Source organism: Mirounga leonina, unplaced genomic scaffold, assembly GCF_011800145.1.
Source record: "Mirounga leonina isolate KUSES-001 unplaced genomic scaffold, KU_Mleo_1.0 Mir_115, whole genome shotgun sequence".
Classification (NCBI taxonomy): domain Eukaryota; kingdom Metazoa; phylum Chordata; class Mammalia; order Carnivora; family Phocidae; genus Mirounga; species Mirounga leonina.
In genome coordinates this window covers 81,537,941-81,610,029 of record NW_023270268.1, presented here as the reverse complement: position 1 = coordinate 81,610,029, position 72,089 = coordinate 81,537,941, and positions in this window count along the sequence as shown.

Sequence of the window (72,089 nt, the reverse complement as noted above, 5' to 3'; positions counted from 1 at the left end):
TGACTCCATCCAAATAGGAAAGGCAAGTAAAATGGAAAGAGAAAAAGAAGAAATCACTATCTAAACCAATTTTTGGTTGTACACCATTTTACTAAAGCCCAATTATTTTTCTTACAGAAGTTTTAAAAGTTGAATTGAGATACAATTCATATGTCATAAAATTCACCCTTTTAACGTATGCAGTTGAATGGTTTTTGTATATTCACAAAGCTGTGCAATCATCACCACCAGTTCCAGAACATTTTCAGCCCCCCAAAAAACTCCATACCCATTAGCAGTCACTTCTTGCCCAGTTTTGATGAAGAGAAAATCTTCAAAATCTTTCTTCTAAAAATCCAACTTTCTTAGATTCTTTCGTCAAACAAAAATGGTTCCTAGTTATTTTTATAGATGAAAGAGAGAAGTTATAAAATAATTTAACATAACGATTGATGTTGCTGTTGTTAAATATATCTTTATGTATGAAAAGGATTATTAATGGAAGACTTTCCCCAAAGTTATCAATGTCAATAAATCCGCCCCCCTCCCTGCCACTATCATCATTACTACCATGAATTTAGCACTTACTCTCTGGCAAGCACTCTATTGAGATACTCCATTTCATTTAATTTTGACAACAATCCTGTTAAGTAGTTGTTAGTACCCACACCATTGCACAAACAAGAAAAATTGAAGTTTGGAGAAGTGAAGTCACCTATTAAGTGTCACGGTTAAGAAGTAAACCCAGGTCTAGTTTGATTTGAAAGCACAGATCTTAACCACTGAGCTTTCCACCAAGTGAGAGGAAATGGTCAAAAGAAAATATAGATCTAAAATGAAACCAACATTTGAATCCGAATGGAAAACTTACATCAGCCCACGATGCTGAAGAAGGTTGCCTGGTGCTAGCTCCTGGAAGCTTTATCCCAATGATTTACATACCCGTACAATTGGATACTTACTGTGTACACTTGCATAAAGGTCCTTCCTTTGTTTGATAATTAAACTATCAAACCAGAAATGGAAACAATTGCAAAGTCAGGAAGCAGGAAACCTTTCAGGTTGGTACTATGGAAACCTCTTCTCCTAGGTCTTTGTCTGCTTGTCTTCCGGGATCATTATGCTAGACTGGTCAGGGGAAGAGTTCAAAACACTTCTTTTCTCCTGGCTTGAATTTCTTTCTGCTACTGTCAAGACCTTTATTTTTAGCATACCTGAAACCATCTGGCATGTGTGTCATTGATTTTCAGGAAAGACACAATAGGTGTTGCTTTTGTATAAAACAGCCATGTGTGGTTCTAATACATTTGATTAAGGATTATCTGCAGATGAATTTTGTGGTTAACTCAATTTTGAAAGAAGCAGAATCTTAGAACTATTCTGTAGCTCGTTAATTCAGTAGCTATTTGTTGGCCATTTCCTATGTTTAAACAGCGTCTGTGTATGGAGGAGGTAGTGGTGGTATTTCATGATGAATGAACCTCAGAATTGCCATGAAAGGGAATAAAGTGTGTGTGTGTGTGTGAGAGAGAGAGAGAGAGAGAGGGGGAGAGGGAGGGAGATGAGATAAATATAAATCATATGACCAACTGTGATACAAGGCAGGATGTGATAAGTTCCTCAACTTCTCCTGGTTCTTCCAACTAGATTAATCCCCACCCCTACTTTAGACACTATAGCACCGTGCACTTCTCTCCTTTTTCCACTTACCACAGTTGCAACTGTTTGTGTGATTATTTGGCTGAATTTTCAACAGTACTTTGGTTCCCTTGTAACTCTATCAGACATAAAGACTATATATAATATGAATCAGAGGTAAGTATGGGAATGTTCCATGCTAAGAAATATGCATAGGTGAGCTTCAAAGAGGAGTATCTAACCTAGTTAGGGAAAGGTTCTTGGTGGAGGTGACACTGGACCCAATATTTGAAGGATGGATTTGTATTCACTGGGAGAAAAAAGAAGACAGGATATCCAGGCAAGGGGAACAGCATGTGCAAAGACATACACATGTGAAACCACATGCCTCATGGATATGAATGGAGTTAGGTTCACATAGAGAGATGGAAGGTAAGACACATTGTCAGGCATCTTTGGACTAAACTTAAATTGTTTACTTTATCTTGAATGTTATGAAAAGTTTCTAGAGAGCAAAATCCTTCAGGGGTTTGAGTTTTGTGTGATTATTTTGGCAGTGTGGAGGCTGAATTGAAGATAGCTGGACTGTCTTTCATAAGTGTGTTATAATAATCAGGCAGGAAAGGATGAGGGCCTAAAAGAAGGCAGAAACAAAAGGGATGGATGTGAAAGCTGTTAAGGAAACAGTATGTCTAACAGTCTCTGGTTGATTGGAGATGGGTTAGCAAGAGGAGTCTAGGCTGGCTCACAGGTGTTTGAATTTGGAAGCTGTATAGAAGATGTAGTCTTTTATGAAAATGTGGAGCTTAACAGGTTGGGAGAAAGAGATATGTCTAGTCATGAATTTGTTTTTTTTGGAAGTACCTGTGACATTTAAGTGGAGCATTCCAGGAAAGCTTAGAAATATGTAAGAAGGCTACGGAGGGATCTTGTTAGGAGACTCACATATACACACAAGAGTCATCAAGAAATGTAGTCCGTAAGATTTGCCAAAGAAAAGTAAAGAGAGGGAAAGATTAGAAGCTGCAACCCTGGGAAACAGTAACACCAGGGGATTGGGCAGAAAGAAAACTGAAGTTAAATAGAGAAGCAAAAGAAAAACCAAGAGGAAAGTGGTGTTTCTGAAGAAAAGGAGGAAGAGTTTCATGACATAGTGATCAATCATTTTCACACATATAATTACAGTTTTAGGTATAATTAGGACAAAACGTGTCCATTGAATCTGGAATAGCCTAGTTTATGGTGACTTTATAAGAACATAAGTGGGGTTATGTGGGCAAAAGGCAGCATTCAGCTGGTTCAGGGAAGGATAAAAAAATGATAAAGTGGAGATAGTACATGTAGACTCCTCTTGAAGATGTTTGCCAGTTTAAGGAAGGGGAGAATGAAAGGATAGAAAAATAATGCACAGTCAAGTGGGATTTGGAAAATTCTGTATGAGACTCTTACCTGGAATGTGGAAATGGTATTCTTGGCCTTAAATTGTTTTCTGCATAGGCACAAAGATACGCATATGTATATTTGTGGGTATATTTGTGGATATATTTGTGTGTATAAAAAGCAGCTTAAGGGGGGCTAAAATATTCATTCTCCAAATTACCACATATTCATCAAATCTGCAGTATGACTCTAGGCAATGGCTCTAGTTAGCTTTTGTCTCCTCCCGCACACCTGACCACAGATCCATGACTACTTGTATCAGGTGAAAACTCACGATTATGGGAGTCAGCCTTGAGCTAAGTCTCTCTCTCATGCCCTTTTCTGGAGGTTGACAGTAGTAAAAACCTTGTGGGTTTGCTATAAAGGCAATCCTTATTTTTACTGTTGTCAGGTCCTTTAAATGAATGGCTGCCCTTGACTTCTGGAAAGCAGACAATTTGAAGAAAGAAAAATCAATTTCCAAAGAAGGGAAAATTGCCCTGAAATCATTTCTACGTATTTTATAAATGGTTTGATTGTTACACTACCATACCCAGGATCCACAGCACAGTGTTTTGTAAAGAATATTGGACTGGGAGGCAGTGTCCTGAGTTATCACAGCTCTGTTCCTGGGAGTCATGTGACTTTAGGCAAAACCACTGTCCTGTTTTTTTGTTTGTTTGTTTGTTTGTTTTTTAAAGATTTTATTTATTCATTTGAGACACAGAGATACAGAGAGAGAGAGAGCATGAGCAGTGGGAGAGGCAGAGGGAGAGGAAGAAGCAGACTCCTCGCTGAGCCAGGAGCCCGATGCGGGGCTCGATCCCAGGACCCGGGGATCATGACCTGAGCCGAAGGCAGACGTTCAACCATCTGAGCCACCCAGGCGCCCTGTCCTGTTTTTGTCTTCTTTTCTGTTACAGGATGGGGCTGGATAAAACCTATCATCTATCACCACTTACATTGAAATTTTATTCCCTTAAACCCTAAATGAAGTCATTCCACAAATTAATTTCTTTTTCCTCTCTGTCTTCCGGAAGAACTCTCTTCTTGACAGATGTCACTACATTGTCTTTGTAGTTTCCACAGGCCACTATCCGTATCAATATTATCTGTATGGCTATCTGTTCTTCTCCATGCCCACTAGTGAGGTCACTGCGGGCAGTAGTTATCTTTACAATATGAAGTATATGCTCAATAAATGTATGTAGAATAGAAATGGATTTTTAAAAAGATTTATTCATTTATTTGAGACACAGAGAGAGAGAACACAAGCAGGGGGAGGGGCAGAAGGAGAGGAAGAAGCAGGCTCCCTGCTGACCGGGAGCCCAATGCGGGGCTCGATCCCAGGACCCTGGCATCATGACCTGAGCTGAAGGCAGACGCTTAACCAACTGAGCCACCCAGGTGCCCCAGAAATGAATTTTTTTACTCATGTAGCAGGTAGACTTAATATCTACTATAAAATTTAATGAGATTTTTAATTGGAAGGGATAGTTAATGTGAAAACTAAAAGGTGTTGGGTGAGTACTGCTGGAGTTCATAGGGGTCTCTATTATTGTTTTGGTGTCCTTAAGACTCAAGATTGTTGAAATTTCACAAGGGCATGAAGAAATCAAATACAGCTTATATCAATTATAGTGTAATAACTATTTTTTTCCCAAGACCTCATTTTAAAACATGGGTCCATAAATTTAAAATAAGAATAAGAATAATATCTCAGATTTATGGTACTTTGGCTTTTCTTATTTTTTATCTCATGTACTGCTTTATCTTAGAGGATAAGGCTCATGGATATCTAAACTCTTTTTGGTACCAGCATTCTATTGGTAGGCACTGAGAAGGAATGATTCTGATTTAAGTCTTCTGACTCTCTGGGCATCTGACGCATTAGTGATTTGGAAATGACCTTTCTAGTTTTAGTGTATCTCCCTCAGTTTGTATTTTTGTATTTTAATCAGGGTTAGTAATAAATAATTTTTTAAAGATTTTATTTATTTATTTGACAGAGAGAGACACAGGGAGAGAGGGAACACAAGCAGCATGAGTCGAGAGGGAGAAGCAGGCTTCCCACTGAGCAGGGAGCCCGATGTGGAGCTTGATCCCAGGACCCTGGGACCATGACCTGAGCCGAAGGTAGACACTTAACGACTGAGCCACCCAGGTGCCCCAGTAATAAATAATATTTTAATCAAAGCAAAATTTATATATTTAACTTTATTTAATATATTATTTATTTTGAAGAGGTAATGTATACAAGTAATACCAAGTTTTAGAAGTACAAAATAAACTGCAGTCTCCCTCTCTCCCCTGTTACCAGCATCCTAATCTTCCTCCCTAACACTATAGCTGATGCCAGTTTCTTGTATCCTCTTTCAGGAAGGGTCCATGAGTTTATAAACATACATGTATGCACATTTTTTCTCTACCACACAAATTGTAGAATACTCTAATATTCTTTTATATGTTTGTTAAATTTAGTAATAAATTTCAAAGATCTGCCCATTTTAATACATATGGAGTTGCTACATTTTTTTTATTTAAAACATTTTATTTTATTATTTTTTATGTTATGTTAATCACCATACATTACATCATTAGTTTTTGATGTAGTGTTCCATGATTCATTGTTTGCACATAACACCCAGTGCTCCATGCAGAATGTGCCCTCCTCAATACCCACCACCAGGCTAACCCATCCTCCCACCCCCCTCCCCTCTAGAACTCTCAGTTTGTTTTTCAGAGTCCATTGTCTCTCATGGTTCGTCTCCCCCTCCGATTTCCCCCCCTTCATTCTTCCCCTCCTGCTATCTTCTTCTTCTTCTGTTGTATCACAGATCTGTACCTCTGAAACAAATAATACATTATATGCTGCATTTTTTTAAATTGCAGAACTTTCCTTTGTAGGGCTGTGCCGAATTGAATTAGTTCCCTATTGATGGATTAGTATCATTAATATCAAATAGCATTAGCAACAGTGTTGTATTGGTACCTTGTGTGGTTGTCACTGGTTGTACCCTGTGCAACTCTATCTGGAAGTTAATATCTAGAAAAGGTATTTGGGAGAAGTGGCTTTTTTAAATTTCAAAAGATAGAGACAAATGGCCATCCATCAAGGCAATCAATGTGTACTCTTAGCAAGAATTTAAAATTTTCATTTCCTTTACATTCTCTCTAGTACATTGGGTTAGCAAACATTTTCATCCTTGAAATTTGAATAATTGAATGGTACTTTATTGATATATTTTGTAGTTGTCTTATTATGAGTGAATTATGTGACTTTTCACATGTTTAAAATTGAATTAAATCTCATGTATAGTTCATAACCTTACTCTAAATTCTTTGTGGGGTACTGTGTTTTAATTTAATTTAATGTACAGTTTTCCCAGATGGAAAATCCATAAAAACCATCCCCTTTTTATTTTACTTCATCAATATTTAATAGACATTAATATTTAATATTAATTTCATTCAATAAATATGTAGTAAATAAATTATTTATTACACATTTTAGGTATTAAAGATATTAAAAAATGAAAGTTATAGATACCTACATTTATAGATAAAGGGGCTCATAATCTCTTAGAGAAGATATATATGTGGAGACAAAATAAAGTAAATTTTATGGTAGAGGAACTATAGTGTTCAGGAAAAATTTCCCTGAGAGAACACTGTGGCATTTGTGGTGGGTCTGAAAGAATGTGTGGGATTTTTAGGTTTAGAGAAGTGTTCAGGTGATGGGAGTGAGAATACCCATTTGGAACTGTACCCTTGTTTTGGTATTGAGTTTTGATTAATAAGCAAACGGTACTTTCTTGAAATTTCCCAGTATTAATTATCTTGGATTGACTGATTCTCACAATAAACAACTCATACTTGGCTATAAGGTAGAAATATTTTCCTTCTCTGTGACTCAGATAGCTCATCTTTAAAGTTTTCTTATAAATGACAAATTCTGCATTTATTCAAAACAACTTGTTAAAGAGTTGTTAGAAGAAAATGGAAAATGTCTGATTGTAGCAGCAAATCTTGAAGTATTATTTATTTGAAGATGGGTTCTGTGGGTGGGAAGTTTGGAAGGCAGCTATGCTAACCACTATACCACCAACGCTGGTGGGAAGTTTGGGGGAAAATACCTGGAAGTCTTAATCATTAATCTGATCTCAGCTGGTTTTATCAGAAAAGTACTGCAAAAGTAATATTGTTCATGGCCTGTTGAGTCTGGTAAGACAAGATGTATCTATGGAAAGTGCCCTGTAACTAACAGTGATGTGATGGGACATAGGCCAGGGGTGGAGGTAAATAGAGTCTGAATTCTGGGTGTTGTCCTTTTCCAAGCAGAGTCTGTTCTTTAGTGGAGGTGGTACCTATTCAGTGTGGCTAGAAAGTAAAGTAGCAGCATTTATTAAGCATTGGACATTGTATTTCAATGAGAGTTATCTCCTTCAGTTCAGCTCAAGTTTCTTAATCTATATGAAGGTTTTTCTAACTGCTTACTTCTTACCTTCAGAAGACAGAATGAACTATCCCTTCTTTGTAACTTTACTGAAATCTGCAGTGCTACCACTACTGCAAAGCTATGTTATACTTATGTTTTATATATCTCCCTTCCTTTACTAGCTTTTTAGGGCTGGGAGTTAATTTTAGTTTCTAAATATTTGTGGGGAGGATGGATGGATGAGTGAATGAATGGATTAAAAGTTGTCTGGAAACTTTACCCTGTTTTCCCAATGACAATGACCTTGTTCTGAATTCCTACCTCATCATGTTTTTCAACATTTTTAAAAACTTTAATTTAATATAATTAGTTTAATTTCAGTGCCCTCCCTGGTAGTAAATATTGGTCTTTGAAAAGTGGGGTTTTTTTTGCAATAGAAAAATGGGAAAATAACCAGAACAGGCAATTCCTCACAAAAATATAAGCTCTCAAAAAAAAAAGTTCCAACATCCTCATAATTAGAGACATGCAAATTAAGACAACATTGCAAACAAACTGACAAAAAGAAAAAAAGGAGGACAATGCATTCTGTTGATGAGGCTGTGGGGAAACTGGCACTCTCATATATCGCTGGTAGGAATTCAAATTCATGAAAGCCTTTTGAAGGGAAACTTGGCAATACCAAACAAAACTACCTATACACTTACTTTTTGACTGAGCATTCCCATTCCTAAGAATCATATTGTTGCAAACAAATGATCATGGGAAAAAGGAGAGAGGAAAACCAAGAAACAAACTCTTAACCATAGAGGACAAACTGATGATTACCAGAGGAAGGTGGGTGGGAGGATGGGTTAAAAAGGTGATGGGGAATAAGGAGGGCACTTGTGATGAGCACTGGGTGATGTATGGAAGTGCTGAATCACTAAATTGTATACCTGAAACTAATATTACACTGTATGTTAACTAACTGGAATTTAAATAAAAACTAAAAAAAAAATCACATTGTTAACAAGACTCTACCCTCCAACAATATGGACATATGCACATATTTATTGCAGTACTGTTTGTAATAGCAAAATGTTAGAAATAATCTAAAGGTCACTATATATGAAAGTATCTGCTCAGTTGTGCAAAAGCATAGAGAAGATAAACCAGAAATTAAAGGGACCAGTTACCTATAGGGGATGGGTGGGAAAGGAGTGGAAAGAATGGGGAATGAGAACAGGACAGGACAGGAGAGGGATGAGAGAGTGACACATATTGGAGCATACTTTTTTGGTAAAGTTTTGGCTCTTAGAACCATACCAATGTTTACATATTCAAATAAGAAAGAAATAATTAAAGTTAATTAATTTTGATTAAGTAATTAAAATCAGCCAGCATGGAATACAAGCAATAACAAATGAACCTAAATGGATTATAAATGAATGACTAATCCATACTGAAAAGGATGAGGAAGAAAAGAACTAACCTACGTCACTTTGGGAAATAATTTTTTTTAATGTATGAAAGTTGTTTATCTTTTTTAAAGTAAACCAACTAAAATACTTTTCTTCCTGAAAACAAAAACATTCTCCTTGAAGAAAACCAGAAAAATACAATCACAAAGCAGAAAGTAAAAATTACATTTATTGCAAATGTGCAGAGATCTCTCCTATTTGCTGTCCGACATGTTTCCCTCAAGTCTTTTTTTTTTTCTTTTTTTAGTTGAAGTGTAGTTGACACACAATATTATATTACTTCCAGGTGTACAACATAGTGATTCAACAATTCTATACATTACACAGTGCTCACCAAGGTAAGTGTAGTCACCATCTGTTGGCATATGATGTTATTACAACATTATTTTTTTAATGGGGCTGTTTTTTAAAAATTTTTAAATTTAACTCAATTTAGTTACCATATAGTGTATTATTAGTTTCAGGGGTAGAATTTAATGATTCATCAGTTGCATATAACACCCAGTACTCATTACATCAAGTGCCCTTCTTAATGCCCATCACCCAATTACCCCATCCCCCCACTTCCTCCCCTCCAGCAACCCTCAGTTTGTTCCCTATAGTTAAGAATCTCTTATGGTTTGCCTCCCTCTCTGTTTTTATCTTATTTTATTTTTCCTTCCCTTCCCCTATATTCATCTGTTTTGTTTCTTAAATTCCACATATGAGTGAAATCATATGGTATTTGTCTTTCCCTGACTGACTTATTTCATTTATCATAATACCCTCTAGTTCCATCCATGTTATTGCAAATGGCAAGATTTCATTCTTTTTGATGGTGGAGTGATATTCCATTGTATATATATATACCACATCTTCTTGATCCATTAATCTGTCGATGGACATCTGGGCTCTTTCCATATTTTCACTATTGCAGACATTGCTGCTATAAACATTGGGGCACATGTGCCCCTCTGAATCACTATTTTTGTATTTTTTGGATAAATACCTAGTAGTGCAATAGCTGAGACATAGGGTAGTTCTATTTTTAACTTTTTGAGGAACTTCCATACTGTTTTCCAGAGTGGCTGCACCAGTTTGCATTCCCACCAACTATGTAAGAGGGTTTCCCTTTCTCTGCATCCTTGCCAACATCTGTTGTTTCCTGAGTTAGTTTTAGCCATTCTGACCAGTGTAAGGTGGTATCTCATTGTGGTTTTGATTTGTATGAAAATAATATTTTGACTGGATACTGTAAGGTTAAAGACAAAAACAACTGTACATAAATACTGTACTCTGGTTATGATCCATTTCTCACCAAGTATTGGTTAGGAATTCTATAACCACTTTAAGTGTATTCTAGGATTGAATAAATAAGTGAATATATTATAAATAATAAAAGCCAGGTTTTTCATGGTTAGAAAAAGAAATTACTAATAAGGAAAGGGCAAAGACTAAAACAAAACTTGTGTTTGATTGGAATCATAGGTATTAGTGATTGTTATTTCTATCTCTCTCTCTGTCCTATTTCTATACCTATCTGTAGATATCTACCTATTATATAACAACATATAGATGCACCTACATATAAATATGTCCACATATAGATACATATAGATATCTCCATTCATTTATAGAGAGAGGTAGATATTTCAACAAATAGGATGTATGAGTATGTGTGGGTTTGTACATACATATATTTCCTAGCTCTTTCCACCAAGAGAGCCTGGGAGCAATGACATGCCAGTAACAATAGCACATTTACCACCCAGATTTTGGTCCCTAAATACTATTCTCCAATAAGAAGAACTAGGACTCATTAGAAAATTAGTTGATTCCAGAGCTGGGGCAGGAAAAGTAAAAGATAAACCTGGAACATCTTGTGGTGCCATAAAATTAAGGAATTGTTCAACAAAAGGACACAAGAGCCAACCAGAAGGACCTCCCAATGGCTAAAGCTGGGACAATTTGAGGCACAAAATAATGATGGTATTGGATTATGACCCATAGAATAAATATCCGTGAGGCCACACTGATATAAATAAGTAATGGAATAAATAAATAAGTGGAGGAGAAGGTACAACTCCTGTAGAAGAATTCCCATTATAGTAGGAATGAGGAAAATACAAAGTCACTAATAGGAAAACAGCACAATGATAATTGCTACAAGCAAGATCTACCAAATGATGCTAAAATCAATGGATGAAAGTGTGAGGAGAAAGAGGATACTAACATAGCCTCAAAGTTTCTTCTCAAGAGATTTATCAACTAGTGACACCTGGGTGGATCAGTTGGTTAAGCATCCCACTCTTGATTTCGGCTCAGGTCATCATCTCAGGGTTGTGAGATTGAGCCCCGAGTCAGACGGACTCCTTGTTGGGTGTGGAGCCTGCTTAAGATTCTCTCTCTCTCTTTCTGCCCCTCCCCCCCCAAGAAGAGATTTATCAAGCATAAATGAAAAAAAAGTAACTTTATAGTATAGAAACTTAGCAGCCACTACCTTAACCAAGTCATCAATACTGTATCATTAGTTGACATCACGTAACAATGCACTAAGAAGGAAAGAACATGGTTAATGTGGCTTTCTTGCCAAAATGAATAGCCTTATAGGAATCATTAGGACGTATCAGTCAAACCCAAACTGAATGAAATTCCACAAAATATTTGTATAATATTAATTAGAAGTGTCAAAGTCCTGAAAGGCAAGAAGAGGCTGAGAGACTGTCATAAATGGAAGGAGACTAAGAAGACACATTAAATGCAAAGTGGATCCAAGTTGGATCCTGGAACAGAAAAAGGGTATTAAGGAAAAACAAAACAAAGCACCTGGTGAAATTTCAAAATTTTGCAGTTTATTTAATAGTATGGTACCAGTGTGAGTTTACTAGCTGTGATAATTGTACACTGGTTATGTGAGTTATTAACATTAAAAGAAGTTGGGTGAAGAGTATACAGGAACTCAACTATTTTGCAACTTTTTTAGAAGTCTAAATTTATTTCAAAATCAAAGTTTGGAGAAGAAATAAAAAAAGAGCAAGAGGAAGAAGATAATACAAATAAAAACCAAATGTATGTGATCTTGTAAAAATAGTTAAAAGTTATTTGGATGATGTATGTCATTAATTAGGTAAGCTAGCTGCTAGTGACTGGTTTTGCCACATTATCTAATAAGGTTGGTTCTAACAAGAAAATACCATATACTAGGTGGCTTATATGACAAACATTTATTTCTCACAAGCTGGCAAGGTCACCACCATATCTGCTGTCTGGTGAAGCCCTACATCCTAGCTCACAGATGGCTGTCTTCTAACTATGCCCTCACCTGGTGAAAGGGGAGAGGGAGCTCCCCAAGGTCTATTTTATAAAGCCTTAATCCCATGCATGAGGGTAAAGCCTCCCCAAACCTTCCATTTCCCAATACCTTGGGGGTTAGATTTCAACATATGAATTTAGGGGGTGGGGATGAAAACATTTAGTCTATGGTGTTGCTTATCAAAATTGGGTTTGAAGATATTTCTAAGACATGAGATACAGGCCTGGTTTTTACCCTGACAGTTAGTGGACTGTACATAGAACATAGAACAAAGATACTATGTTAGCTATCTATACGGGTCTTTATCTTTTACTTTTTTGTGTTGGTTTTTCTGTGAAAATAAAATTGCTTTCCATTCAAAAGACATTTTGCCATTAATATACTCATTAAAATTTTGGGGCCCGGCAAAATTCTGAATATGTTATTACTGATTGAAGGTAGGCTTCCAAGAGGATAAATATACTGATTAATTACACAGCTGATGCCAAGAGTCAATAGATTCCTACTTAATATGAAGAAAAAGTATCTCAGATAAATCACCACTTAAAAATCTCAGAACTACCTCATACAATTATGAACTCCTACAAACTGTGAGTAAATAACTACAAAAAGGAAAAATTTAGATACTAAGAATTTAAACAAGTTCACCTATCATTATGTATCAGATTTTCCAATCCTTCTCAGAAAGTGGTGAATTGTTTCATTTTGTGGTGAGTCACTTGCCAGAGTTGGCCCAAAGTCAATAAGAAAATAGAAAGAATGCCTAACTTTAAGAATCTTAGTAGAAGAAGATAACATAATTTAAAATTTGGTCATTGTGTAATAATATATCTTGAATTTAAAATAAAAATATAATTGCAAGTAAAATTTGATTTGGGCTTGTGTAATAATACATAGCAGAAAATTTAACAGGTTTCCTTACCCTAAAATGTGCCACTTTCCTACCATCCATTGTGCTCCTGGCTACTCTTTGTTTTGTTTTGTCCTGTTTTGGGATGTTATGGTACTTGTAGAAATGAGTTCTCCTTAAGTACTTCCCAAGATACATTAGGAAGACTATATCTATGTGCCTAACTGGAACTTGATTTCACCTTAGGAGTTGCTTTAACAAGTATGTACATCAAAGTCCTTATAAGGGGAAGAAACTTAATTTTTTAAAAAACTAAGTCTCAGTGATAAAACCCTAGTGATCCATTCCCTTTTATACCTACTTTGATCAATGTCCATAATATATAATAGGAAAATATTTTGCATTAAAATGTTACATGCTTTCTTTGGTTTCATCTGAGCTCATCTGAGAGTTCTGTAATAGATGAAAAATCTATAAACCCAATCCCAAGTTTGTTTTTTTCCAAATACTGTGATGATCCATTTTCTTTGTGATGAATATGCTTCACGGTAAGAATCACTGTGACTGCCATTTAAACAAGATAGCCCCAGGCCATTTGAATATTAATTGTAACAGAGTTGGCTTTCCTGTCTTGCTTTCTAAGAGTTTGCAATTCTACTGAGGAGAGGGAAGATTCACAAGTAAACTCTTCCCATAATCAAATAGAAGAGCCACTATGTTAGACCATTAAGGAGCACCTAGAACCCAGGGCATTTGATGATAGAACCTGGTCTTACAAAGATGATAAAATATCCAAAGCACTTTCATATGTTTTACGTCACAGAATCCTTGCAATGGCTTTGCCAGGAAGGTAGAGAGCCTCATAATAAATATGAAAATTGCTGCTCCAGAGGTCATGTGTGTTTTAAAATCACACATGAACCTGCTCACTCTGCTCAAGTTCCTTGTGGGAACCAAAGCCTTATCCTATTCCTTTGCTACATTTCAAGGAATAGCATTTCTGTCAAAGTAAAGAAACCACTCTAGGCACTGGGTTCCAGAACAGGAGAGCTCTACCGGAAAACTCTCTGCCTCTACTTGCAGCATGAAGAGCTATTTTTAGATGTTTTCCTTTTGCTAATTGCCTCTCCCTCCACGGGGAATTTCTATGGGCAGAATCCCCAGATGAGCCAAGTTTCTCACTAATTCCCGAAGAAACTGGAAAGACAAAGGCCACAGCCCAGGTTGCCTGGGCCTCAGAACCTCCCCAGTGATCACAGTTCCGTGGCTTTAGCAAGATCATCAAGGACCTGGGAGTCCACAGAGCTTCGGTGATCCCACTGAACAACAGGGCTTAGAGGTGACTAGAAGGAAGGCCTGAATATATCTCCTTGAGTCTTAGAACCACTCCAAATAACTTTGCCTGGAGCTCAATTCTGAAAAGAGTTTAGAGAATGTGGAGCCAGCAGTGGCTGTGGGCTCAAAAGGCCCTCCAGATTATCTGGCTTTCTTCTACTATCTTTGAGAAGAAAAAGGAAGAGACTTCTGAATGAGTATTTCTCCAAGGAACCTCAACCTTAAGCTTCAACCTTTAGGGAACATCACAGGAACTGTGAAGGTTTAGCCTAGAGAAGGGAAAGAAGAAAGGGATGATGAAAACCATTTTCACTCCTTTGCAGGAGGTAACTAGCTAGTGGCCTTGGGGCAATGGGTGGAAGAAAATGAATTTAAGTTTTGGCTCAATGTCAGGGTAAACCTTCTAACAGGATTTGTGCAATGAACTATCTGGGGAGCTGGTTGTTCTCTATTACCTGAACCATTCAAGCAGAAATGCTCACATTGGTATGCACACTGGTGTTCGTTGAAAAGTGAAAGTTATCAAAAACCCTACAGGTCGGGGGCTAAGTAATAATAATTCCAGCACTATTATAGCACTTACTTTATATCAACTTTTCTTTTTTTTTAATCTTCAACAAGGTAGGTGCTATTATTAACTCTCTTATTGATGAGGAAATTGAGGCACAGAGAGGTTAAATAATTTGTTCAAGGTCACACAGCTAGTGGGAATTTGAACATGGGCTGCTGTCTCCAGCATTTATGCTTTTAACCACTTGCTGTATCGCTGTCCTCTAAGGTCTCTTCTTGCCCTGAGATTCCAGATAGAGTGGAGTCTGGTCCCATAGTCAGCATTCTTTGTATGCTTCAATCACAAGTCTTCCAAAAGGGCATTGGTGGCCTCTGATAATGAATACACAAACAAACAAAACAAAGCCAAAAAGGCTGCTGACAGAAGAAAAAAATCGAGACCTGTAGACCCACAGGGAAGCTCACTGGTCATCTTTGGGGCCAGTTGGCAGAAACAACCTGCCAGAATATCACACCAGAACAAAGTGCTTTTGTTTTCAGATTTCCCGCCTCACCTGCCTCTCCGTCCCCACCTGCGGCCTTCCCTTCCTTCTGGCCTCCCTTTACCCCCTCCGCCCCCGGCCCCAGCCCCCTCGCCCCTCGCAGCCCCTGCCTCCGCACTGCACCTGTGCTAAGCTTTTTCAGGAGACTGGAAGCCAAGGAGACAATCAGGAAGTTGCTAGTTCTCTATTCCACACCCTCTTCCCGGCTCTGAGCCGAGAGTGGTATGTGACTTACCCAAGGTCACAGAGCCCTGATCAGAAAATCCAGGTGTCCAGACTCCCACATCGGCGCTGCGCCTAGGCACACCTTCGCTCTCTTGGCCCGCACCCAAGAGCTTTCTTTATTCCACATCCCCGCCTCCCCAGCCCCCCCACCCCCGACTCCCTCCCTACCCGGTTCCCTGGAGTCGCTTCTGACGCTCCGCAGCCTCCTGGGTCCAGCCCTTCCTGCGGGCGCTTCTCTTCCGCCGGATTCCCACGCCGGAGTCGCCCTCAGCAGGCGCGCAGCCCGCGGGAGCGCTCCCTTCCGGGCTAGCTCGGCCGGGCCCCGCGGAGCCCTTCTCGGCGCCCCGAAGCCTTGCACGGCGGGGACACTGAGGCGGGAGGGCGCCGCGGGCTCACCGCCAGACCTAGAGCGCCAGGGCCGGCTCGGGACCCCGTCCTCGTCCCTCCGGGCGCGGGCCCCTGGAAAGGGGCACCGACCACGGCGACGTCCCCCGCGTGGCCCGTCCACTCACCCTCCCGCCCGCAGCCCTGCCACTTCCTTCGGGAAGTCCCAAAGAGACGTGCGAGCTTACCGGGGTGTGGCCGCGCCGCCGGCTCCCCCGGGGCTGCCCCCAGCGGAGCGGCACTGCCTTCTCTCTGCCTGCCCGGCCGCGGCGCACGCCGCGCTCCTACCCCGCGCGCGGCTCCCTGTCCACCTGGGACGCGCCCACCATGGACTCGGGACCCGGCTGCCGAAGACAGGCCGCCTTTTGGTTGGACAATTAGCGGAGGTGGGCGGGGAGTTGACGGACCCCACACACGCGCCTCTCCATGAAGATTCTTGAGCTTTCTTTGAAGAAAGGAGTGCATATGCTGCAGTGTCTCTGTGGAAGGAGCCTGAGGTCCAGCAACAGCCTAAGTGGTGAGAAAATGTTCTTTCCTCAGACCCGAGGGCTGCGGATGCCCCCATACGCCCACCCCTTCCTCCCCCTGGCTCCCTGCGCCTCCCTCCCCTCCTTTATTCTGCTCTGTCAGTGGTAGAAGGAAGGCGTTTCCCCACTGGGGCGAGAGAATGGCCCCGCCGCCGATTCCGTCTTTGGAGGGTGTTTGTGGTGGTGTTGTTCTGTTTTGTTTTGTTTTCCTAATCCTTGAAGTCATCTGCGCTTTGTAGAACGCTCTAGCTCTCGCCGAGCGCCTGAACTGGAATCGCGGGTCTCTTTCCGAGGGGTGCTTGTACAGTGACCTGCTTTCGCACTTCTTCGCGGCTCTCTCCTTGTGACTTGTGAGGGCGGCGTGCGACTTGGAGTTGCTCAGTGTCTCCTCTTGAGAAGTTGCTGGTGCGTTCGGCAGGAGAGGGGACTTTTAAACAGGTGGCTGGCGAGTCAGGTATCTTTTATTTTTCTTGCTTGGTCAGAGAGGTAGACTTCTGGCCCTCGTCGGAGAATAGCTTTGCCCTGGAGATCAAGCATTTTCTGTCCTCGGTGCTGAAACAGGAGAGTCCCAGTTAGCCCTGGGTTTAACCAACCAGGTCCCTCAAAAGGCCCAGTGAGGGAAAGGAAGAAAATCAGACCCTTTTAATGACCTGCGAAATTAAAAATTTAAATGAAAAAAATACTAAACTAAAATCAAGTAAGTGAAATTCTTTTCTGCTGAAGCCGTACGCGGTGCTGTTTCACCACTTTGCGTTGTGCATCTCTCTCTTTTTTTAAGGTGTATCCTTTAAAGTGATTATGTCTATTAACCTTGCAAGTGCTAATCCAATTTTTGTGTCTTTTGGTTTTCTCTCTACAAAAGGGGGGGTGTGAGGAGAGAGGAGAGGTGCCCCTATTATGTCTAAGTAAGTGTCTTTTTGTAAACTAATTTTTTTGTCCATAAATTGCATGTAACTTTAATAATCAATATTTTAATGATATTATAATAGGTTTCATGTTTAAAACTTCATATACTATTCTGGGGGATCTGATTCATTTGGTTACATACCTATTTTCACCCTGTTCTAGAGCTATGAAGAATATATTTGGAAAGATTAGAATATATATAGATTACATTCATTTTTTCTAAAACTTTGACTTTCTGATTACTCACCACTCTAAATGAAAAGTAGAACTATTTAAAAAAACTAATTAGGTAATTTAACTCTATGTGAAATACAAGAATACACTTTTGAAATAAATCAGCAATGAGATCTTTCATTTTTACTTTTGTTCAATTCATAAGATTATTTACACAGTCCTTTTTTGCCACCATATTTATAAGTGCTAAAAGATATCCAACTGCTGTATTCTAGATTAATATGTTTGATGTTGAGGTTTTGTATTTTGAAAATACATATCTCAGAAAGCCATTTGAGATGTATGTTGATGTTACTTCAATTTTCCTTGTCTACATTAAATAAAACATGAATATATTGCAAGTTGGATATATGTTTCCTAGATGTGGAAAAAGTTTAAGTATGTACGGTGTGTAATAAAGATAGGGCTCTACCTCATGTAAAATTAGGTAGCACATTAATTTACATGCAGAGTCAGTCTCTCATATAGTAACAGATCCAAATAGAAGTTATATGTGATGAGGAAGGATAGGTTGTTGCAAAATCATGGGACTTAGAGTCAGAAGACCTAGTTATAAAGGAGTCTCAATAAAATTACTAAGAATCTTTTAAATTCAGCATTTTTATCTGAAAAAAGTAGAAATAATAGCTCTAGCCTGGTTCTTATATCTTATTTAATCCTAGATTTAACATGTAATCCCTTGAAAACTGTTGTACTTTATTTTTATATATGCTTTTTTATTTAGTGTGTCAGTTGGTATTTTAGAGGATGATCACTCTAGGGGAAATCTTGTAAAATGGTATGGTCACAAGTAGTGAAGGTGAAGGTTCCCTCACACCCTTTCACAGCCAGAGGTATTATACAGAATTACTAAGAGATTATTTCTGGGCACTATATTGCTTTTGTTTGATTGTGGCCTTCCTTAGCTTATGATCTTGGATAACATACATGACCTTGCTGTTCCTCAATTTATTCATACATGTTAATTGCTATGGTAATAGTACTTACCTCATACGTTGTGGTAAAGATGAAATGAATTGGTAATAGCTAAAGATACTTTGAGCTCTAACTATATACCAGGCATCAGTCTAAGAACTTTGAGTCTTCCATATATAATGTGCTCAGTATATTTTAGATATTATTATTATTGTGTTCCATTTTAACATGATTTCATTTATGTGACTTGTACCATTAGCATGACATCACAGCAATTCTTTTTTTTTTTTTTAATTTTATTATGTTATGTTAGTCACCATACAATACATCATTAGTTTTTGATGTAGTGACCCACGATCCATTGTTTTCGTATAACACCCAGTGCTCCACGCAATATGTGCCCTCCTTAATACCCATCACCGGGCTAACCAATCCCCCTCCCCCTCCCCTCTCCCCCCTCCCCCCTCCCCTCCAAAACCCTGTTTATTTCTCAGGTCCACAGTCTCCCATGGCTCATCTCTCCCTCCAGTTTCCCCCGCCCATTTTTCCCTTCCTTCTCCTAATGTCCTCCATGCTATTCCTTATGTTCCACAAATAAGTGAAACCATATGATAATTGACTTTCTCTGCTTGATTTATTTCACTCAGCATAATCTCCTCCAGTCCCATCCATGTTGATGTAAAAGTTGGGTATTCATCTTTTCTGATGGCTGAGTATATTCCATTGTATATATGGACCACATCTTCTTTGTCCATTCATCTGTTGAAGGGCATCTCGGCTCTTTCCACAGTTTGGCTATTGCGGACATTGCTGCTATGAACATTGGGGTGCATATGGCCCTTCTTTTCACTACATCTGTGTCTTTGGGGTAAATACCCAGTAGTGCAATTGCTGGGTCATAGGGTAGCTCTATTTTTAAATTTTTGAGGAACCTCCACACTGTTTTCCAAAGTGGCTGTACCAACTTGCATTCCCACCAACAGTGTAAGAGGGTTCCCCTTTCTCCACAACCTCTCCAACATTTGTTGTTTCTTTCCCTGTCCATTTTGGCCATTCTAACTGGTGTAAGGTGGTATTTCAGTGTGGTTTTGATTTGGATTTCCCTGATGGCTAATGATGATGAACATTTTTCCATGTGTCTGTTAGCCATTTGTATGTCTTCTTCAGAGAAGTGTCTGTTCATCTCTTCTGCCCACTTTTTGACTTGATTATTTGTTTTTTGGGTGTTGAGTTTGAGAAGTTCTTTATAGATCTTGGATACCAGCCCTTTATCTGTAGTGTCATTTGCAAATATCTTCTCCCATTCTGTCGGTTGTCTTTTAGTTTTGTTGACTGTTTCCTTTGCTGTGCAGAAGCTTTTTATCTTGATGAAGTCCCAAAAGTTCATTTTTGCTTTTGTTTCACTAGCTTTTGGAGATGTATCTTGAAAGAAGTTGCTGTGGCCGATGTCAAAGAGGTTACTGCCTATGTTCTCTTCTAGGATTTTGATGGATTCCTGTCTCACATTGAGGTCTTTCACCCACTTTGAGTTTATCTTGACATCACAGCAATTCTGCGTGAAATGTTGTTATTCCCAGTGTGTGAATACAAAATGAGGTGAAGACATCGGATACATTGTCATGGAGCAAATTTTTAAGAATAGAGCTGGAATGCTCAATTTTAAATTTTTTCAACTTACCTAAAGAGAAATATAATAATATTTTGAACTGTGTTAGGATGTTATACCAGCGCTTCTTCCCCATTATTTTACATTTGAGGGAAATAAGGGCTACAGGGGAGAAGTGAATAATTGTTTTAAGAAGTTGAGCTTCTTCTAATGGATTGCTGAATTTTTGTAATTGGTAAGCATTTCAATATTTTCTTTAGGTTTTATTAAATAAATGGAGTTAAACAAATGCCAAATAATCACTAACGTTTGAGCTTCTTAGTATAAATAAAATGTTTTATTGTTCCTGTCTTTCCTCTACAATATCAAATATTAATACCTTATCTAATTTATCCACTATATTAGTCTATAAATCCTTTGTATTTCAGTGGGAATGGAGATAGCATGAGCTGTCAAATACAAAACAATCTTAGGGGCACCTGGGTGGCTCAGTTGGTTAAGAGGCTGGCCTACTCTTCATTTCCGCTCAGGTCATGATTTCAGGGTCCTGGGATGGAGCCCCATGTCAGCTCCCCATTCAGTGCAGAGTCTGCTTGAGATTCTTTCTCTCTGCTCCTCCTCCTGCCTGCCTCTGTTCTCTCTCTCTCTCTCAAATAAATAAATAAATCTTAAAAAAAAATCTAGGACAAGGTTAAGTGGGTTGTTTATGGCTATTTTGTGGTATCTTATGATCCTCTTTCTTTTTTTTCCCATATCTCAAAATGAATATTTTTTTTTTCTACACATGTGGAGCCTATCTACTGAAAGAAAGTTAAGAAGTTTAAAATTCTAAACAATTCTCCTCAGAGTATATGACTCTTCTACTAACCTGGAATATGCTAAGTTATTGGTTCAAAGGGAGATTGAAGCAAGTTCATTTTTCTCTAGATTTGGGACCTTTACAAAGAAACATAAATCGAAGAAGAGTAGAGATTAAAACAATAGCTTTAATGATTGCTCCCTTTCCTCTCAAGATCTAGCTGGGAGGAAAGCAGAAGCATTTCTATTAAAGAAGGGTGTTAAGGTTATAGGTTTCTCATCACTTTGGTAGGAAAGACCAGTAAAAGAGGGATTCTTGTCCTAATGCCCAGGCTCCGGAGAAAGTTGCCTTTGATATTAAACTGACAGAGGATGGCAGCACTTTTGGTAGTGGGTCCCTACAATAGTAGTAACATAAGTGTGCATGCCTCTGTGTGTGCATACATGTACAAGGAGAGAGGGGAAGCACTGTGCTTCTCTTACCACCCTAAGTGATTCCAGAAAACCAGCCATTGCGCTCTCCTCCTTCTGTGTACAATCATTAACTCTCCTGTGATATTCAGTCAATTGGGGGTTGCTCAGCCCGGTAGCATGGAGGATTACCAAATGTCTAGAGATTGACTTGTACAATCACATCAAGTTGCCTTGATGTGGCCTTGAAACACTCCAGGCCAAAATAATTTATCAATCTTAATGAACACACACAACTAAAACCAGTCACACTCTTACTTTCAAGTACAAAACTACCATCTAAATTAAAATTGCCAACTTATAGTCAGTTTGCATCAGCTAGTGTGTGCCTAAAGGATTTAGGCTTTAACTACTCTACAAGATAGTCAAGTGATCCAAGAAAGAATTTGGTTGCAAAGTGGTTGTTGCTTTAAGCCCATTTCCCAAGAAGGGATCCTCTACAAAGATAGCATTACACAGTTGTTTTCAACTCCTCTCTGCTTTACTTCTTTTTTTCTTTTTTTTTTTTTAATTTTATTTATTTATTTGACAGAGAGAGAGACAGCGAGAGAGGGAACACAAGCAGGGGGAGTGGGAGAGGGAGAAGCAGGCTTCCCACTGAGCAGAGAGCCTGATGTGGGCCTCAATCTCAAGACCCTAGGATCAGGACCTGAGCTGAAGGCAGACGCTTAATGACTGAGCCACCCAGGCGCCCCTCTGCTTTACTTCTGAGTGTAGAGTCCTTTAATCTCCTTTCTTTTTCTTCAAGGATGTAAGTAATATCCCAAATTGGGACAAATGAAAATAAAGTATTTATAAATTGAGGATATTTTAGATTCAAATTCAATCTTTAGACATCCATTTCATCAAAAAGCAAATGACAAAATTTACCTTTTGAAACCTTATACTCAGTTGTTCACGTCATTTTAATTTTGAAACATGGGTGATTTCATTGTGTAACTGCCTTCATTTATCTAATCTTGGGAAACTTCATTAAAGAATAATTGATGATTTATACATGGCAATTATCTTTGTTGTAGACTCTTTGAGCTGCTTTTATGTCATAATCTTAAAATTCTTCACTATTTCAATGTTGCTCCAATGAATAAGAATTAGGCAACACACAAAATATCTATCACTTTCTTATGGCTTTCATTTTCAAAGGGATTTTTATTGTTTTACATGAAATTTTCAGTGTTAATGTCAGAAAATTCAAGTTAGTTCTTGTTATTAATTCATTTGTTACTTATATACTTTTAAAAAGCAATTTGCTAAGTGCCTACCATGTGCAAATATAGTAGGTGTTACCACTTTTCACCGAGTATTTTGGGTTTTCCTCTTGGGCACATTGTAGGATGGCATTACCCCATTCCCTTGAAATTAGGTGTGGCCACGTGACTTGCATGAGCAAATGAAATATGGGCAGAAGTGACACACCTCACTTCCATGTGGAAGCTCTAACAGCCAGAGCACAACTCACCTCAGGCTCTTACCTTCTGATGATGTTCACAGTAGTGGTTGCTCCATCAGCCTCTGTCCCTGAGTATCTGTAGTAGCCCTACTATGTGACCTATGATGGACAGCACAAATGAAAAGTTAAAGTCTTTTAATAAGTAGCTTAGATTTTTAAGACTATTTGTTATCTGGCCTATCCTGATTGATATAGTAGGGCAGAACAGTTTAAAATAATACAATTTAATTGGTAGATTATTGGACTCTGTTTAAGGTTCTTTCTAGCCAAACCCTTCAGTTTCTGTATGATCTCATCTGTAGGATATAACCAATAGATGTATTGGATTTCTTTTGAAATCTTTGAGTAATTAGTTTAGCATCCCAAGGTATGTGGTTTTGTCATCCTTCTTCTTATAAGTTAGCATGTCTGGAGCCTAGCAGGTCCTTGTTTCTTAAATGATATTTATCTTTCCCCCCAAAATAAGAATGAAGTAATGAAGTTCCACTGATGTTTGAGAATATTCTTTCAAAGTTGTAATTTAATTTCAAGGGTCCTAAGAATGTCAGTGCTCCTTTCTATATACCCTGAAATGTAGAAACTACCTTTTGATGCCCTCAAGCATATCCTGAAAAGGGAGACCTAGCTACAATACTTGAAAAACAGAGACAACATGGCAGCTCGCATCTCTACTGCAGTTTTGCCAGACAAGGAGAAATGCAAATAAAATTGTTTTTCCTCTTGCAGCTTATCAACTGAGAGCTGTGTGCATGGGAAAAAACCAGGGCAGTACTCTATGGTGAAGAGATTGGGCTGAATGCTCTCATCTGGGGCCGGGACCAGCAATCCATTTGCCTGGCTCCAGGTTAAGTACAGCAAAAGAGAGGAGGGAAGCCAGACTTTTTCCAAAGCCCAGGATACTTGAGTCATGCCAACTAGCCCCCCCCTTTTTTAAAAAGACTTTATTTATTTATTTGACAGAGAGAGACACAGCGAGAGAGGGAACACAAGCAGAGGGAGTGGGAGAGGGAGAGGCAGGCTTCCCACAGAGCAGGGAGCCTAATGCAGGGCTCAATCCCAGGACCCTGGGATCATGACCTGAGCCGAAGGCAGACGCTTAACGACTGAACCATGCAGGCACCCCACCAACTAGCCCTTGACAGTTGTTCACCCCCTCTTCCTTCTGCATCTTAGGATAGAAAGTTAAACATGTCTATGACTTCAGGGGTTACCCTTTTTCAATTTAGCAAACAGTCCTTAAGTACTGATTGCATGCATGATTCTGTGTTACGCACTGGAGACCCAGTAAGATGAAGTATATAAATACACAAGCAAGAAGTATGCTACTAGGCAGGATATGATATGTGCCCAAAGTGGGGTGCCAGGGAGCCTCAGTCTGTTTCAGTTTAGCAACCTCTTATCTGAGTTAATGCTCTATGGTAAAATCACTGCATGGAAGGAAAAATTAATTCTGCTCAGGATTCATGTTAATCTCCCTGAACTTGAAAAGCATTTAGAAGTTCAAAATGTAGCACTGGCATGGGGCAGATGGGGGCTCTAATGGAAAGTAGTATTTCTGGATATTTTGCCTGAAGAATGTGTTCATATAAAAATAAGCTACAGATATAATAAAAGCATTTTTTTTCAAAAGTAATTACCCTACAACTCAATTCAAGCCTACCCAGCCTTGTTCATATTCAGATATCCTGCTGAGTTATCTATGTTATATATCTCCTCTGTCCCTACTTCAACATGAATCCATTTATTTGCAGCCTGGTACAATACACCAGCTTCTAAGAAAGCAAGTTCTCTTCTCTGGTATCAGAGATAGAAAGGGACATCCAGGGAGTACTTATGGATCTATTTTTTCAGTTTCTATGGAATATTTTAGAATGATGAAGCTTTCCTTTGTACTACTTAGTGTATGAAATTGTTATCTTCAGGTCATGTTATTCTCATTGTATAATGTTAGGAATGCCACGTCCGAATATTTCTTCTGAGCCATTAAACGTTGCGGGGCATTTGCATTTCCTAGGGTGCCAATCAGAAAGATGCTGTGAATCTGCCAAGACAATCTCTCTTGCTGTAATGATCTTTCTTGTTGATACATAAGCTTCTAGGACTGTCCTACCCCCTCCACTCATTACTGTTTATAGAAACGATAGCATTGCAGTTGGTGTCACTGATTGCTTACGTTGCTGCTTCAATGAAGCCAGCTGGGATTCGATTGCATGGTCTTTAAATAAAACTTAGTGGCACAAAATGAATCTCTTTTTTGAGGGGAGGGGTGTTGTTGCTAGCTGAATGGTTCTCAAAAGCACTAATTATTTGCTTGACTTGGAGCAACTTGAGAATCCGTGAATCGCCATGTTGGCTCAGTGTCTGACCTTGGCACTAAGGAACTTGTGAGTAGATAGCATAGTTCAAATCTGTATGAAGCCACTTTCAAAATGATAGTGTTGAACTCCTTGCCCACAATCTGTTGGAGCATTCAGTATGTAACTCATTGACTGGAGATAGTTCATGTAGCTACCCAAAGGCCGAAGCCAGAAGATTAATTGAGATCATGAATTCCAGGCAACAGTGTTCTGTGACAATCTGGTGACAGACCTGTATTCGCAGACAGCATGAGGATGACCTGGAAATGGTGAGAAGCAGAGAGAAAAGTTGGTGCTGCATTTTCTAAAACTGCCACAGTAAGAAAATGGAGGATATCAATAATGACTTTTGGCCTTTTGGCTCCCAAACTTCACTGTGTGTTAGGCAGGATTCCTCTTTATAGTTATATCATACAGATTAGGAAACTAAGACTTATCCAGGTGAAGATTTATATGTCTATATATATTTATTTATTTTCTCTCTTATGTGATTGTGTGTATGTGTCTATTTATGTGACTGTGTGTGTGTGTGTGTGTGTGTCTGATTAAATTCATTCCAAATAGTTAATGTCAATTACCTTTAGGGAGTTTGATGGTAGACACTTGTTTTATGCATTACATATTTCTATATTATTTGAATTCTGAAAATGTGTTCCTTTTATAATAAAAGTAATGGTATTTATTTCAGGTTATAGAGTTTCCTGTTCACAGCAATAAGCTTTGAAAATGTAAAATCTCAAAAAAGGAAGAAAATCAAAATCACAACCCCAGTATAATCCCTTTCATTCTTTTTGTGTGAATTTTTAAAACAAAAGTTATCACATGAGAATTTTATGCTTTGTTTCTTCTCCTGTGATCTTAAACAACTACTCTAAATTTGGAAATAGATTCTCATATTGAAATATTTGGAAGATACTTTTTTTTCCAGAAGGAATTATAAGAAGCTGTTAATAGTGGTTAGTTGGGAAGAGAAACTTTTAGGGAAGTAAAAAAGGAGGTTTCTTCTTTTTTAGCTTTGTGTGTTTCTGTATTGTTTCTAATGATTTGTACATATTGACATATATATGTATATATCTCAGGATATAGCTGGATGGGAAATTGTGGACCATTTGTTTTTTTCTTTTTCTTTTTTACTTATCTTTATTAAAAATACCAATAGATACGTCATTTTACAAAATATTCTTCTAAACATGATTTAAATTATTTTATTGATTGACATCACATGTCTGTGCTATTTACCTGCTGTTGTTGGACATTTACATTACATCCATTTTTCTATGCCTTTAAATTTTATCATTTAATTTTTTTGACAAATACCCTTGTGTAGAGATCTTTGTGTGTGGTGGGCTTAGGAGATGGTATTCATAATAACTCTTCTTTCTCCTCCTCCTTGTTACCTCCTTTCTTAATCTTAAATTCAAAACAATTGAAAAAATAGACAAAGTTATCAAACAGATAGCTATTAAACATATCTGCTTTCTTACTGGATTGCTGGAGTACTTACTGGCTTAGAGATTGGTCAAAATTGGATTTAATACCTTTCCCCCACAAAACTAAATCTTGAAATGCAAGTCACCAGAGGGAAGCTTTGGGTTTGTAGAGCAGGTCCACCTGCTGAGAAATCCAACCTTGCCTCTGTTGAGCCTCACAGTGGAATCAGAGAGATTTGGGCTTTATACCTACCTCTAAGGCACATCTGGGTCCTGACCTACTTGTGCCTATCCAGCAGCTCAGAGTGTGTCCAGCCATGGGCAGGCAGATCCACAGAGATAGAGAGAGAGAGGAGGGAGGAACCCACAACAAGCTAAGTTTCACCTGCCCCATTTTTTTCTCCCCAATTTCATCAATCAGATAAGTTTTCTTGGAAAAGAGTGAGAAGGGTGGATGGAAGAGCAGAGACTCTCTTCCCATATGTTGGAAAAAGCAGAAGTGGCTCTTTTGTGGACCAAAAAGTAAGCGTGTGAAGTGGGAACAAAGTTTTACTTCTATAGTGTGTAACTTTCAAAGGCACAATCATTTTTAAGGTATTGGTATGTTGTTCTCCAGTAACTTACACTTCTAACAATATAATATTCTCCTGGCTTTGTGTGACCGTGAGCTAACTTCTTGATCTCCCTGTGCCTCATAGTAAAATGGGACTTAATGGGTTGTTCTGAAGATTAAGTGCATTCGTGTCTGTAAGGTTCTTAGCCTGTGAAATCCTGAGCACATAGTGTGTAGGGTTTTCTGCTCTTCTTTTTTCTTGTCTTTCATCCCTTGTGGTGGGATAAAATACCAAATGCATGCAGTTAGTGTGTGATTTATCCCATCTCATTCTTTCTCTTAATGTAGAAAAAAAAATATGTGCAGCATTCTAAATTTTAGGATATATTTAAAATTTTGGTCTGTATGTTTAGTTAGCTTTTCTTTGTTGTTTAAGACAGGCCTTTTTTTCTGGTAAAAAGCAATAAGAATCTGTATCTAGCCAATTTCATTTGTGAAGATCTCTATTTTTTTCCTTAAAGCAAATAATCACCATAATATCCACAGCATTAAGAATAATTCTGAATTTTATTTCATTGATAGAAACAAATGTAAAACGGTATTAATGGAGTAATTTGGCTGTAACAGGTAATTTGGATGATACTCTTCTAAGTGACTTTTGATAACTGAATTTCTGGAATTAATCATAGGAGCACTAACTTTTTTCTTAATTGTTCATAATACTCAAGTTTTAATTCTCTCTTGTGTACATAGATTATTTAGATTATCAAGACAGGAGGTAACAAAAGTTATGTTAAATTTTAATATTGTAGGATCAATGTAACTGAAAGACTTCCTGAATTGCTCAGGACTAAAACATAAATTAACTTTGATTTTCAAGTCCTGACAGCAGGTGTCATTCAGTAGATTGCTGACTTTCCATTCCTTGGCTGTGTTTTCTCTTGCCAAGTAATTTCTAGGAAATACTAAAAGAGTATTTACACATTCCACAAGTCTGTCCTGGGATGCAAGAGCTTTGCCATTCTCCTCTTTGAGTCTTAAGGAAAACCAGACTGTGGGGTTTCAGAATAATATGCTGAATGCCTGCAGAAAGCAGAGGTGTATAATAGTGCAGAAAAATGGAAAATGTAAAGACAGATATGAGCTGTCACTGCCTTTGAGGGCATAGGTCATGTCCTTCTCTAAGAGAACCTCCCGGTCATCCCTCTTTAACTCCAGCCTATTTCTGCATATTGGATGTTCTTTGTTTCCCCCAGAATTAGGAACTGCTGCTTCAGGTTCCAGAGAGACAGTGAGGTTATCCCCATTCCCATTCCAAGGTTCATTGTTTTTCCCATCGCAGGATGACTGGAAATAGAGCATCCATGCCCTTTGGGAGAAACAGTCACTCCCAGCACAGAGTATGGTCTGATCACTCCTGGTTTAGAAAAAGCAATCATGGTAGTTGTCAGTACATTTCTAAATGTTTGTGTTATTCCATTTTATTTTTTAAAATTTAATTTAATTTTATTAATGTTAGTCACCATACAAAACATCATTAGTTTTTGATGTAGTGATCCATGATTCACTGTTTTTGTATAACACTCAGTAGCCCAGTGATGGGTATTAAGGATGGCATGTACTGCATGGAGCACTGGGTGTTATTCCATTTTAAATACTACCGGATGAGGAATGCTAAGCGTATGACCCGGGTAGCATTGCACCTTTCCTCCATCTTTCTTTCTTTCTTTTTTTATTTTTTTCACTTTTATAGCTGAACATTTAATAGGCATTTATTTATTTATTTATTTATTTATTTATTATTATGTTATGTTAATCACCATACATTACATCATTAGTTTTTTTTATTTATTTTATTTTTTTATTCTCATGTTAATCCCCATACATTACATCATTAGTTTTAGATGAAGTGTTCCATGATTCATTGTTTGTGCATAACACCCAGTGCTCCATGCAGAATGTGCCCTCCTCGATACCCATCACCAGGCTAACCCATCCTCCCACCCCCCTCCCCTCTAGAACCCTCGGTTTGTTTTTCAGAGTCCATAGTCTCTCATGGTTAGTCTCCCCCTCCAATATCCCCCCCTTCATTCTTCCCCTCCTTCTAGCTTCTTCTTCTTTTTTTTTTTTTTAACATATAATGTATTATTTGTTTCAGAGGTACAGATCTGTGATTCAACAGTCTTGCACAATTCACAGTGCTCACCATAGCACATACCCTTCCCAATGTCTATTACCCAGCCACCCCATCCCTCCCACCCCCCACCACTCCAGCAACCCTTAGTTTGTTTCCTGAGATTAAGAATTCCTCATATCAGTGAGGTCATACGATACATGTCTTTCTCTGATTGACTTATTTTGCTCAGCATAATACCCTCCAGTTCTTTCTATGTTGTTGCTAATGGCAAGATTTCATTCTTTTTGATGGCTGCATAATATTCCATTGTATATATATACCATATCTTCTTTATCCATTCATCTGTCGATGGACATCTTGGCTCTTTCCACAGTTTGGCTGTTGTGGACATTGCTGCTATAAACATCGGGGTGCACGTACCCCTTCCCTCCATCTTTCTCTCAAAGTATCTTGTAGAAGAGTTTAGTCCTGGCATTCTCTTCTTCGCATGATCTCTTCCACAAATTCTTGGGACAAATAAGACAAGCCTTCTGAGATTAAACAAGGATTTTCCAATACAGAAGCCTAAATGTACGGAAAAATTCTGTGTGAACTTGGTTCTGCTCAAAATATCTCAAATCTAAGTTACTGAACAAAATATTTAGATGGGAAAATCTGCTTTAATGGTTGGAGATATTTTATAGCATAGAAGCTAGGAAACTGACTCACATTGGTATAATGAGAAAGCCTGGAAAGGTAGTCCCTCTGAAAATAGAGGAGTTTCTATGATAAAGGGAAATTCTAATTTTTATCCGATTTGGCAAAAATTACTCTCTCCCAAAATGTTATCCATCTAGGTATAAGAATTTTAATATTCAGCCTCATTGCCTACCCTTTTGCTTAAAGAGTTGAAGATTTTAGGTTGGTCAGAGCAAAGACATTATGGAACATCACTTCATTTATATATTGATTCAGCCAGCCTTTACAGAGACCCACATTATGAGCCAAGCAGTGGACCTGCATGAACCCTATTTTTTTTTAAAGATTTTGTTTATTTATTTGAGAGGGCTATAGAGAGAGTGAGAGAGTGAGAGAGAGAGAGAGTGAGAGAGAGAGAGAGCGAGAGAGCACGAGCGGGGTGAGGGGCAAAGGGAGAAGCAGACTCCGCTGAGCAGGGAGCCCGATGCGGGATTTGATCCTAGGACTTCAGGATCATGACCTGGGCCGAAGGCAGATGCCCAGCTGACTGAGCCACCCAGGCACCCTGCATGAATCCTATTCTGAGATAACTCATACTTTGATAAGGGAGACAGTACATGAGCATAAATAATCCCAATTATTAACAGTGTCTATAGTGGGTCATTCTTAGTTACCATTGTCATTATTCTAGAAGGGACTGGTATGGTTGTGGCAGAGATAAATTCTCCCCAGTGTTTTTTGTTTTTCGGTTATCTTCTCTGATAATTACTATTTGCTGATTCGATTGTTTATATGTGCTCAGTTCAAGTTCTAGTTGAATAGAGTGGTTGTTAATTTGTTTTTATCACTTTAAACTGGAAATATGTAGCCGTAGTTAACATTAGGCAACTAGCCCTGGATGAATCATCATTACAATTTTGTTTTCTAAAACACAGTCCACTATGGATTCCGTTACCTCAACTGGAAATGATATTGATGGCTTTGGAGTTTGGGAGGACACAAGAAGAAATAGGGGAGAAAATATATATAATTTGTTTTTAAAGTGAAAATACAGAAATGACCAGAGATTAATATAACACACGTTAATATACCTATGATCAGAATGAACAAATTGTTCACATTATGCCTTATGTATTTCAGATTTTTTTAAAATAAAGAGGTCAAATTATTATTGATAAAACTAAAATTTCTTAGAATTGTCCCTAGCTCCATTCCAGAGTGTCTTCCTCTTTCAGGTGTGAAACTAAAATGACTTCAGTATGTGTCCCTCCAGTCCATGGATTTATATTCTTAATATATATTATGTATGATATTGTTTTGAGGGTTTCTAAAATTTATATAAATGGTCTTGAACTGTACTTACCTCTGTGCATCTTATTTTTTCACTCCGTTTTTTGTTTTTGAAATTCACCTCTGTTAATACAAATTTATCAAGCTCAGAAACATATAGCGTGGTGTGGGGGAGTCTCCTGGAGTAGCTGAGAGCAGACTGTGGAGCGACATTGCCTGAGTTTGATGTGACTCAGACTTACCAGTCCTGTGACTTTGGACACGTTTCTTCACTGCCCGCCCCACCCCCCAGGGCTTCAGTGTCCTCCTGTGTAAATTGGTACTAACAATAACCCATACTTTATAGAGATGTGATGAGGAGTAAAATGAATTAGTATAGATGAAGCTTTTAGAATAGTCGGACATTGAGTGCCCTGTAAGTATTTTCTTATCTATATGTTTCTTTGGGACTGTGTATTGACTCATAGTAAGAGGAGTAGCCTTGCTTGGCTAATATTCCCTGATTTTTTACATCCGGCACCATGCTAACTAGAAAAAAAACCTGTGTCCAGGGCTGGCTTCCTGTCAGAGGTAATTGGGCGTTGAGTGGGGCTGAAGGGGAAGTGCACCTAAGCTGGAGAATTTAGTGAGTCAGTAAGATAATAATCATCTTCTGATGGCAGCAGCTGCACAGTGGGCTGTCATCAAAGGATTGCGCGGCGTCTGCTGAAGAATTGCCTTATCACTTGGGAGGGTGGTTTCATTGTATCAGTGGGGCTGCAGGGACAACTGAGAATGGTGTGAAGTCCAGTTCCATTTCCCTGTGGTTGTAAGCTACACCCTCCCCTCTGCTCTCTCCAGAATTATAAGTAGCTGAGCTTTGTCATCTCACCTTTTTTTTTTTTAAGATTTTATTTATTTATTTGAGAGAGAATGAGAGACAGAGAGCATGAGAGGGAGGAGGGTCAGAGGGAGAAGCATACTCCCTGCTGAGCAGGGAGCCTGATGCGGGACTTGATCCCAGGACTCCAGGATCATGACCTGAGCCGAAGGCAGTCGCTTAATCAACTGAGCCACCCAGGCACCCTGTCATCTCACCTTTTGAACTAAGAGGGAGTGGCTCCTGGTTGAGCTGGATGTAGAATGAGCACTTGCCACTGAAGCACATCCCTCTGGAGGTTTCAGAGAAAAACAAGTGAAAGACTAGATGGAGCTGAGATTGTCCCGTGACCTCAGATCTATGTCAGCGCTACTTCCCGAGCCACCTGGGCCTCCTTAGCACCTTCCTCCTAGCTGAAAAGAACCAGCTTTCTCAAAAAGATGGAAGGGCATTTCTAAGACATACATTGAAACTGAAATGAGGCTTTGTTTTGATTGCTCTCCCCACCTCACGAAGCTTTTTGGCATGACCAGACTTCACGACCCTAATGAACCTTGCTGTCATTCTAACAACACAGATATTAGGAAACAAACATAATTCCTGTGTTGTAATCTTCTAATGAGAAGGGACCAATTATTATGTTATGCATGGAGCATAAGTTATTCAAAATGTAGAATCAGGATATTCAGGTCTCAGCAACAACTGTAGGAATTGGATACACACTTTTATGTGGCCAATGAGGAAACAGGCCCAGCAAACTTGAGGCAGTTGTTCAGGGCCCCATGTCTGTGTAAAGTGGCTGGATCTTTGGAAGCTATACTCTTAGTATACTCAGGATTTAGATGCTAATTTGGAGTCTGTTTCTTTCATTCACTCATTTCTTGACCTTAGGCAAGTTGTTTTTTTTTTTTTTTAACCTCTGTGACCCTCAAAATACTCATCTGTAAGGTGTGTATAATCATTCTTGCCTCCATCAAAGCAGCGTCTGAAGGTCAGATGAAACAGTATGCATGCAAAGTGGCAAAATCTAAAGGGCATAATACAGATATAACTTATTTATTATTACTATGGTTATTATGTTTGATGCATTTATGACACAAGGCTATATTGCAGATAAAATAAAGCTCCATTTTATATAGTCTTGGAAAAACAGAAGAAACTTGGTAGAAGCCAGTTTGATCAACATGAAATTTATAGCTTCTTTGGAATAAGAATCATATCTTCCAACAGCTATCACATCTTGTTACACACAAAGTTTTGTGGTGTACCCCATTATAATGCTGCTTGAAGAGGATGCTATTCCCAACAATGGTATCGAACCTTTTCCTTCTGCATTGTGAAGTGGGACAACATGATAAAGGTTAGGGCATTTTGTTGATTTAAGCTTCCTTTACATTCTTTTTGCTGATGATTAATGACTAGAGTCTTGCAAAGGGTGTGGAAATGTTCTCCAACATGCCGGCAAAGTCCTATTATTGAAGGCTTGCATCACTTAGTTCTCAGTCAATGGTGAGCAAATCTAAACTATATTAGAGTTTAATTCCTGGGATTTACAGGCACTTTTGTCTCTGAGGCAGAGAGGACAAATGAGCTACTTTTAGGTGTATTAATCACATTAATGAACCGCAGCTTCTAATAAAAATAACTTAGCACAGGCAGGAAGAAATAGTAAAAACTCATGTGAGGGCTAGCAACCAGACATATTTTAGACACAATTGGGTTCCTAGTATGTGTTTGGCAGGGGCATATAGAGATACAGCAACTCCTGCCCCAAGGAATTCACAGTATGGCAAGAGAAAAAAAATCTAAGAGAAAAAAGATATAAAGAAGACATCTTTAAAGGTAGGTGCTAGACTAAGGGTAGGAACAATTTATCTTGGATGCAGAGAGAGATAAGAGCAGCTCCCTCTGCTCGGTGATATGTGTGTGTGTGTTTATGTATGTGTGTGTGTGTGTGTGTGTGTAGTCAGGGAGGCTTATCTGGGAAGGCTTTAGGGGAATATGCTACCCAAGTTGCTTTTTGAAGAATAAATAGGCATCCACATCGCATAGGAAATGATGAGGAAGGGCATTTTGGGTAAAGGGGAAAATATGCACTAAGGCATGGGGCCAAGAAAGAGCATGTGTTTCAGGCTAAATTTGCTCATTCTTTCCTCCATTCTCTCAGTCATTTATCGATGGTCTACTCTTCACCAGGTACTGTTCTAATTTCTGGGGATTTAGTGGTAAGCAAAACAATGTCTGTTTTAAGAGCTTACTTTCTAGTGCAGAAGTAAACAAATAAACAACTAGCGTGCATATAATAAATGTCAGATGGTGGCAAGTGTTATAAAGAAAAATAAATGTATTAAGGTGATAGGGAGTGAAAAGAAGATCTCTTTAGAGACAGCAGTCTTCTCTGAGGGAATGGCTTTTCAAGGGAGCAAGTACTGAGGGAAAACTTGCTCTAGTTGGAAGGAACAGCAAGTGCAAAGGTCCTGAAGCAGGAATAGGCTTGATATATTAGGAGGAGCAAGAAGGGCAGTGTGGCCGGAGCAAAGTGAGGAAAAATGGTAGGAAAGGAGATTGTTTCTGGCCTTGTAGGCTGTGACAAATATTTTAGAATTTATTTTGAGGATTATGGGAAGTCGTGAAAGAGTTTTGAACAGGGGTGTGATAAGCCATTTACATTTTAAATAGATCACTCTGGCTGCAGTATGAAAATAGACTGTATCAAGGAGACTATTTAGGCGGCTATTACAGTATTTCTGGTGAGAGGATTGGAATAGAGTCATAATGTGTTAGGTGGTAAGACTTGGTCTGATTTGGGATATATTTTGAGGTAGAGCCGACAGGATTTGCTAATTGATTGAGAGAAAAAGAGAAGTCCAAAGTGGCTCAAGTAATTATGCTTGAGCAACTAGGCAAAGAGAGAGATCTTTGATTGAGCTGGGCAAAAAGAAGGGCAGAACTGCTTCGAAGGATAGATTCAAATGATCTGTTTTCCTTAAATAGGACCTAGAATTAAAGTAGAGGCAGAAAGATAGAAAGATAGAGGTAGAAAGATAAAAGTCTGAAATTTAGGGGAGTCCATGGCCAGAGATATGAAATGTGATTCATCAGCATGTAGGTGGTATTTAGAACCCCAGAACTGTATTCAGTCACATAAGGAGTTAGTGCTGATATGAAAAAGAAGAGATTTAAGGACTAAGCCTGAAGGTCTCCTATATTTAGCCTTTAGGAGTAAATGTTACCGAAGAGACTCCAAAGGAGAAGCTTGAGGAGTGGAGGCAATTCAGGGAGTGTGATAACAGGAATTAAGTGAAAAAGTGGCAAGAAGGAAGGACCAGGTGGGTCACGTGCTGACGAGAGATCTGTAGTTAACAGACTGAGAATGGATCTTCAGATTGGGAGATGTGGGGGGTCATCACTCACCTGGACAAGCAGTTTCAATGGAGACATGGGTGTGAAAGTCTGATTGGAATGGGCTCAAGAGACTAAAAGGAGAGTTAATAGAGACAATGATTATAAAAAAAAATCTTTGTAGGAGTTTTGCAGTAAAGTTATATAGGCAAATGAGGGAATGTGGGAGGGATCAGGGAACACCGTTTTTATGAGAAATATTATGGCCCATGCTGATGAGAAGGACTGACTAGAAAAAGGAATGCTGTTGCTGCAGGAGAGATGGGGATAATACAAGAGAAGTGGCTTCCCCTTTTTAACAAATTCCAGGCTTGGAACAGCTACATTCTAGGCACACCAGACTCTCGTTTAAAAACAACAATAACAACAACAGCAGCAACCACAAAAACAGATTGTTCTACGCTAGACTGCCTAAGTGCCAGAAAGGCCTATGTGCTTATGTTTTTAAAAAGCTCCCCCAGTAATTGTAGTATAGAGCCAGATATGGGAACTTTTGTTTTAGGCAACACCATGTATTTAAGTGGTGTCAAGAATCCATCGACTTGGAGCGGCAGAGATGAGGCTGCAGATGTTGACATTTTTTTAAAAAGGCTTATTTATTTATTTGAGAGAAAGAGAGAGAGAGAGAGAACCCATGAGCGGGGGGTGGGGCAGAGGGAGAGGGAGAGAGAATCCTCAAGCAGACTCCCCACTGAGCGTGGAACCTGATTCGAGGCTCAATCCCAGGACACTGAGATCATGACCTGAGCCAAAATCAAGAGTCAGCTACTTAACCAACTGAGACACCCAGGCACCCCTAAATTTTGACTTTTTATAAATCTTTGATCTCTTAGCTTTGGCTTCTCTTGTTTTGGGATTTCTCCTCCTAAGAATGCTATTAGCGTTAGTGACTGGAGCCTGCTAATGGTTTCTGGAGCCTATGTGGTTTTTCTACAGGGCTATGAATGGAAGTGTCTGGTTCTCACAGTTTGTGATTAGAAACACTTTGATTAAGATTTTAAGCAAATAGGGCGCCTGGGTGGCTCAGTTGGTTAGGCGACTGCCTTCGGCTCAGGTCATGATCCTGGGGTCCTGGGATCGAGTCCCGCATCGGACTCCCTGCTCAGCGGGGAGTCTGCTTCTCCCTCTGACCCTCCCCCCCTCATGCTCTCTCTATCTCATTCTCTCTCTCAAATAAATAAATAAAATCTTTAAAAAAAAAAGATTTTAAGCAAATAGTTACTTACTGAACAATGATGGCCATTTGCTTTCCTCTCTTGTAGGAATACATAGCAATAGCCATGAAACAGCCGAATGTAGCACAAGCATGTAAAAGAAATTGGGTTAAAGTGGATCATTAAAATTTACACCTAATATATTGAGTCTTAGCACCCAGTTAGGTGCTCTGACACTTGATTATTTAAAGTGAATAATACTGTGAAGGGAGATTGGATCTGAAATCTGAAGGCTCTGTAATTTATAAACTATGTGAATTTTGTAATCTTTTGTAATCTTTCCCTGCCTCTGTCCTAGAGTTATGAAGATCAAATGAGTGGAAAGTATTTCATGATTGTTGAAGTCTTACAGATCTGTGTGTGTGTGTATGTGTGTGTGTATACACATATATAGTTTTTATGTGAATTGTGAAAAACAGCTTTATAATAGTTTTACACTACATGACACAGATATCTTGGAAAAGTGACTATTCATACCTCACAACCATTTGTGATGCAAAGTGAAGCTGATTAAAATGTGTATATATGTGTCTATCTTTGATCAGTATTGTTTTTATTAGATTTCCTCAGAGATTAGGATAATTTTGGGATCATGATTATGCGAGAGGGAATAGAATAATACTGCAGGTTTTACCATTGTACCCCATGCTGGTCACAAAACACTTAGAAGTGGAAAGGGGGAGATCCTATCTGGCTGTGGAAAACATGCTTCCAAAGGGATAATATACATTAGAGTACATCTAGTAGATGATGACCAGGATTATTAATAGGATTTAGAAATCATGACTTCTTAGGAGCAGATGAAGGCCATAAAGATGTTTAACCCAGAGAAGAGACCAGAAGACTGAAGTATAATTTAGTATTCCAGGGACTTCAAGGAAGTAGAAGCAGGTGATGGACTGAGTTTGAAAGGCAGCTCTGGGCTGAACATGAAGTACAGGGACGACGACTGTGGTGAACACACACTGAGTGCTTTGGCAGCTTATGACTCTCCAATTGCTGTTACCATACAGGCAGATGCTGTGTGACTGCTGAGGCATTGCAGAGGGATTTAAACATCTGATACGAACCAGAAAGAGATGACCTATGGAGCCTTTTCTAGCTCTAATGCTGTGTCAAATCTGAGACTCTATATGAGGAAGAGCTAGTGAATTTTCTGAGCTCTAATGGAGGCTGGGAGAAGGTTACAGAGGAAGACAGAGATGAGAAGTGGTAGGTTATCCTAAGCAACAGAAAGATTTTGGTTGAGTTCAGAAGGCGCCTAGGAATACAAAACTTGTCCTGTCAATTCTCAAGTCTTTAGGTAAATCCCTGGGTGCATGTTGTCCAGTCATTCTGTTCTAATCCAAGAGGTCAGAGCAGTGTCACTGGTGTGCAGCTTGATCTCTTCTAAATGACAAGAGAAAATATGAGCCTCTTCATGTCCTCCTTCAGGGGTAAAATTCACTGTAAAATAATAAGGCCCTTTAACACATAGCTCTGAATAAGTGGGTACACTGAGTGGAAGAAGCAACAATTTAATTTATGACTCACTTAGGTAATAAGAAGTCCATTTGACATACTTAACAGCTCACTGTGCTCCTAATGCAGAGTTAATTGTTTTCTACTTTGACTCATAGGTTGATGTTGCTGGAAGGAACCTTAGAGACAGTTTAGTCCTTCTATAGAGAGCAAGCTGGGGTTCGAGGAGGGAAAGTGCTAATGGGCATATACTCTCAGAACTGAGACTGTGGCCCTCGACTCATGCTACCCATAGTCCGAGGTGTGTTTATACTGTTCACACTTCCGTGGTAATCCCCATCGCCACATGTTGAGATGGTTATTTTTCAACTTTACTGGAAATAATTTCATCTTACAGCGTCATTTCTTATTTCTACCATTCTGTATGTGAATTAGAGTAATCTTTTGGAATTAACTCAGAAGAAAGTCTCCTTAAGGAGATAATGATATGTAAGGAGCAAATATCAACTAACCCAGTAGCCTGAACTCTGGACATTCATGCACCTCCTGTGTAATTTTACTACATCTGTGTGTTCCTGTTATTAATTTTTCTTTGAATCAACACGCTTAAAAAAAGTCAATTAAAAAGTTAAAAAATTAAAAAAGTCTGTTGTAGCAATTATATCTGCAGAATTACAAGTTTAATATGGTGGGGTTTTTTCCCAATATAAAAATAGCTTTTTAAAAATAACCATAATTTTTAAGAAGATTTTATTTATTTATTTGAGAGAGAGTGAGAATGAGTGGGGGGAGGGTCAGAGGGACAAGCAGACTCCCCTCTAGCCAGGAGCCTGATCCAGGACCCTGAGATTATGATCTAAGTCAAAGTCAGACACTTAATTGACTGAGCCATGCAGGGCCCGAACCATAATTTTTTAAAGGTTTTATCTGGTTGTCTTTTTTTTTTTTTTCTGGTTGTCTCTTAAAATCATTTTGCATACCATGCTTTAGGAGATATTAAAGAAGTGAGACTATTTCAACAAACTTTCTGCTCATGTAATAGATGATGGCCCATCTTCTTCTCTACCCTCCCTGCACTACTATGGATATTTCAGTAATTTAAGAGAAAGAACACCAAATCCTATCCTTGTTCACACACACACACACTTCTCTCCATCAGAGTGGAGGAATTGTGGAGGGAAGAAATAAATAATTCATTGGAAATGCATGAATCAGGTTACATTCATACATGAACTAATGATGAGGATCTCCCTCCTCACTAGAAAGGGTGATTAAGGAAGTGTGTGAAATGAGTATTTCCTTCCTGCTGAAATTTTGATCACTTGCTTACAGATTCTCATTAGAGATAGAAGGTATAGGTAAAGGCTGCTTGCAAAATTTTTCTCCCTGTAGTGACACCAAAAGGTCCACAGAAGCATAGACCCAGCATTGTAAATTCAGTTTTGGGAATTTGTGTTTGTGGCAGGAATGCTTTTATGTGACGGCTGACGCTCCCATTTGGTTTCAGATGCTTGGGACGGTCTCTTTCACAGGTCTACTTTCTGTGACTGAGCTCAGTTTGCCAGTGGAGACCTCCACGGAAGAAGACAAAAAGACTTGATCCCATCTGAGCCAGAATTTTTAATTCTAATGAACTGATGGCTTTTTAAACAGTGTGCATGACTAGTGTCCTCTAGCCCTAAGGAGACTTTCATTTCACTCTAGCATGGTATAATAATTATAATTTTCCAGGTGTGCCTTGTTTATGATGTGAAAAAGAATAACAAATACTAGATAATGAAGAACAAAACCTCTAGTATGTATGATGCTTTGGAGTTTAGAAAACACTCATGTGCATCAGCTGTCTTGAGACACATAGCACTTCCATGAAGTAAATGTTGTTTTCCCCATATTTCAGAGGAGGAAACTACAGATCTGAAAGACACAGTTGTTTGTGTAAATTTCCACAGTTTAAATGGGTAGCAAGTGAAGACTTAGAAGTTGTTATATTTTTAATCCAATGAATCTTCTATGCTACAGCTGCCTTCAGATTTTCAAATTTTTGTATTATTAGATTATTAAAACTCAAAAACACAAACAACTGATCTTTGGTATATATTTTTCATAGGAAGCCGTTTTGAATTAAAATTCTCTTCAGGGGCACCTGGGTGGCACAGTTGGTTAAGCATCTGACTCTTGGTTTCAGTTCAGGTCTTGATCTCAGGGTCATAGCATCAAGCCCAGCATCAGCTCCATGCTCAGCATGGAATCTGCTAAAGACTTTCTCTCTCTCTCTCCCTCTGTCCCCCAGCCCCCCACTCTTGTGTGTGTACTCTCTCTCATAAATAAATAAATCTTAAAAAATATAATATTCTCTTCAAAGAGGTTTCTGACTTAATTTGTACATTGCTGTATGAGATGACAGAGATGTGAACCTTGCCTTCAGGGAGATCACAGTCTTATGGGGGCAGGGGAAGTTACATATGACAACATCTGAAAACAGAGCAGCCTGGGATTTGAGTTATAAGGTGGGTATAGACAAAATTCTATGGAAGAATAAAAAAAAGTTTAAATTGAAATGAAATCAGAGAAAGCATTATGGAAGAAATATGATTATGTTAATGATTCTTTTTGACATAGGTAAACTTTGTTTTTAAAACCTTTTAATTTAAATATTATACATAGAGAAGTACATAAATGACACATTTACAACTTGGTGTAGTTTCACAAAGTGAGCACAACCAAGTAACCATCACATAGATTAGAAACAGAACACTGCCAGCATCCTGGTAACTCTCCTTCCAGTCACTACTTTCCCCAAGGGCAGCAGTTACCTTTCTCTGACATTATAGTTTTCCTGCTTTAAAACTATGTTAAAACTTACATTTGTAAGATCTATCCATATTGTTGCATATAGCTGGAGTTGTAGTTTGCTCATTTTTGTTACTGTAAATATACCACACATTTATTATCCATTCAACTACTGATGGTCACTTTTTCCAGTGTGTAGTCATCGTGAATAATGCTGCTATGAACAATCTTGTACCTGTCTTTTTGTGAAGGTGTCTATGCATTTTTTGGGGGGCTAGCCCTAGAAATGGATTTTCTGAGTCATGGAATATGCTTATACTAACATAGCTTTTCGTGAGGAATAAGGATGACAAAGGACTTCACTGGTAGAGGAGGAATCATTTACAAAGACCCATGATAGATAGAAGAGAGAATTCAGAGACTAATGAGCAGTTCGGATGGCAGGAATATACTGTGTTTGAGAGCTACTGTGGAATGTAGATTTGGAAAAAGAGACAAGGAAAAAGGGAAGAGTTTTGAGAATGCCTGAGCTATTTCACAGAAAAATAATTGTATTAGGCATTCAGCTGCAAGTCACAGAAGACTTAAGGAAGTGTCTTTTTTTTTTAATTTTTAAAATTTTATTATGTTATGTTAGTCACCATACAATACATCATTAGTTTTTGATGTGATGATCCACAATCCATTGTTTTTGTATAACACTCAGTGTTCCATGCAGTACATGCCCTCCTTAATACCCAACACCGGGCTAATGAATCCCCTCTAAAACCCTGTTTGTTTCTCAGAGTCCATAGTCTCTCATGGTTCATCTCTCCCTCTGATTCCCCCTACCCCCTCATTTTTCCCTTCCTTCTCCTAATGTCCTCCATGCTATTCCTTATGTTCCACAAATAAGTGAAACCATATGATAATTGACTTTCTCTGCTTGACTTATTTCACTTAGCATAATCTCCTCCAGTCCCATCCATGTTGATGTAAAAGTTGGGTGTTCATCTTTTCTGATGGCTGAGTAATATTCCATTGTATATATGGACCACATCTTCTTTATCCATTCATCTGTTGACAAAGAGGAAGTGTCTTAATCAGGTGGTTTGATTTTTCTCAAATACTAAGAAGTCTGGAAGTAAGCCTTTTGCTGGCTTTCACTCAAAACTCAACTAAGCCATCCAGGATCTAGGATCTAGGATCCAGAGTCTTTTTTACTGTGGCATTCTTAGCATGTTGCCATTCATATTCTTACTTGCTACTTTACAGTCTCAAGATAGTTGCTGTAGCTCTAGAGATCAAGTCTAAAGTCAAAGCAAAGAGTGTCGGTGATGTCAGCCATATCAGTCTTTCATCAAGAGAGTCCAAGTTTCCCGAACATCTTCCCAGAGATTTCCTCCCAAGTCTCATTAGCAAAAATGGCTGAAAGTAAGAGGCTGGTATATTGGGGCATAATATTATTTAAGATTGGCTTGTATCAATTACCATCCCTTGCCTTCATCTAAGCATATTGTTGCCCCAAGGAACACTAGAACCCTCTTTGCAGAGAAGAAAAGGAAATGGATATGAGCTAGGTGGTCAAATGGATCTTCCATAACAATGATGGCCTTGGAGTAAAGAATAGGTCAGGGGAAAGGGTTTTATGTAATGTGCAAGTTTATGTTCACATAAGAAAATTGAGAGTTTTTATAGAGAAAATTAATATATCATTCCATTAGATAATTTACAACTCATCAGAGATTTTTATTATTACTATTGGTTTTTTGTTGTTAGTGAGATAATATGGTAAAAAATAATCAGATAACATCTCTTAAAGTGAGTTTGCCCTAGCAAATTATCAGTCACGTAAAGTGACTTTTTACCAGATTTTTTAGAATAAAGTGAAACCAACGAGCATACAAGCATCTGTGAGCTGCTGCAATTACAAGTGGAGTGGTGTAAAGAGATTTCCATGATGCATAAATTAAAACATCCCATCATAAGGCTAACAGGTCCAAAATAGCCTCAGTTTGGTCCCTCATGTGACTATTTCTATCTCAAACCTGCAGTTGTTGATTTCTGACAAATTAATTTGTCATGAAATGAGTTAGTGCATAGAAGGACAGAACATTGATTCAGATCTTTCAAAAACTCATGTATTGCTCTAAAGGGAGAAAAATGGTCCTAGGAATTTTTGTTTTGTTTTGTTTTAAGCAAGTCGTGGAAATCAGGTCAGTCAATAAATTCCATTTCCTGACAATTTATTCCCTACCAGCAGCAAAATAAGGTGCTTATTCAATTAAAGTTCACAAAACATATTTCTGTCTCTAGTGGTTGTTTGTTTATTATCTTGTTTGATGTTATGGTGGCATTACTAACTTAGCAAGGGTAAAGGTTTCTGTATTGGGTAGAACTAAGGAGAAAGAACAGGCTCTCAACTGTGTCATCTCCCATGTGATATTGACAAAGGCAGAGCTAATGGACTGAGAGACTTTCATATCACACTGTGATGAGTGTTCTGTCCTAGAAGTTTTATTCAGGGAGAGGAAGAAAAGGGAAGGAATGTGAGTGTGATTGGAAGACCCGGTTCAGACTTGGGCTTAGCAACTTTTGGGTAACTCTGTTTTCATATATGATTAGCAGTGATGAGCAGAATGTTTCCGTATTAGGAAACATTCCCCAGATTGTTTCATAGTTTCATAATTATAGCGTCTATTGGTCTGTTTCAAAACTATAGGTAGAACCAGTGCAAGTGTTGTTTTTATCAGGAGGTAATTGATGGGCAAATTTCATTATTCTGAAGGATGCTAAAGATTCAGAATGTAAATAGCCTTAGAAAAATAGTAGGTGAGCTAAAAGCCTTAGCTTTTTTTTTTTTTTTTAAAGATTTTATTTATTTATTTGACAGAGAGAGACACAGTGAGAGAGGGAACACAAGCAAGGGGAGTGGGAGAGGGAGAAGCAGGCTTCCTGCTGAGCAGGGAGCCCGATGCGGGGCTCCATCCCAGTACCCTGAGATCATGACCTGAGCCGAAGGCAGACGCTTAACGACTGAGCCACCCAGGCGACCCTTAGCTTTTTTTTTTTAATTAATTATAGTTAAGTAATTGGGGGTATTTGGGGAAGTAAGAGGTAGGGTCTATAGTCTTATTATTTTGGATAGTTTATCACAAAGTACGAGGATGTTTTTTCATTTTGTAACCTCATATGTCTGAAGCACAATATTGGGCTGAGTGTACGATAGCCTGACATTCATGCGCTAATTCAACAGAGTATTAACTGAGAAGCTTACCATGGGTCACTGTTCTAGGTGCTAGAGGTAGAGCAATGGACAAATTAAGATATCTGATCAATTGTTCCTGCATCCTTATGGAAGCATGTATTTTTCATGGCATTTTCACAACTTAACCAAATTGCCATGCTTTCCAAGCAAATGAAAGAAAAGAGAAGACTAGAAACAGGCTTCAGTTAATCTCAACCCAAAAGGTTGCGTCGGATGTACAATGTGAATTGTACATTCCTTATTTTTAGATTTACAATGAAATTATAAATAAAGCACTTTGAGCAGCATATATTTTGTCCTACAACACTTGATTGTACATACAGTTTAACACCATTCTAAAGACTCAACAGTGACTTGAACAGTAGATATAAATAGTGCGGAGTCCATGTGTGAAGATCTTCAGAATAAAGCATGGTCAAATAGGTGAGCTTGAGCCTGAGGGTAATCGCCCACAGAACTGAAGCTAAGGACTAGACTATGGATGAGCACAAACACAGGATAAGTCAGTGTTTCGTGTGTAGGTATGGTCTTGCAGAGACAAATGGACAAAGAACTGGAGTCGATCAATGAACAAGGGTCAGGGCTAGAAAAAAAGATCATTGGGCATAATCTATACTAAGATTTTGAGTCAGCATTAGGGACAGTTCCCAAGGGCTGTGACTGTGGTCCCTGTAGTCCCTCAGAGGAGGTGACAAAATACATGCATCTAGATACATCCAACAGGTGAGAAAAGCAAGTGAAGCAGGCAGTGAGAGAGAACTCTGATAAAAAGAAAGTGACAGCACTTTCTAAAAGGGAAAATGGAGCAGCTGCTACTCAGCTCCAGCCAATTGGTTCCAAGAAGGAATGCAGGCTTATTGTTCCTGGATTTTCTAGGAAAAAAAAAAAAATCCAGAGATGCAGAAAATCCAGATATTTGAGGTGAAACCTCATAATTTTAATAATGTTAACATTTCAAATTAAAGCATAAAACATACTTAAAAACACTGTCTCGGTTCCAGTTCCTTTTAAGATGGTTTTAGTCCTGAGCTAGGGATGCTACATCCTTGTCCATCTGTGAGCCTTTGGTGTGCTGTTAATGGAATATTTAGCTATTTTACCCTCTTCAACCTCATTTTTTAAAAATATAAACTAGATCATGTTTTCTACTGCTTGTACTCCTCAACGGCTTCCTATTCAATTCAGAATAAAATAAACCTAATACATCTTTTAAGGCTCTGAATGATGCACCCACCTACCTGTGCAACCTCATTTCGTTCTTCCCTAGGCTCACTATTTCCCACACACATTATTATTCTACTTCCTAGAACATGACAAACTTTTCTTACTTTAGAAGTTTATAGTGTTTTATTCTCTCTTCTGGAATAATTCCCTTCGCTGCCCATGTCTACTATGTGTTTGGATGGCTCATTCTTTTATCTGGGAATCTTCAACAATATTCTTAAGATATGCGTAAGAGGCCCCCGCTTATCATCTAGTCTCATCTGGTCCTCCATGTTATTCCATTTGTCATAAGATGCTCGTTATTTCCCTCATACCATACACTGAATGCAATTGGAATTTGTAAAACAAAATTATTTTTTCACATGTTAATTATCTGTCTCATGCATTTGATTGTAGGCTCCTGAGGATAGGGAATCTGTCCATCTTGATCACTGATATAACTTCAGTGTCTAACGCACAGTAGGCATTCAATAAATATGAATGAATGGATCACTGCAGAAAGGATTTGAAAGATTTGTTTCTTTCTTATGTTGATTTGGTGCCGAATTCTCTGGATCTAGATCTTCTAGAACTATTTCTCAAATTTAGGTAAGATACTCATCTCTTCTAATGAAAAACTGCATTATAGCTATCCAGTGCAATTTAAATTATTTTTATTACATATAATATGTATATGTAAATCTAGGCATAAACTTCTCTTGTTTATAGCTGTTATAAAATTGTAAAACTACATAATTTATAAATTAATTTGTAAACCAGTCTTACAAAAGCAGTTTTTTTTTTATGCTGTTTGTTATGAGGTTTCTGTACTTGTTTTTCATATGATTTTGTGAGTTCGCTTCTATTTCTCATTTGTTAAGGATTTGCCATATATCACAAATAGCTGTTAAATTTTGTTAGTTTTTTTTCATCTATTTATCTTTGTTTTTTTATTTTTTTTATTTTTAATTTTTTTAATTTTTTTTTTAAAGCAATATTCTAGGGCTTTTTTCCTTTTTTTTTTTTTTTTTACTTTTAGAATTTTTTTTATTCTTATGTTAATCCCCATACATTACATCATTAGTTTTAGATGTAGTGTTCCATGATTCATTGTTTGTGCATAACACCCAGTGCTCCATGCAGAATGTGCCCTCCTCAATACCCATCACCAGGCTAACCCATCCTCCCACACACTCCCCTCTAGAACCCTCAGTTTGTTTTTCAGAGTCCATCGTCTCTCATGGTTCGTCTACCCCTCTGATTTCCCCCCCTTCATTCTTCCCCTCCTGCTACCTTCTTCTTCTTCTTCTTTTTTTTTTTTTTCTTAACATATATTGCATTATTTGTTTCAGAGGTAGGATCTGAGATTCAACAGTCTTGCACAATTCACAATGCTTTCCAGAGCACATACCCTCCCCAGTGTCTATTACCCAGTCACCCCACCCCCCACTCCAGCAACCCTCAGTTTGTTTCCTGAGATTAAGAATTCCTCATATCAGTGAGGTCATATGATACATGTCTTTCTCTGATTGACTTATTTCGCTCAACATAATACCCTCCAGTTCCATCCACGTCGTTGCAAATGGCAAGATCTCATTCCTTTTGATGGCTGCATAATATTCCATTGTACTATATACCACATCTTCTTTATCCATTCATCTGTCGATGGACATCTTGGCTCTTTCCACAGTTTGGCTATTGTGGACATTGCTGCTATAAACATCGGGGTGCACGTACCCTTTCCTATCCCTACTTTTGTATCTTTGGGGTAAATACCCAGTAGTGCAATTGCTGGATCATATGGTAGCTCTATTTTCAACTTTTTGAGGAACCTCCATACTGTTTTCCAGAGTGGCTGCACCGGCTTGCATTCCCACCAACAGTGTAGGAGGGTTCCCCTTTCTCCGCATCCCCGCCAACAGCTATCGTTTCCTGACTTGTTAATTTTAGCCATTGTGACTGGTGTGAAGTGGTATCTCCTTGAGGTTTTGATTTGGATTTCCCTGATGCCGAGCGATATTGAGCACTTTTCCATGTGTCTATTGGCCATTTGGATGTCTTCTTTGGAAAAATGTCTGTTCATGTCTTCTGCCCATTTCTTGATTAGAATCTTTGTTCTTTGGGTGTTGAGTTTGATGAGTTCTTTATAGATTTTGGATACCAGCCCTTTCTCTGATATGTCATTTGCAAATATCTTCTCCCATTCTGTCGGTTGTCTTTTGGTTTTGTTAACTGTTTCCTTTGCTTTGCAAAAGCTTTTTATCTTGATGAAGTCCCAATAGTTCATTTTTGCCCTTGCTTCCCTTGCCTTTGGCGATGTTTCTAGGAAGAAGTTGCTGAGGCTGAGGTCGAAGAGGTTGCTGCCTGTGTTCTCCTTTAGGATTTTGATGGATTCCTGTCTCACACTGAGGTCTTTCAACCATTTGGAGTCTATTTTTGTGTGTGGTGTAAGGAAATGGTCCAGTTTCATTCTTCTGCATGTGGCTATCCAATTTTCCCAACACCATTTGTTGAAGAGACTGTCTTTTTTCCATTGGACATTCTTTCCTGCTTTGTCAAAGATTAATTGACCATAGAGTTGAGGGTCCACGTCTGGGCTCTCTATTCTGCTCCATTGATCTATGTGCCTGTTTTTGTGCCAGTACCATACTGTCTTGATGATGACAGCTTTGTAATAGAGCTGGAAGTCCGGAATTGTGATGCCACCAGCTTTGCTTTTCTTTTTCAACATTCCTCTGGCTATGTGGGGTCTTTTCTGGTTCCATACGAATTTTAGGATTATTTGTTCCATTTCTTTGAAAAAAGTGGATGGTATTTTGATGGGGATTGCATTGAATGTGTAGATTGGTCTAGGTAGCATTGACATCTTCACAATATTTGTTCTTCCAATCCATGAGCATGGAACGTTTTTCCATTTCTTTGTGTCTTCCTCAATTTCTTTCATGAGTATTTTATAGTTTTCTGAGTACAGATCCTTTGCCTCTTTGGTTAGATTTATTCCTAGGTATCTTATGGTTTGGGTGCAATTGTAAATGGGATCAACTCCTTAATTTCTCTTTCTTCTGTCTTGTTGTTGGTGTATAGGAATGCCACTGGTTTCTGTGCATTGATTTTATATCCTGCCACTTTACTGAATTCCTGTATGAGTTCTAGCAGTTTTGGGGTGGAGTCTTTGGGGTTTTCCACATAAAGTATCATATCATCTGCAAAGAGTGAGAGTTTGACTTCTTCTTTGCTGATTTGGATGCCTTTTATTTCTTTTTGTTGTCTGATTGCTGATTGCTAGGACTTCCAATACTATGTTGAATAGCAGTGGTGATAGTGGACATCCCTGCCGTGTTCCTGACCTTAGGGGGAAAGCTCTCCGTTTTTCCCCATTGAGAATGATATTCCTGTAGGTTTTTCATAGATGCTTTTATGATATTGAGGTAGGTACCCTCTATGCCTATACTCTGAAGAATTTTGATCAAGAAAGGATGCTGTACTTTGTCAGATGCTTTTTCTGCATCTATTGAGAGGATCATATGATTCTTGTTCTTTCTTTTATTAATGTATTGTATCACGTTGATTGATGTGCGGATGTTGAACCAACCTTGCAGCCCAGGGATAAATCCCACTTGGTCGTGGTGAATAATCCTTTTAATGTACTGTTGGATCCTATTGGCTAGTATTTTGGTGAGAATTTTTGCATCCATGTTCATCAGGGATATTGGTCTGTAGTTCTCCTTTTTGATGGGGTCTTTGTCTGGTTTTGGGATCAAGGTAATGGTGGCCTCATAAAATGACTTTGGAAGTTTTCCTTCCATTTCTATTTTTGGAACACTTTCAGAAGAATAGGTATTAATTCTTCTTTAAATGTTTGGTAGAATCCCCCTGGGAAGCCATCTGGCCCTGGGCTTTTGTTTGTTGGGAGATTTTTGATGACTGCTTCAATTTCCTTAGTGGTTATAGGTCTGTTCAGGTTTTCTATTTCTTCCCGGTTCAGTTTTGGTAGTTGATACATCTCTAGGAATGCATTTATTTCTTCCAGGTTATCTAATTTGCTGGCATAGAGTTGCTCATAATATGTTCTTATGATTGTTTGTATTTCTTTGGTGTTGGTTGTGATCTCTCCTCTTTCATTCATGCTTTTGTTGATTTGGGTCATTTCTCTTCTCTTTTTGATAAGTCTGGCCAGGGGTTTATCAATCTTGTTAATTCTTTCAAAGAACCAACTCCTAGTTTTGTTGATCTGTTCTACTGTTCTTTTGGTTTCTATTTCATTGATTTCTGCTCTGATCTTTATTATTTCTCTTCTCCTGCTGGTTTTAGGCTTTATTTGCTGTTCTTTCTCCAGCTCCTTTAGGTGTAGGGTTCGGTTGTGTACTTGAGACCTTTCTTGTTTCTTGAGAAAGGCTTGTATTGCTATATACTTTCCTCTTAGGACTGCCTTTGCTGCATCCCAAAGATTTTGAATAGTTGTGTTTTCATTTTCATTGGTTTCCATGAATTTTTTTAATTCTTCTTTAATTTCCTGGTTGACCCATTCATTCTTCAGTAGGATGCTCTTTAGCCTCCATGTATTTGAGTTCTTTCTGACTTTCCTCTTGTGATTGAGTTCTAGTTTCAAAGCATTGTGGTCTGAAAATAGGCAGGGAATGATCGCAGTCTTTTGGTACTGGTTGAGACCTGATTTATGACCTAGGATGTGATCTATTCTGGAGAATGTTCCATGGGCACTAGAGAAGAATGTGTATTCCGTTGCTTTGGGATGGAATGTTCTGAATATGTCTGTGAAGTCCATATGGTCCAGTGTGTCATTTAAAGCCTTTATTTCCTTGTTGATCTTTTGCTTAGTTGATCTGTCCATTTCAGTGAGGGGGGTGTTAAAGTCCCCCACTATTATTGTATTGTTGTCGATGTGTTTCTTTGCTTTTGTTATTAATTGCCTTATATAATTGGCTGCTCCCATGTTAGGGGCATAGATATTTATAATTGTTAGATCTTCTTGTTGGATAGACCCTTTAAGTAGGATATAGTGTCCTTCCTCATCTCTTATTACAGTCTTTGGTTTAAAATCTAATTTGTCTGATATAAGGATTGCCACCCCAGCTTTCTTTTGGTGTCTATTAGCATGGTAAATGGTTTTCCATCCCCTCACTTTCAATCTGGGGGTGTCTTTGGGTCTAAAATGAGTCTCTTGCAGACAGCATATCGATGGGTCTTGTTTTTTAATCCAATCTGATAGCCTGTGTCTTTTGATTGGGGCATTTAGCCCATTTACATTCAGGGTAACTATTGAAAGATAGGAATTTAGTGCCATTGTATTGTCTGTAAGGTGACTGTTACTTTATATTGTCTCTGTTCCTTTCTGGTCTATGTTGCTTTTAGGCTCTCTCTTTGCTTAGAGGACCCCTTTCAAGATTTCCTGTAGGGCTGGTTTTGTGTTTGCAAATTCCTTTAGTTTTTGTTTGTCCTGGATTACAAAAGCAGTTTAATTCAAATTAATAATATTCATTTAATGTTATAGGTGATGTTTTAATGACATAAAATTGCCTCAGTTCTGATGCAGTTCCGTATTTAATGTTTCTCTGCTTTAATATCAATAATAATTATGCAGAGAATACCTGTTCACATAAGCATATTGAATAGAATTAATAATTTATTGGCTTTGTTTGTTAATTGAAGATATTTGGCCTAACACTTAACTAAATCTTTGCCTGCTAGAAATCCTAAAATGTTAAATTTAATACATGTCATTCCAAAATGATTTTCTTTCACTTGATTTATTAACTTTATAAGTCAACATTACTGTAAACTACATTAAAATGTTATGTGAACTAGTTGTTAGAATTGGGAACAGAGATATTTCTAACTGCACATTTGCTATTTATTCTTACCATGACTGAGTTGTTGAAGTAATAGTATGCTCAGATCTGGGCTTTCTGTATTACATCCACTGCATTAATGTGTCTTCTTAGCACTGAGGCACAAGTACTTTTGAGTTTTCAAAAGTCAGATAATTACTCTGTCTTCCTGTGTTTCCTACCACAAACAATTGTTTATTTGATGAATGGTGGTTTCATCTGACTTCCACTTTGAAACATATCATAATCAAAAACAGAAATATTGGTTCCAAATTTTGTGTCAACAATCAGTTATAAAGTCATCATCCAGATGCCCCAGAATATGTCGACCTGCAAATACCTAAGTAAGCATACACATATACACACACATTTTAATTTATGATATGTATGGGTGTATATGTTTGTGTATGTATACATATAAAATTTAAAATTTAAATTCCCATGGACACTCCCTACCTTGCTCCTTACCTAATTGGAGAAACTGTATTAAAAGACCCAACTACGTTTTAACTTTCGAAAGCCTAGGCAGTGGCTATGGAAGGTGAGGCTCTAGCCAGACTTGAAACATGTAGGCTTAAAATAAAAATACAAATAGGAAGATGAATCTCTCTCTAGTAACATATTGTTGTCTTTGAACTCAGTTCTGGTCTGGGGAAGGTTCACCCGTTCTAGGTACCCCATTCATAGGGTTTTCTGGAATTGTGCTTCTCCTGAAGATGCCATTCACATAAATGCAATATGACTAGTGTTCCCTGGAGCTGTGTGGTGTGCACCTGCCCATTCAGCAGTGGGACAGTACATAACCTTCCATCTGTCTCTGTGGCAACTGTCCTCTCCTGCCGCTTGGAGAAACCTGCATTTTCCCCATTCTAGGCTTCACAGCCAACTATCTCTTTGGTATTAGTTTATATGAGAATTCCCTGACATAGAGGTATTCATATTCTAAATGTTGACTTGTGCATATAATGAAATTTTGCATCATGGAGTAATGAAAGTTGAATAACAAGCTGTGTTTTGCTTTTCATGGCGAGATGTGAGAGGTGGTCAACATCGCATATATTTTATCATATGCAAACCTGGATTGAAGGGTTTGTGTGGTGTTTCAGATTCTATATTTACATTAGGTTCTAGAGCAAGTTCTAGATCAATAAAACAATATCTCTTCTTTTTAGGGGAATAGAATGATCTCCTTTGGATTAAAAGACTATCTGATGGTTGGGTGTTCTTTTGCATGGAGATCAAAATCTTTGCACGTCAGGGTAGTGATGGAGAGTGCTCTCTCGGGGAGGCACTTGCACTTGTCACAGTATCAGTTCTCCTCAAGATGCCCTTCCTCTCCAGTTCAACAAGACCAAAATAGAGTTTGCCATCTTATCTACTTAACTGGGCCACCTGTGGGTATCCTTCATTGCTATTAGGGATATAATCAGTTCTCTAATCTTCTAGTCTCAAATTCTTGGATTTACCTTAATACTTCACTTTATTTTCTTTGCTGTTGATAAGGCACATATCATTACCACTTTTTTCCTTACAACGTATATTATGCTACAAGAGCTTCACAAGAATGTAATGGCTCCCTCATATCTACAGTAGAAAGGCCAGTGCCTTAAGCTTTGCACTTATTCAGTTTGGCCTTACAATTCTTATTACCTACTGCTATCCAGAATAGCCCATGTGATTGCTACATGGATTACTTCTCTGTCTTTGGCACATACAAAACTCATTTTTCCTCTAGGCTACATTTATATATATATTTTTTCTACTGGAATCCCTTTAAGTTTTTCTCAATTATTCCAAATGTTATCCTTTTCTCAAGCTGTGCCTCAACCACACTTCTCTGTGTTGGCAATTGACATTAGAATGATGATTCCTTGGTGTGACTTATCATTTACATACATAGTTTATCACACTAATTCATCCCTGTATATTGAGTCATTTTCTTCTATTACTTGCTCATTTTAATTGAACTGATATTTACTAAGTTCTTATTTGTGACTTACCTCATTTTAGCATCTTATGGAAATAGACCATATCAGACATAATTCTGCCCACAAGAGGTATTCAAAATCCAGTAAGAAAAATAAGGTATCTTTATGTGCAACCATTATATAAAGTTTCATTTTGCTTTTAAGGGTGAGCAAGTGGTTGCCTGGGTAGCTCAGTCGGTTAAGTGGCTGCCTTCTGCTCAGGTCATGATCTTGGAGTCTGGGGATCTGGGATCGAGTCCCGCATCGGGCTCCCAGCTCAGCGGGATGTCTGCTTTTCCCTCTGCCCCTCCCCCTGCTCATTCTTTCTGTCTCTCTCTCTCTCTCTCTTTCTCTCTCCCTCACAAAAATAAAAAAAAAGTCTAAGGCTAAGTAAGTTACATATAAAGAGTTATAGGAGTTTTGAAAAGGAGAGGTTGTAATTAGTGGGAATATGTGAATCCCCAGGAAGGAGGTGGCATTTGAACTGAGCTTTGAGACATGGGTAGATTTTAGGTAGGCAGAAAGGGAGCATTCTTAGAGGATAAATAACAAGAACAATAACATGTGAGTGGCAACAGGTGGGATGCAGAGGACACCTGGGTGTCCAGGAATGTAAGACTGTAAGTTCTTTGGCAAGTGGAGCTTGTAAAGATAAGTAGTTGGAGATGAGACCAGAAACATAAATTGAAGACAGGTTGTCAGTTGTACAGATTATAAATTCTGTACTAAAGTGTTTAGACTTTATTCTTTAGACAATGGAAAGTTGAATGCTTTGATCACAGAAATGAATCAATCAGTATTTGACCATGCACATTTTGTCTTTGCAACTGAGTTAGATGCTATTCAATTTTTTGTGGCTTTATTTTTTTAAATTTTTTTATAACTTTTTTTATTATGTTATGTTAGTTACCATACAGTACATCATTAGTTTTTGATGTAGTGTTCCATGATTCATTGTTTGCATATAATACCCAAGGCTCCATGCAATACGTGCCCTCCTTAATGCTATTCATTTTGAGGAAGATATAATGTAAATTATAAAGAATTATTAAGTTCTTTCACATTATCTAACATCATCCTCTCAATACCTTTGAAAATTATATCATTAGCCTTGTCTTTTACTGCCAAGGAGAGTAAGTCCCAGAAAGTTTAAGTAATCTGCACAAGGTCACAGCTAAAAGGCACAGAGTCAGGAATTTAACGGTGTGTCTTAAGATTCATACTCCGTGCTTTCCTTCTTTACCATGTATCTTTTTCTCAGTTGGAATTTTAGTTTTCCAATAAAAGCTTTGATCCTCATTTAATATACAAAATTAAATAATATGTAAATATGTTTATATGTGTTATTTTTCTCAAATGCATTTTGCTTAGTTCTTTTCAGGTACTAAGGGTACAATCTCTCCTATGATTGAGGTTCAAGACCCAAATTTGTAAACTCATAATGATCCCTTTAATGAAGTATAGCTTCCTTGCCATTCTCTGCAGTGATGAGGTTGGTATGTAGTAATGACATAATATTAAACTCTTGGGCCCAGGGGACCTCATTAGTTGCAACTTCTAAAAATCATCCTACCTTCTTCAGATGGCTTCTTCAGCTCCTTGTATTTGGGCAAATAAATATATTTTCAGCAGGCTTTAGCATTGTCTTGGTCTCTGACTAAGTACAGGATCTGAGAAGAATTGAGCAACACACATGGTATAGTGATAAGAATGCTTTTGACTAGAATTTATAGAAAATATGACTCAGTGTGGCTTAATTGCTAAGAAGATGATCTGGCTCGTTTTACTGAGAAATCCAAAGGTGGTCCAAACTTCAAGGTTGGTTGGTTAAGTGGTACCACTGTCTTATCCAAGATTTTGATTTCTCTTCATCTTTTGCTCAGCCATCTACAGTGTTGTTAGCTTCCTTCTTAGACTGGTTTCACTTGTGGCCATAGATAGGATGTTTCCTGAAACAAACTTGGACTAGACCCAGTGGGATAGATAGCCTACCACTGAATACAAATTTAAAAAAAATCTTCGTGCCAGAGAATTATCATTCGTACATTGCTACAGACATAGTTTACAAATGTTAACCTTAGTTAAACAGTTAGTTTAGGTGGGATTACCTTGACTAATGTAGAGTAATTAGGACCTACCTCTAGAGCTGGTATACTGGTAATTCTGATCAAAACAAAATGGCTGCTGTGCAGTGGAGACTGAAAAGAAAGAAACAGTATCTACTGTACATCAGGGTAAATGATATTCTTGAAGCCATTTATGCTTTTTCCAATTTCAAAGAGTTTTCTTTTTAATTTATGTCAACATACCTTTATCTGAAATTTATTTTGGGGACTGCTGATGAAGCCATTACTCAGCAAACCCTAGGGGCCTTTGAAGTGAAATTTCTGTTATATATAGTGTTCTGAGCAAGACATGCAGTGAATGAAAAAATTCATCTGTCAGCATTATAGTTACTTCATTTTTGGGGGGAGGTTAAATACAGCATGTTCTTTTAGAAAAAATAAATTAAGCATATGGAGAATTAACCAGTGCTACTCTCTTCCCTGCTTCCATGATTAGATCTAACCATTTATAATTCAGTCTCCTTTGATTTAATTTTTAAGTGAATACTGGAATAATTAATCTGTGTTAGCTCAATTTGGAGACTAAGAAAACACTTTGATCAATCAATAGCAATTTGGCAGATGTTAAGCTGATTTGCATTCCCTTCTAAGTTTCAAAATGTACTGACCAACTATTTTTTGTTTTGTAACATACATGGCATATGACTCCGGATGACTTTTGCTGTGCCCCATATTGCTAGTGATTGGAACTTTGGGCAAGAACTTTTTATTTTGGTTCAATTTGGAAAGAGTTGAAAGAGATCTCTTAATGTTTCCCCATTGTGAGATATTTGCTTTCTGTATTGAGCAATTACTCCACTCAGTTGGCAACTTTATTTGTAAAATACCTTTTTCTTTTATTATTTCTATCTATAGCAGCACCAATTACCTCAGCATCCTCTTGGAAGAGAGGATGATCTTCTCTCTTAATCAGTACATCTTTTTCCCACTGGAGAGCACAGCAATCATACAGCTTTTCTACACTGAGTAACTCCCTGGAATTAGTCATGGGCTCTCGTACTGACATTCAATATTATAATTATATCTAGAGGAGAATGGAAGGGATTTAATGTTGAGATTTAAAGTGTGATGATCCGAAATCGAATGTTAGGATCCCAAATGGAATGTCAGGGAAAGACTGGGTCTTATGGGCAAGAGTGGGAAGAATGGCGAGGTTCCTTTGCTAAGTCTCGTGATTGATTATTTCTTTCCTTTTCATTCTGTCTTTATCCCCATTAACATTTAACACTGAGATTGCTTCACCAGGGCCATCATTAGATTCCTAGACTTCCTTTCTTTATCCCACCACATAGAAAGTAATTCTACATGGTGGTGCCAGCTGAATATTCCCAAGGTTCTGATATCCTCTATGCTATTATCTTTCCACCATCTGCATGACACCCAGAAAATCCTTCTCCCTTCTCGTTCCCAATCCAAATCCTATCTGTCTCTTAAACCCAGGCTGGCTCACGCCTATGCTACAAACTCTTCCCTAGTACTTTGGGCCACAATGAATCCATAAATGTATTTCTATAGTCTTTAGGGTCTTCATCACGCATAGTTTTTATTCTTTAGCCTAACCCATATTGCTCTTTTTTTTTTTTTTGTAAACATTAAGCACTTTAATATTCTAGGGGATGGGAAATGTAATTTAAATTTTATAATCCCCAGAACTGGATACATAGGAGACACTGAATTAAAAGGAACTGAATGAGCCAGGCAGTATTATTATGATAACATAAAACATGATTTTGTTGAACCAGGCTAGATTAATAATTTATTCTATTTTTCCTCCCATCTTACTCACACCCCCCATTCAGGAGCAAGGAATATGTCTTTGTTTTGGTTTGTCAGTGGGAGACAGGAACATTTGTAGGCTTTTGTGTTTGTTTGTTCGAGTTGGACAACTGAAATAAAGAAGTTGACTAAAGCTATGGGGTCTTTATGGGATCACATGTGACTTTATAGGGTCACATATTGCAATAACATCTGACCTAGATGGAGACAGACTTAGGGCGGGTGGCCCTAAGTCTGTCTCCATCTAGGTCAGATGTTATTGCATGTTTGGGGACCTCTGTTTGGGGACCTCTCCCACCTCTCTGTCTCCTGACATAATGCCAGCCAGGCTGGGAGTGTGGGACTCTCAGCCAGACAGCGCTGGTGTAGTCTTCTATGGCCCAGGAAGAGGCTTGGAAATATAATAATTCCCTTTGATATGAGGAGAAAAAGGGAGGCCCAGGCGCATTGCCTGTTCAAAAGGAAATGCATTTCCTGTGCCCAGCAAAAGCAGAACTAGAAGGAAAGCAGAATTGAGCGTTATGTGAGAACACGTATCTGCATGATGTTTGACAGTGCTTTTCAAATAGCGTGCTTCTTTAGACATCGATATTTTATCAATGCGTGCAACTAGGGATTTATTCTGTTTTACATTGTTTGTTCTACAGAAAAGTGGGCTGGGCAGGTTCTGGGCAGAGAAAATTTGTAATAAGAATTCAGACACAAAGCATAATGTGGAGATAATGCCATTGCAATGTTGCATGCTACCCAAGTGAGAAAATATTTCTTTTAGTTTATGCAAGTCAACAGCTATATTGAAACAGTGACTTAATTCTGAAGAGCAACTAAATAAATACTATGATATTACTGGAAAGGGCATATTATTTTAGTTTTCTAAACTTCCTTTTACTTTCAGCCAGATATACCTTTTAATTACTTTAAATATAGTGTCACACAATCTAGTATTTGAAAAATTCACCCCAATCACAGGAAGGCTGAATACCATTCATATATGATAAAGATAATTATGTGAATGGTGAATAGAATAATCTCTTTGAAAAGTTGTACTTAGGGAGTGGTGATAATGTCAGAATTTTGAAACAAAAATCTTATTTACAGAACTATTACATTCATATAATACTTTGCAAAGTACTTTAAAATATGCTCTTTCTTTGGAACCCAGAGAGACTATTAAAGGGTAGGGGGACCTAGTGTTTTAGCATGTAGTTTTGAGTCAGGCAAGGGTCTGAGTTCAAATCCTCACTTTGTCACTTACTAGCCGCAACACTACATGTACATTACTTAAACTAAGTTAGCAAGACTTAGTTTTTCTCACTGGTAAAATGGCAATAACGGGAGTATCTATTTCTTGGGTTGTTGTGATAAGTAAGGGACGTAAACTTGGTACTTGGAAAACATTAAGTGCTCCATATATAGTATCTCTGAGATAGGGCAAAGATATTAGCTGAAAAAGTCAAAAGAGTTGCCCAAGATCAGAGAACTGAAATGGGACTAGGACTCAGGCCTCCAGCCTACCAAGGGTATTTTAATTTTATACATTTTTGGCAGAGGTGAATGTTGAACTTTGGCCTACATTTTTCACAAAGCCAGTGTGCTTATCAGTGGCATGAGGTATAACCTATGGTTGCCCATGTGCAAAAACAGCGTCTCAGGAATTGAATCAGGTATCTAATTAAATGATGTAAAGTGCAATCACTTAGCCTCTGATTAGGAAGCACCAAAATTTCTGTTTATGGGAGTTTTCTTTTTCTGTCATGAACTTGAAAGATATATAATTGATCAAACAGCATATTAAACTATTATCAATATGTAGCCTCAAGTGAAGTTAATTCTTAAATATTCATGCTCAGTTGTCTACCAAGAATAATTTTTAGCCAATTGTTCACACTAGAGCAAATTATCTTGCATATGCTTCTGAACCAGTCTTGACTCTTCCCCGTCTTCCCTAGTACCTTCCACCTGAATAGCTGGTATACATATGAGACTTGAAATACAATATAAATGAATCTAGTGTTCAAAATAAATATAGTTATGTTATTTAACCTCTGGGAATAAAGTATCTTGTGTACTGGTAATAATTGCAGTTATTCTGTAATTGTTTCTTCTCCCTTTTCATCTCTGCTAATGCACATGACTAACATTTGTCCGTAAACCATACTGCAATAGAATCTTCTTCATTATTTGGAAGACTTTGAACCAGATATCTTCTCCTTGTGCTTCCAGATCCCCTGTCCACTCTCCTACCTCTGCTTTCTACCTGGGAGATTGGCCTGTGTGAATTCTTCAAGGGGTTCTTATGTAGTCTGGCTCTTTATTGGATTTGTCCCATGGGGAGCCTTGGCAGTCAATGAACAGGTAAGAGAGTGAGATCAGAGTATTTATTCCTCTAGTTTCTTCTCTGTGAAGCCACCTCTAGGACCAAGTGTCACCACTTATTTCTGGGTAGCATGAGTTGCACAACCTTCTCTCCTCTTGGTTTTAGTCACCCCTCCTTCTTGTCTCATCAAGCTAGCAGAGCTCTGCTAGTTCCACACTTTCCTTGTAGTTTCCCTCCACCTTGCTGTCCCTTCTTTAATTGGTACTTTTGTAAATAAATGCTCCTCAAGTTATCCTGATTTAGGAATGCCATCCATGTGTTTCCTTTTGGGATCCAGTCTGATACCAACCTCAGTTATTCAAAAGCATTTCTTGGACACGTGCTTGTCTATGGCTCCAATGTGTTACTCCTTCCTTCAGGAGCCAAGAGCACTTCATTGTCTGCCCGTTGCTTTCAGAATAAAAGGCATCCAAGCCCATTCACAATTTGGCTATAATCAGTCTTTCCTTCTTTACTTTCATTAACCTCCTCCAGCTACCCTCTATTCTAACAAAACTTGACCACCAGTACTTCAATCCTCAGTAAGTCCCTTCGGGAGTCACTTCATCCCTCTGTTCTCAGATCCTAAACTTTAAGCTTCTTTCTAGCATTTCCACAGGATGGCAATACTTGCGGTGGTAGTTCCATGAAAAGGTGCCATTGGAATTTAATAGTGCCAAAATAGGGAGCATACGGCAGGTGGCTCTGAGGACTGTAGACTTAATGCCATTGATTCATTCATTAATCAATTCTTTATCAAGTACTTCCTGTTCGTTGTGATAAAATGATGAGTAACTCATTAGGGGTCGTGGGGAGTGGGGGTGAGTCAGGCTTTGGAGGCAGACAATGGGGGTTTATATCTGGATTCTTCTGCTTACTAGCTGAGGGCCTCTGAGCTCTTTTTCTCATCTGTAAACAAAGAGAATATTTTCCTCACAAATTGCTATGAGGCATGGATGAAATAGTCACTGTGTTGAGCCTTTTTAATTAATGGATATAGAAAAGAAAGCATCAAATTGTAGCTATCATTATTTTTTAAAAGATTTTATTTATTTGAAAGAGAGAGACAGAGAGAGAGTGAGCATGAGCAGGGGGCAGTGGGGAAGGGCAAAGGCAGAGGGAGAAGCAGGCTCCTCACTGAGCAGGGAGCCCAACATGGGGCTCGATCTCGGGACCCCAGGATCATGACCTGAGCTGAAGGCAGATGCTTAACCAATTGAGCCACCCAGGTGCCTCTAAAATTGTAGCCATCATTATTACTTTTATATTTTTCTACCTTTTGAAGTATAGAACCTCCCACATGAGCCCTGAAACCAATGTTTAGGTCATGTGCGGAAGGTTTTTGTCCAGTTGAGTGACAAAATCAGGTGTCACCTCACCTTGAGCTCTAGGCTTTCATGGGGATCAAAGAATTTGATTTCTCTTCTGTTTGATGATAGCTTGGGGAGTTCATAAATTGTAACATTATTTGATGACTTGCCTAGGCCATTTCTCAGCAGGATTTTTCTCTATATCTATCTTTCTGTCTAGCTAGCTATTTGGTTTAATAATTTTAGTCTTACATGTATGGCAGTTCAATCAGGATTTCAGATACATTAGGAGCTGTGTTCTGTCCCTCCAAGCTTCCCTGTCATATGAACAGCTTCTGCAATGATTTGTAATCCTTCCAATTTTTTGCCATTAAAGAATCATGAAATGAGAATATTGGGTTTAGCAAACCTGGGCCTGTCCTAATGATACTGTAATCCATAATCACTTTAGGAATTCTGGCTTTTTCTATTATTTTAACTTTACAACCTCCCATCAATGAGTAAAAAAGTCTTTGAATTTGTACTTCCCTCATATTTTCTGCATTTCTTGCATTTCTTTCAGTATTTCTGGAAACAAAATCTGGGAATAAGCTAATATTGCAGGTCCTCTAAAGTTTGCAACTATGTTCTTTGTACTCCCTTATTGACTTTATTGGCATCCACACAAGTTGCACCTTTATAAATGCATCATTTAACTTACCAGCCTTTTGTGTCCTGATCATTCAGTTTACAGGTGGACAGGAAAAAAGTCATCTTCTCTGGGTGTGGTTGGAAGCTCTGAAAGTGCTCTGGAACAACCCATCCTCAGTCTTCACTAACTTCAGGTTAGAACAGGCCATTGATTTAGGGTTCTCCGGCATGCTCACACGAACATCATGTTTTCCAACTCCAGTTCTTAGACTGGATCAATTTAATGTTTTGCTCTGTTTTTGTGTATAAAACCAATTATTGAAAGCTACTTTCATTCGAGTTGTAGTCAATGGCATTTCTTTAGTTACAGATGCAGCAACTCAATTTGAATTTATTTAAGTAAAGAGGGAATTTTTATTAGGACACTAGGATTGCTCACAGTAAGAGCTGCATGAATGAGATTCGATACAAGATTTCGGTGACTGGGAAAAAGACTCAAGAGCCCTCAGAACATTATGTCCCTTCTACTATTCCTTCTCTCTGTTGGCTTTGTTCTCTCTTCTCATGCTGTTTGGGCATGGCTGTGGATGCCTACAGCTGTGAACCTAGAACAAAAATGATGAGAGTTTTCTCTAACCAGTTCAGTATATGAAAATGCAAGAAAAGGCTCATCTTGGCTCATAATCCTGACTATACACCAATCACTGTAACAGAGGAAATGGAGTGCTGTAATTGGCCAAATCTGTATCATATGCCTACTCGTATAGCCTGGGAGGCCAGTTCCTATGATTGGAAATTTTATGAGAATCACTTACCCTCAAAAGGAATAGATGTTGTTGCTGGAAATAGGGGAGGATATTCTGAACTGACAAAAACAACAGATGTCCAATGCACAAAGGGGAATTAATTTTTAAGTTTTAATTTCTACATAATTAAACAACACCTGTTTTACCTTATTGCAGAGTTATATTCATTCAAAAATATTTATTTAGTACTTTTTATGTGCCAGATAATAAAAAGATAAATATGATGGTCTCTACCCTTAAATTTAAATACATTTTTAATAACTTACCCTATGTATTAGCCAGCTTTTCTTCCATGTGGTGTGTAACAACCATACACCTCAGTGGCTTACAATGACAGATATTTAATTCATACTTGCATTCCATGAGTACTAAAGATCATGAATCCTGGAGTTTAGCTCTGTTTCATATATCTTTCCATTAAGGAACTCATGCTGAAAGAGTAACCTCTACCTAATACATCATATTTTCATGTTGGAGGGCAAGAGCAAGAAAGCTTGAGCCAAACCACACTTTATGTTGAAAGTTTCTGCTTAATCATTGCAAACATTGGCTCACAATTCTTTTGGCCAATGCATGTCACATGGTCAAGCTCTCTTTTCCCACAGAATGCATGACATATCACGTGACAATGAGTAGAGATGTAGTATCTTATTATAGAAAGGGAACAAATGATTAAGGACAATAACTCAAACTACTATACTTTACAAAGCAATATTGGGTTTTCACTCTTATTCATTTGGTGTGTGTTTGAAAAAAAAGAAATATTGGTAGGTAATTAGTAATTGCAATTACTTTTCTTTATAGTAGATGGAAATTAAATGAGTATAGTTGGCCTACCAATGTTACTTCTGTATTTCGTTTCCTGGATTCACCACCCACATAAGCAGGCTTTGATGACTACTATGTCTTTGGTTACCTCATAATAATCTATTCATGATGCAGGGTTTCAAGTAATGTTAGCTGGTCTAGAAAACTTACTGGCAAGTAGGCATGGGAATAAATCAGTAAAAGCATACACCAATCAGTTTTAGCCATTCCTAAGATTTAAGTCAAACCTCTATGGTTTGAAGATGAGGTGGCTGAGAATTTCTCTCTAATGCTGTTTCAGTTGGCCCTACAAGGTATCCCTTGTCTTTAATTTCATTGTTCAGTTAAACAATAATTCACTTATGGAACACATGGTAAGAGTTAGGATTACAAAGATGAGTACACTCATAGGTGTGGCACTCAAAGAAATCACAGAAGTAAAGTGAAAAGTATGTAAATTATAGAAATTTTGTCAAGTGTGGAAATTAAGGGGAAAATAACTACCTCTCTCTGGAGCCTGGCATGAAGGGAAGGCATGGACACAGGGAGAGACTTCCAGGAACAGGTGAGGCTTGAGAAGAATTGTGAATAATGAGTAGAAAATATTTAGGTAGAAATTGAATTTATGCTTAGGAAGTACTGAATAGTGGAATAGCAAGTAAGAACTTGAAATTATAGAGACGCAGACTTTTTTGTCTGTTTTTAATAGCCTTGGGAGGCATGAAGAGACCAAACTGAGGAGCCAAACAGATGAGAGCAAGAGAGCTAGAGAAAATGAGATCATTTCCCTTCTTGGAGCAGGGAAAGTAATTATTCTCCCTCTCCTCCTTCCCTCCTTTGGAACAGCTGGATGTTCTTTAGAAGTTTTAGGTTATTGTCCTTGGAGTGTCTGGGAGATTTTAAATTTTCAAGCTTTTATTTTGGAAGCTCTGGGACTGTGGGCTTTGGGGAACCTTTAGACTTTAGGAGCTGGTAGGAATCAGAGTTAGAAGCCAGGCAACAACACGGGATGGCATTGAATTCCACAGGAAAGAGAGAGTGTTATCACAGGAGACACAAACTTTCATTCTAAATATTTGAGCCTACACAATGGGATAGCAAGAGAGGGGTACAAGGGAGGTTCTTTGAAACAGTGAAAAAGAATACAAACCATGGTTTACATTTTCCCCCTTTTTAAAATAGTACATTAATGTAATTATTTTATCTTTTATTATGGTATTACTTTTATATTGTTACTGGCTTGATTACAAATAGGGGTCAATCAAATAGATTTTTTTGGCCATTTGCTTTTTTTTCTATTATTATTACTACTAAGTATAATTTTGTGGCATATAGGAAGGAAATTTTTAAAAATAACCTGCTCTGGGTACCACATGTGTTGGTTATATCACTACCTGGCTCCCGAAACTAGGAATAGAGTCAGGGACTCAGGGCAAGCTCTGTCCCAGGGAGGGAGACTGTGCATCTGAGTAAAACCTTCCCTGCGGAGTCCATCTCTGGAACTCGAGCAAAGCATTTTTGGAACATCCAGTCCTTGCTGGGCACTGTTCCTACAATGGCATTAGGATTGTGAGCAAGGCTGGAGAGCTATACATTCTAGTAGGGAGAGAGTGAAAGTAATCATGTAAAATAAAACACTTCAAACTAGAGCACAAACAAAATAAACACCATGGGGGTGATACGTGGTGGTGTGGGGAGTGGTAGTTTAGATAAGGGGTCAGGTGAGGTTTCGGGAGAGGTGCCATTTGATGAGAAGCCAGCTATGTGAACATATGGAGGAAGAGCGGTCCAGACAGAAGGGTTGGCTGGAGCAGAAATGCACAGAGGATAGGCTGTGTTTGTCCAAAAGAGAGAGAAAGGCCACAGTGGCTGGAATAGATTGAACATGGGGAAAAGGGGTTTTGTTTTGTCTTGCAGAAGGAAACTGGCCTTTTAGAGCCTAGAGGAATAATAGATGCTCTCTGATGATGATGAATGTTTATGATAGTTATCAAACTCCACATGCTAATGATGTACGTAATAGACATAAGGTTGGATTTTCAAAGTACTGTAATGCGTTTAGAAAAGTCTTTTGCCATTTTGAGTAAAAATGTCTTTAGTGCTGAATTTTTAAAAAATCTTTAACCTTTAGCTTCTTGAGGCTCTGAATGACAATAAATTTAATATGACTAAAATTTTTAGTTTGAAAATTAGTAATTTATTTTGCTGGCCCTTTGATTATATCCCTGACTTCTTATACATTGCCTATGTTTATTTTTACCTCAGGTGCGGAAATTAGAAGTAATTACACTCTTCATTTCATCACACATTATCATCTTGATTCAGTGACAATACATCTCTCATTTTGTTTTAATCCTAAAATACTTTTCCCCTTTATATTTGATTCTCACTCCCATGCCCCTTCCCATCATGATACGCAGGGTCAGATATACACCAAATACATAAATGCATCTTTGTATGATATGTATCCTATGTAGGTATGCATTTTTAATTTATACAAATGCTACTGTTACTCATTTCCTTTTGAATTTTCATGCGGCACTGTGCTCAAGGTCTATCCATGTTGTTGTGTGCCTGCCTACTTTATTGCACAGTAGGCCAGTTTTTGTATGTATTATTTTCCCTTTCCATTCTCACAGTGATGGAGCTGCCTTCAGTTCTAGCCATGACAGACGACCCTGTGGTGACTGTCATTACTTCTAATTTCCGAACCTGAGGTAAAAATAAACATAGGCAATGTATAAGAAGTCAGGGATATAATCAAAGGGCCAGTAAAATAAAATACTAATTTTCAAACTAAAACTTTTAGTCATATTAAATTTATTGTCATTCAGAGCCTCAAGAAGCTAAAGCACAGAGGGGTTATTTTGGAACCGAAAGGCATTTAACGACTTAATTTCGCTAAGCCTTATTTCCATCTTACACAATCTATACAGTTTGCTAAACACACATGGCTTTTTCTTGGCTGAGCAGGTGATTGTGGAGGCCAGGCTTTGCTGTTGATTATCCTCTAAGAGCCCACTCTCTCATCATTGGGGAAGAAAGATACACACAGAGAAGGAAAGCTAACACGCACCCCTATGGTATTCAATCAGTAGGGACTCATACAATTTAATATATATACAGATTCATCGATAAAGAAATAGAGATATGTAAATATGTATGTGTGAGCAAATGTACACCATCTTCCTAGATCTATTTGGCTGAGAGGTTCTAGAAACAATGGCCCTCCAGGTGCCGTGAGCACACTTAGCAACCAGATCTTAGTTTCTAAACAACATTTTTCTGGGAAAGGAGCCCAGACACCTTGGAAAAGTATTTGATTCCAGGGCTGGGCAGGCAGAATATAAGATGAGCCTGGAAATCTTGTGATACCAAAAACTGTGGAAGTTCTCAGAAAGGAAAGAGAACTTGTCATAAGAACACAGGCGCCCACCTGAAAGGGCTTTTCATGGCCGACACTGGCACAGTTGGAGCAGGAGAATAAATAGTGATAGTATTAGATTTTAGTCTGTAGGACAAAATAAGTATCCATGAGTCCATATGGCTGTCAATAAATGACCAAATAAATAAATGGGGGTGGGGGAGAAGATTGCTTTTCCTTACAGAAGAATTCCAACTTCAGTAAGCGTGGAAGGGAAGAAAGGAAGAAACCCCAGTTACAATGACCACAGCTAAGGTGCCCTATGGATGCAAAAATCAGTGAGTGAATATTCAAGGAGAAACAGGATATTTGTGTGGTTTCAAAGTGTCTTCCCCAAGATATTTATTCTTTCCAGTAGAGAAACCCAGAAGCTGTGACTTTAACCAAGTGAACAAAGTTAATGTCACTGGTAATAAGACACATTGACATTATTAATTCCTTGACGTGATGCACTGAGATGGACACACCATTATTTGTGTGGCTTTCTTTTTTAAAAAATGCATAACCTCAATTTAATCATGTAAAAACAGCAGACAAGTCTAAATTGTGGGACAATCTATACAATTACTGGTCAATAATCCTCAAAGGTGTCAAGATCATGAAGGACAAGGGAAGACTGAGGAACTGTTCCAGGCTGGAGGAGGTTAAGGAGAAGTAACAACTAAATGAAATTTGGGGTCCTGAATAGGATTCTGGAATAGAAAAAGGACATTAGTGGGAAATCTGGTAAAATTTGGAAAAAGGTCGGAAGTCCAGTGAATAACATTATACCAATGTTAATTTGCTGGTTTTGGTAATTGTAGTGTGGGTGTGTAAGGTAACATTAGGGGAAGCTGGATGAAGTGTATACGAGTGCCTTTACTACTCTACTACTTTTTCAATTTTTCTATAAATCTAAAATGAGCTCAAAATAAAAAAGAAAAGAAAAAATAAAAGGATTGCCTTTGAACTCACCAGACAGGAATCCTCCACCTCTCTGTTCATAGGACTCTGTGTCTCCTGTGCACTCTCAAAGGGGCCTTTTGAATCTCTCTGTCAAGCTTTGCCCATTCTCCAGAGTGGGCTACTTGCATCTGGTGTCCCCTGACCTAAGAGTTCAGTGGGCTGAAGGCACAGAACTTCTCTGGAACCCCAAATTTTCAGTTCAAACGCATCGTCTGAGAAAGCTTTGCTGTGTAAAGTCCAAGATATTGGCCTGGGAGTCGGAAGGACTCTATTCTATTTGAGCTCTGCCATTATTTAACAGTGAGGCACTGGGCATGCAGTGCACAGTATGCCCATCTTTTAGAAAAGTATATAATCATTAATCAGCTTCTATTCCTATGAATTTACAATCATCTTTCCACTTCTATGTCTTTACGATCACGCAGTTCTGTTTTAAAAAGCAAACAGACCTTCTTTGTGATGTAGGTGTGTTTCCTGACATAGCATGTGGGAGGCAGCTAGTATGTGAATGCTTCCTGGCTTAATGAACGTAACTGCAACATCATCTTCCCTGGTTTTTCCCTTCCGCGCTGTGCTGTGGGTGTCCTACTCACCCACTAGGCTTACTGTCTGGCTAAAGTGAGACTCTGCTGCCACCCTGTGGCTTATTCTAGGTCCTGTAGGGCCAGGAAACTAACTTTCAAAGCGAAAACAGATTCAGGAATTACAGAATCATAGACCTTTAGAAAGGTAGAGGATCTCTCAGAATTCACCTAAGCAAACCCCTTTGTTAATAAGAAAATTGATGCCCCGAGAAGTGTAGGGACCTGCCCTGTGCTACTTGGTGATCAGTGGTAGAATTAGGAGCTGAAGTCACACCAGTGCGGCTGAATTTAATTTGTCAGACATATAGGACAGAGGGGAAAAGATTCCAAGACTTTGAAATTCGAATAGCAAAACAATTCCAAGGCATTTTGGGGGCTGATCTGAACAGAATTGTTTCCCTTTTATTTTGCTCCAGGAAGGTGTTACAAATAATTATGCAAAAAATAAAAATTATAACTAGAAACACTGTTTCTAACAGAGTAGATATTTTAATCCTAAAAAGACAGAACATAACTAAGAATATATGGGAGTTCTTTTATGTTACATCTTTATTTTTTTCTCATTTCAATACAACTTCTTTGCTGGTGTAAATGCCCAAATACAAACTGCATTAGGGGGAAATACTGGTGTAAAGGGGAAGGCAAGGGCTAAAGATTTGAAGAACTGGGTCTGATTTCAACTCCTTCACATTCTGTGAATGTGAAGTAATGTAACTTTAATCAATCAAAGCACTGATTTCCTTCCTCATCTGCAGTAGTGACTACCTTTCTTACGGAATTTTGTGAAGATTAACAAAGAAGATTAGGTAAAATTGGGTATAAACTGTAAAGCACCACACACATGCTTATTATTTTATTGCAGTCATGGACTGAATTGAGAAGAGACAAAGAAATTTATCAATGATAGGAAAGCCCTCAGGGACTGCTGTTCCTCTCCCGCTGAGGAAGGGACCTTTGGTAAATATAAGAACTTTTGGTCTCCTATCATATGGAGGTAGATGGCATATTGTGCTCTGGTGCCAAGCCGTTATACATGTGGATGCATCACATGCTTAATTTTGTCTCTGAGTGTGCATAGGTGTGTTTAAGTTCCTGTTTCAAGGATGCGCAATAACCTGCATGCATTCTGTGATTCACTAGCAAGACTCACAGGACTCAGCATATAGCTGATAGGATCAAAGGGGAGAGATAGGTAGAGTCTGTCGGAACCCATGGACAGGCTTCTAATGCACTTTCTCTTCTGTGAGGGAACATACCAAGGGTGCTCCTGTCTCCAGCAGAGAAAAATGCAATAAAGTGTTGCCATGTTTCTGCCCAGGGAAGTCCATTAGAAATGTAGCAGCTGAGGATTTTATTGTGGGACTGGGCATGAAGGCAATCTCTGCGTGGCAACTACCAACATCCTGGACTCCTAGAAGGAAGTAAGTTTTCAACATAAATGATTTTGTTTGTATACACAGTCTATGCACGGTGAACCACCTTTCTCAGTTAGAGGATGGAGGGGACACTCCAAAAGCTCAGTTCCCAGATGCCAGCCAAAAGTTAATTTTGTAAGCCAGCCTTTCTAGAGATAGCAGCTTCAGGCCTGCTTTATTAATTTTTTCTGTGTAGTCTGCAAAACTGAAATATCCTACTCAAGATTGTTCCTACAAATTCTGAATGCAGAGTATATCTGGGGTTTATTTTATCAATACTGTCATAGGACTTCATGTGTTCACATCATGTATGTATGTTAATTCTCAGCTTTCACCTGTATTGTTTGTATACTTCTATGATATACTTTAAATTTGGGGATTCTTTCCGTTGCCATGCCAAGTACTTCCTTGAGAAGTTAAGGTTTTCAGTGGGCTCACATCAGAGAATTTTTATAATGCGTTCTTAACCAGCTAATTTACATTTACCTTAACAGAAGATTCTGTAGTGTAAGAATTCTCTCATAGCCTTTAATGAATAATTGGGTTTTTTTTCCTAGCTTTATTGAGATGTAATTGACATAACATTGTGTAAGTTTAAGGTGTTGATTTGATACACATATATGTTGCAAAATGATTAGTACCATAGAGTTAGCTAACACCTACATCATGTCACATAATCACCATTTCTTTTTTGTGGTGAGAACATTTAAGATCTTCTCTCTTAGCAACTTTCAAGTGTATAATACAGTATTATTAACTATAATCACCATGCTATACATTAGACCCCAGAACTTACTCATGTTATAACTGGAAGTTTATACTCTTTTTTTTTAAAGATTTTTTTTTTATTTATTTATTTGAGACAGAGAGAATGAGAGACAGAGAGCATGAGAGGGAGGAGGGTCAGAGGGAGAAGCAGACTCCCCGCCGAGCAGGGAGCCTGATGCGGGACTCGATCCTGGGACTCCAGGATCATGACCTGAGCCGAAGGCAGTCGCTTAACCAACTGAGCCACCCAGGCGCCCTGGAAGTTTATACTCTTTAACTGAGACTTAATCTGTTTGATTTTAGATGCCAAAGGGAATTTTCATTAATATACACTCACATAAATGCATTATATTATGTCAAATAGAAGTTGTAATATGCTGTTAATTATAATGTATATGATCTCTAGCCAGGAAACCCATGATTAAAAATCACTGGAGACTTGGCCTTTTCTCATTAACTTCAGAATTATGAAAATGAGTGAGAAAAACAGTTGTTGTTGTTTTTTTTCCTATTTGATGCTTAAGCTTTACCCTTTCAGGTCCAGGACATTTCTCTTCATCACAGCCAGACCTCTCTGAGGCATTTCCAGCACCCACTTCCACACCTCTCACTCTTTCCTTATTGCATTCAAATGGGCTTGTACCTCCCTATCCCCAATCTGCTGGAAAGAGCTGTGATCCGGATGTGTAAAGCAGGGACCCTTTCTGCCAAAGGAAACCACATAAAAAGATGACTAGTAGTTGCTCTGGTTGAGATAAGTTAAGGAGTTAAAGCTCTCCCCTGAGACCCTTCTCCCTCTTCCATCATCCTTTCAAGTGACTCCTTATCATGTCTGTGGCTTTGAGAAGCAGGCTGCCACAGCACCCATCCAGGTTAGAGCTGCCCATGATGGTGGCCTAACAGGATGTCTGATGTTCATTAGAAATATGATGAGCCCTGGATGATATATATACTCAACTAATGAATCACTGAACAGTATATCAAAAACTAATGATGTACTATACCTTGGCTAATTGAATTTAAACTAAAAAAAAAAAAAAAAGAAATCAAATGTACAACTGGTGAGTGTGACTCCTGGGATCTGAGATGTTCAATTACCCAAGGACTGGGTAAACTTGAAGGGTTCATTCCTGAAACAGAACAATGGCCAATCTTTTCAGCAAATGGAAACAAGGTTTACCTTTCCAGTATAGAGAATATCGATCATTCCAAAAGGAAGACAACAGCAACAGGGAGATCCTCCATTGTCCAGACGAAACGACTTGGAACAGTTTGGTATATTCCTTCCTAGTCTTTTTGGTGCTACTTCTACCCCATTTACCTGGGACTTGATGATTGTTGCAACGTGCACCTTTTCATTTCGCAGGAGCAGGAGTTCATGTCTTCACAAACTCAGCACAGGCCTTGTGTGTCATACCTCTGTAGGCTTTTCATAAGCCAGTATAATGGTGTGGGTTCTATGGTTGAGCATTTAAATTGTTTACATTTTCAAAAAATCAATTATATGTGTAATGAACACATATCATCATCATGTGCAACTTTATACATAAAGTTTTTCTTCTTTTTCTTAATCTTAAGGCTATTTCCCCAGGGACTTTTCCATCAAAATTTAGGGACCTTTGTGCATAATGTGCTCTTAGTGAACTCCTACAGTAGAGAACCTTAGTAATGCCTTCTTGACTTGCCATATACTTGTCAAGAGCCACTTCTATTACCCTCATTTTAT